We start from the raw sequence: 72089 nt of genomic DNA, 5'->3' as shown, positions 1-72089 counted from the left end.
GCCTTCTTGGTTAGCTTGTCCATTTCATTACAGTGATTTTTTCAATCACTAAAATATATTTCTCTACTCAAATTTTCATGTAGAATCCATTTTCAACTTTAGTTTTTCACAAAAACGCACAAAAAGGGGTAAAATTGCTGATTTACAGTCAGGTATCATTTTCTGCAACCTATCCAAAAATATCAACAAAGTCCATAAAAGTTATAGCAAAACAACCTTTTTAGTTGCTTAACCGAATCATAGTTCTAATTTAACAAGAAAAAAACAATATATGAAACTATAGGACTAACAGCAACCCACTTAAAAAAAACACTTTTCAGTTGACACGTGCATGATCATCAAGATTTCCAAACAAGAAATCATCACTATGTTGTATGCTAACTTGACCAATCTATTCTTAAATAAAACAGACACAATCCCATTAAAAAACCAAATTTCCATTCGAGAAACATGAAAGGACTAAAAGAAATAAAATAACAGCCATTTAAAAGTTAGGGCAAAATGCCCCAATAACCCTCAAACTATGAGAATATTCAACTTTTAGCCCTCAAACTATTAATTGATAAGTTTTAACTCTCTAACTAATTAAATTATATAATTCTAGCATTTCTGTCAACTTGAGTCATTATGTTTAACAGAGATAAAGAATTCATGAGATGCTAGTGGCCATCAAACTATTACAAAGTTTAACTTTGGACTCTCCAATTATTAACTGATGATTTCTACCCATTCAATTAATTAAAACATATAATTCCACCCTTTCCATTAACTTGAGTTATTATATCTAACAGGAACATCTATTGATAAAGAATTTGGGATGTGCCCAACGGAGTTTTTGACAAATTAAGACGATTTACATATAGTGACGTAAAGTTTGGAGGAATCTCACCAGAGAATTGATTATTTCAGAGATTTAGAAAGCTCAAACTTGGAAGTGAACCAAGACTTGTTGGAATATTCCCAAAAAATGAATTGTATGCCAGATTTATGTCATTAAGAGAAGTACATGAACCCAATGAATTTGGAGCAACACCGAAAAATGAGTTAAATTCCAAATGAAGACAACTCAATTAATTCAAGTTGCCTATCCTTGTTGGAATTTCTCTATTCAAGATTTTGGATTTTAGGTTTTCAATTGATTTTGGTCAATTTCACCAATTCGAGATTTGGTAAATTAGTTTATGAGTCAAATGGGGTAAAATAATTTTACCCTAACACATATCCTGTGAAGACAAAAACACCTCTCGATTATGCCCTCACTATGCACATAGGCCTATCAATGGGTAGAGTTTGGGTCAAATTCATCATTTCGGATCCAAACCCATCATAGTAAGCCCGTTCCGGATCCGGCCCATCTATCCGATGGTTCTTCTACTCTATCTCTTGGAACTGGGACCAATGGGTTTCGGATCTGGATTGGGTCTACCTAGAAAAAGAGATCCCTTAAAGCCTGTTTCGTAGCAACTTAAAAACGAAACCTATTTTGTCAAGAATTAAAAATGAAGCATGTTTTGCAACAAATTACAAAGCCATTCAAAGCGAATCACAAATCTAAATCACAAATTACATATATTTCAAACTGGAAAGAAAACAGGTTTGGCTTGTATAGCTTTGGCGAAGTTGTGAAAGAAAATAGAAAAAAAAAATTTCCTGGGCAAGCATGTTAGATTTCAAGCTGGTGGACTCAAGAAGCTAGCATACACAAATATCAACCACAAGATGTTGAGTTTCTTTACCAAGTCACCCAAAAAAAAAACTCATGCCTTTCGGCGTAAAAACTGTAGGGAAAATGAAAAGCTGCAGCCATTTTTTTTTTTTAACAAGATGGGGATAAGGGTTGTTGATAATATGTATAAATATGAAGAAGTGAATTCGAATCAACTTAAGAGGTAGCGTGGCGACTGACAACTAAAATTGGGTGTTGGACTCAACAAGAACCCTCTCCCTACTGTGGGATAAATTTGAGGCGCACTTGTTAAAAAATGAAAAGGAAAGAACTGAAATCGGATAAACAAGGACTCCCTCCCAAGGGCAAGATAGATAGCGAGAGAAGGATAGAATAGTAGTTTCACCATGAATGGAGGCTTTCACCATGATTTTCAGAAACTTTTGGGTATTGACAAATTTATTAAAAAAAAATACTCGTGAGAGAGAGGGAGTGTCACCAGACAATATGCTTCTTTGAAGCTGCAACCGTGTGAGATAGAAAGAGTGTCGTCGGCAGCGGGCCTCACTAGTCACTGTTGTAGCTTCAACAATCAACGAAAATGGCGGACAATCTGAAGTTTGGAGTCATTGATAATCAATGAAAATGGCAGACAATTTGGTGGAAGCTCAGAAATGGCGGACCGACGAGAAAGAGAGAGTGTGAGGGATTTCATTTTGCTCCTCTTGGAAGCTTGGAAACGGGATGGCGGACTGGCAGATCAAAAGAGAAGAGAGAGTGAGAGAGATGTGCGGTTAAATTGGGGTATTAGAGCTTGGAAAATTTGGGAATAGAGCTATAGAATTATTATTGGTTTGATAAGTATATATCTTTTTAATTATTAATCTATTTAAATGGGTTCGGGTCAGAATTCTATATTGAGTATTCGACCAGTCTTTTTGCTAGAGTAAATGGGTTTGAATCCGGATCCGGGTAACGGAATTATATCCCTACTCCTGCTCGAAAAAATTTTGACAGGTTAGATCCAAGCCCGGTTTACAGGCCTACACGCACGTGGTGATGTTTCTGTTAGACATAACGATTCAAATTGACGGAAGGGTTTGAATTATATATTTTAATCAATTGGAAGGGTAAAATTTATCAATTAATAGTTGGAGGGTCAAAAGTTGTACTTTATAATAGTTTAAGTGCCACTGTTACGCATATCCTGCTATTTTTGTTAAACATAACGGTTCAAATTGACAGAAGAGCCAAAATTATATGTTTTAATTAATTGGAGGGTTGAAACTTATCAATTAATAGTTAGAGGATCAAAAGTTAAATTTTAAAATAGTTTGAGAGCCATTGAAACATTTTGCCCTAAACATTAATAAGAAAAACATTTTCCAGTAAATAGATTCGTCAAAAAAGAACCTAGGATATTCAAAATGCTATCTGGGTAGTAGGATGAGTTAGTAATCAAGGCGCTCATAGCTAATTACCTCAATTTCTGTATTTGGACCCACTAGAAGCCCAACATGTTCCTTTTGAATTTGTCCCTTACTGAATAAAGTACATAAGACTTTCATTCAAAGCACATGGTACTATCATCAGGATATGCTTAGGAAGTTAAAATCTAAATGAGAAACACACTTGGCTTGAATGAATTAGTAAGTGTTAAAGGCTTTTACTTAAGGTACTTACTTAGGTTCAATTTCCTTTTGTAGAGATGACTAATTACATTGAGTGTGATCTGGATGTGAAAATTTTGAAAAAACATTCAGGTGTTTAGTCCTTCATTCCTATTGTTTCACTTCCTTTTGCGATCTCACATATGCTATGCTAGATTTCATGGTGTGACATAAGAATTATAACTATCTTTATTTTCTACTAAATTCCAAATGCTTGTTACAGGTTGAGATATTAAGATTTCCACCATAGTAGAAAAGGATTGTGGAAATTGTTTTCTCAAGGTGAATTTTATTTAGGGGCTTTTTTCTGCAAAAAAAAAAATGTTAATTTGTTTAGCGCATATCCAAGGTTTTGTCTTCCTTTTTTTTCCTAATAAATTTGCTCTTGCTAGTGTTGTTTATTCTAAGTCTTTGTTAGATGAAGGAAGAAAAAATAAAAGAGGTTACTTTTCTTCATTAAGCCTTGAAGGTATGTTTTAATGCCCTTTGTTTTTGTGTGAATAAATTTCTCTCCCTGCAGCTACTGTAACTTTCTGCTCTCTTGACCCTGTTATTAGTCATGAAAATTTGTGACGGCATCCTATTTCCTTTAGATCCAAATTTATTTTCGTTTACTTTCTTGCTTTACTTATTCTGTTTTTCCTATTTCGAGTTTTACTTTTGGGAATCATACACTGCCAAGACCTTAAGTTCAATTTCTTCTTTGCAGAATTCAACTCAGCCATATTATTCATTGTACATTTGATGCTCAACTTGTAGTTTTAGGTTACTTTTCTTCATTAAGCCGTGACAGTATGTTTTAATGCCTTTTTTTGTGTGAACAAATTTCTCTCCCTATAGTTACTGTAACTTTCTACTCTCTTTACCCTGTTATTAGTCTTTTGATAAGTGAAGATGAAAATTTGTGATGGCATCTTATTCCTTTAAATCCAAATCTATTTTCTTTTACTTTCTTGCTTTACTTATTCCGTTTTTACTATTTCGAGTTTTTCTTTTGGGAATCATACACTTCCAGGACCTAAAGTTCAATTTCTTCTTTTCAGAATTCAACTCGGCCATATTATTCATTGTACATTTGCTGTTCAACTTGTAGACACCAAATTTTTGGTGTAATTTCATTTACTTTTTATTTTTAGTTTTTTATTTGTCGTGTTAGTTTTATTCGCTTTTTAGTTTTTAGTTTCTAGTTTTATTTTTATTTTAAGTTTTTAGCATAGAATTTCTTGAAAAAAGAAAAGAAAAAGAAAAAGCATTAAAAAATATGATTTAGTCGTTTGTAACTTAAATTCAATGCTTTCTTGAAAGTGAAAAAAAAAATGAAATTTGCACTTTGTTGTTCTAGTTTATTTTTCATCAAATGTTAATTAAATCATTTTTATTATTTATTTTTATTATTATTTTCAATTTTGTTTTAATTAATGTTAAAAAAAAAAAACTACAACAAACCGCACCGCACATGCAGCAACGTAAAATACTCATTCTTCATGGGAGATTTGGGCTGGCATCGGAGGGCCCTAAAATGCGCAACGGATCTTCTGTCCCACACTCTGTGCCATTCTCTGTCCCACTTTTTATTATATTGTTATTTCTCCTTCATAAACATCATGTTTTAGTTCTTTTTTGTTTCCTTATGATTTAATAACTATTAATTCAGTAAAAAATAAATACAACAGCTTCAAAAAAGCAATATATAATAGAAAATTAAAACATACAGCAGAAAATGCATAAAAGATCTCATTTTTATGCATTTTGATTTTTTGAGTTTGTTAAATTTTGTGTATTACTGAATTAATAGTTATTAGATCTTAAGGAAACAAAAAAGAACTAAAACATGATATTTATGAAGGAGAAATAGTAATATAATAAAAAGTGGGACAGAGAATGGCACAGAGTGTGGGACAGAAGATCCGTTGCCCCTAAAATGCCCAGCAAATCCACCTCTCATCCTCACCTTTCAGGTGAGGATTTGAGGGTTTGTTCCTGGTATAAATAGAAAGTGAAAAGGCGCAGCAAAGGGGGAGTGACGGATGAAATCAGAAATAGGACGGCCGCAAATCTGGAAAGGAAAGGAAAAGAAAACAGCGACAGAGTAGAGAGCTGGGGAGAGAGCCGAGAGAGAGAGAGCTAAAGAGGGATAGCTGTAGGGGCCGAGAGAGCAAGGAACAAAAACTGGGAAAAAGGGGATGGGAGTTTTGACGGCTGGAAAATAGAGAGGGCTGGATGGCTGGTTTGAGGAGAGAAAACAAGAAGGCAGAGGACGGCTGAAAATCTAAGGGGGAGTCAAAGGAAAAAACAGAGAGCAGGGAACGATGGAAAATCTGGAGAGCTAAGCAAGGAGCTTCAGTCTTGAGAAGGAAAACAGAGCAAGAGGAAAAAGAGTGGCGGCGGTCTAGAACAGAAAAACAACGGGCAAAGGGAAAAAGAAAGGGAAAAAGGCTGAGAGGGGATCCAGGTTGACGGCTGAACAAATAGGAGGTTGACGGCTAAAGGTGAAGGAAAAACAGAAGAAAAAGGGAAACAAAAGGGGTGATGGCTGGAATCTTGAAGGAGAGAAAGAGAAAAACTAGGAAAAGCTAGAAAGAACGAGAAAAGGTAGGAGCTTGAGAAGAAGGAAATCGGAAAAGGGAAAAGAAGGGAGCCTCGATTGATATTGCTTGCATCAACGCTTAAATCCATCGCAACCCAGTTTTGTGATTTTCCGGAATCGTTCGATTTCTTTGAGTTCTCCTTGTCCCTTTAGCAGCCTAAAATACTCTCAGGTAAGGTGGTTTCTCCTTAAATGTTGGTTTAACACAATCTTCACAAGATTTGAGTTCGTCGGTGCATTATTGTTCTTCCTTTTCTAAGTTTCGGGTCGTTGCCCATGTTTGATGATCATGACTGTGGTTATGTTTTGGTGATATTGTTGTGCAGTTGACAGGCTTGGTGTTAGCCTCTTTGTTCGTTTAATATATATCTGAAAGCATGAATTTGGTTTAGGAGTCATGAACGGATGATGTTTCCCACGCATGTAATCTGATATACTAAAGGTTTTTGGTTTTGTTTGTGTGTACAAGTTGGGTCTAAGAGAGTTTTTAGGATCGTAAACCACAAGATTTGATTTTTGATTGTTGGTTTGGGTTGGAAGTTTGGTACTTGTTTGAAACTTGTTGGCATGAAACTCAGGAATCGTAGTTTAGGAAACCAGATTTCTGCTAAGATGATGCATGAACTGTCAAACCTTTTAGCCGTTGATTTTTTGAACTTGTTCCATAGCCTTATCATGTTTACTTTTGATGCTTCTTTTGTCATTGCTCCTTTTCCCTATCTTGTGTAGTTGAATAGTTAGTTTGGAGTGGAAATATCTGATACATGATGAGTGGCTTTTCTTGGATGTTGTAACTTAATGTTTTCAAAAAAAAAATGAAATGAAGTTTCTTGCTGCATTTTAGTAGTTGTTCTCGTTGGCTTGGCCTGGTTTCTCCCCAGTTTGATCAATGAGTGAGGATTATGTAGGTTTGGGCTGATGAAATAACAAGTTGTTAGAGTTTTTATACAGACCCAACCGCACGAAATGAACTGCGTAGTTCACAGCAGAAATTCTGCTGTATTTTATCAATTCGGCCAGACTGCATTTTCCTTCTTTTTGCCGTTGTTTGTTTTGAACTACCATGGCTATGTCTGTTCAGTTTAGGAAATGTCCAGACTTGTGCATGAATACCCTTGAACTGGGCAAGGAAAACATGAAACTGTTAGCTGCAGAATTTGCAGCAGAGCAAAGGCTGCCGCAACCTGTTTTGTTTTCTTTTCTTTTCCGCAAACACTCACAAGCTTTAGCTATCCTAATTTGCTAGTTATGTCTTGTGTGGAAAAGGGGCAGGGGAAGATGGGTTTGCATGATTGAGTCTGAAACGTTTGAATCAGGTTTGAGCTTTTGCTGGAAAAGAATTCAATCAGGATTGCCGAACCTTTCGCATAGAATTTTCCAGCATTGGCATGTTTGTTCTTCTACGTTTTGATTTGTTTGAATGTTGAAATTGTGTGTTATGATGTTTAGATTAGTTTTTGGATGTTTGGTTAAAAGGTTGTGATCAAAATTGGTGTTGAGGTTGATATCTACTTGTACAAAAATGAATTTTGCCGCAAGATTGGAAACAATAAGGAAGCATGTTTCATTGTTTTAGCTGCAGAAGAAAGCCTTCTACGTAGCATGCATGTAAATGCTTTTAAAAATTACACTTTAACCCCCCAAGTCTTCCCTCGTTCTATTATGACCCAATCAATTGAATAATTTCATCAATTTGGTCCTTGGTAGTTTTAATTTTTGCAACTTCATTGTTTGTTTGATTCCAATTAGCCACCTTGCTTTGTTTAAATTGCACTTCATGCATGAATTTAAGAGCTTCATGACCATGTGAGCCCGTGTTTGCATGTTTTCTTTAATTTTCCCAAATAAATTGCTACCTTGACCATTTCTTTTATTTTGGAGGATGAATAAGCCATTTTTCTTTCATTTGGGTACCATTCCAAGGGAGGTATAGCTTCTTTTATCTTTTTGTCTCTCCTATGTGATCCAACGTGCTAAGTGATAATTGCATGTCTACTTGCTTCCCTTGCCTTTCTTTAATTCCTTTCATTTCTTTCATTTCCTTTTGCTTTTCATTTAAGTTATTCTTTACGGGGTATGTGTACACCTCTTGGCTTGTAATAGATAGGGCTTGGAAAGCACTTGATGAAGACCTATTGAAGACGTGTGCCTAGCTAGCAAATGTAATAGGTTCATTAGCTTGATCGTTTCCTTGTGTTGCTATGTGTTAATTTGCTTTATTAGATTCTTGCATCTAGTCGAGCATGCTAAGTGTTACGCGCTACGTGTTTATGAGTGTTTGGCATGTCTACTTGCTTTCTATAGTCGTAGATGAATGTGATGGATGAATGTACGTCACCACACTAGTCCAACGCTAGTTGTGGCTCATTATTCCGTTAAGAATTCATAGAAAGGGCTAGTCCAACGCTAGACCCTTAGGGATTTCCTTTTCATTAGTGCATACTTGCATGTTCACTACATTTCATGCATTTTTCTTAGTTTTTATCATTTGGCATGCCCCTCCAACCTTTTCCCCTCATTTTAGGAATTTGCATCCTCATACTAGTTATATGGTACATTTGCTTGACGAGTCCCCTTTCGATAAGGGAAACGAGCGAGTTTGGCTACAAAATAGCCTTAGCACGCTAGTTCTTCCTTCTAATCCAAGGGAAAATCAAAGTCGTAAAGTTAGAAGTCCTTCCCGTACCCGACTTGATGCATTCCCCTAGGGTCATACACTTGCATTCTTTTATATCACCTCCTCACTCTTTTAGGCACATTTTCTCACTACTTAAATTTTTCTCAATCCATTTTCTCACTACCTTTTTCCTATCCATCATTTATTTTCTACCTCACAAATGGCACCCACTTGCATTTATATGTATCTACTATCATATTTTCATTCACCTGCACACAATCACCCTTACTTTCTCAATTGGCACACATACATTTTCTTTACATGTGCACACATGCCCTTTTCTTGCATTCACACACTTGCACTTACCTTTTTATTTGCATTTTGCATCCTTCATACATTTTCACACTTGCACATGTTTGAGTCCTCATTTGTATTAATCACGACTTCTATGAGAGCTTTCCTTATTGGCCACCACAATTTATGTGGTTGGGACCAAAAAGCCTCATAAGAAACATTTTAGATTTAGGATTGCATTTTTCTTTTATTTTCGCATCCATTAGTCATATCCAACATGCGATACATACCTTGGGTAGAAAAATTAGAAAAAGTGGGGCTAAGTCACGCAACTAGCTTTGGCTAGGATAAGGGAGTGTCTTAGGCTTTGCCTTTGCCTTCTCCTTTGTCAAATGTGACCCCCGATCCCTTTCTTTGGTTACGTAGATCTAGAAGTTCTTTAAAAGGGTTTGTTTACCTTTTTCGTTCAAAAACAAAAAATCATTTTTTGGGTGACTTGGTACACCCTAACTCCATACCAAGTGGCGACTCCATTTTTCATGCAAAAGCCCTTTTTTGAACTTTATTTGGCCAAACCGTCGCATTTTACAACCCCACAGCTTTTATTTTCACTTTCACACACACACGTTCACATTCACATACACACTACTTCCACACTATTATCAAAAAGTGGGGCGCGACAACTTGGCGACTCCACTGGGGATTTCCTAAGTGGGTCCAAACATTTGATTTAGCCATTCGTTTCCTTTTTCTACCCTTTTTATGCATGGCATGTGGATATTAGGGTTGCATCTTTCATTTTTAGGACCTTTTGTCTCACTTACGCATCAAACTACTTCCTCGCTCACGAATGTATGATTGGTTGTTTGGATGTATGTTTTACTTACTTATCTCGCGCCTGCATTGCATTTAGGGGGGGTGTGTCACCCTAGAGCCTCGCATTGGTTCTCGATCCCTCCCCTCCAAACGAGCACTAGCATACGTGCATCCGTTTTATTTATTTATCCCTCTTTTATTTTTCTTTTAGTGGCTTGTCACGCCACTCCACCCTATTAGGATTTTAGGCGACCCATTTGGACATGTGATCACGACACGATGTGTGTGTAGCATGATCCAATGGGTCACTCAATCTTCCGCTCTAAGCTTTGGGTTGATAACCTTTAGCTTTTAGTCGAAGGTTGAGGATTTTTGATAGATTCACTCAAACACGTAGCCGTGACACGATGTATGCGTAGCGGTGTTTGGGGAATCGCTCGAGCCATCGACAAAGAACCTTGGGATTGATGACCCTTGATTTCTAAGTCTGAAGGCTCGGGGACCTGAGCTTATCGAGTCTAGATGCATTAGCGAACCCCAACCTCATGCATCCATATTAGAATTGCCTTAGGGTAGAGTCGGCCTTATCCTGAGCTAGGGACACTATTCACGATGGGAGGGATCCAACCCCTTTTTCCCTTTTATTGCTTTGTATTGATTGCTTTATCTTGTTGCTACAATGTGTTATTTGTATTTATCTACCTGAACTAACTTTTCTTGGTTTTGTGTCCCCATTGCATTCACAAACCCCTAACAAGTAAGAGGTCTGGCATGACCTTCTTTTAGAAGCCTACCCGTGTAGATAGGATATTGCACGTTTAAGAAGTTGTGGTATATTTCATTCGTAAATTAATAATGCCATACCATTTTAGGCTTACCCTGGCAGATAAAGGGTTCCTTAGGTCATGTTTCGTTTTGAATTGCGTATTTTCCTGCTTTGATAAAATGGCATCATGCATAAACGCTAGAAAGGGAATGCCATTTAGGGGATCCCGTGTTTGGGATAAGCCACCTTGTGTCTCGGATACTTAATCCAAAGAGACTTGCACGTTTACATTTTGTACCATCCAAAGGGGTAGTGCACAAGGTAAGGTAGGATCCGATCGTCTTCATAAGAGTGATTTTTGGAATATGAGCGTCTAATAATCACTTTTTGGCCATTTTATCAAAATTGGTAAAATTTCCTTGCGTAAAAGGACATTAATTTGAAGAAAATTCACAAATGATTCCTCCTATTGAGACGATAAATAAATTGGGGCCAAATTTTGATTTTTAGAAGACTCATAGGCTAAATGCATTGTAATAAATTTTTGAAACTACCAGTGGATAGCTTGATTTTTTAATAAGCTCCCAATTCCATTCAATCCATTGGACCATTTCATTTATCAATTTCATCCAATCCATTTTATCAATTTGTTCTTTTTTAGGGCAATTTTGTCGATTTTCGATAAATCATCAATTTCGTCCGATTCATTTGACCAATTTACCCTTTTAGGGCGATATGGTCAATTTTGAATAAATTCTCGATTTCATTCAATTCATTTGATCAATTTCAATTTTTTAGGATGATCCGGTCCATTTTGAATAAAATTCTCAATTTCATTTGACCAATTTCTTTTTAGGAGGATCCGGTCAATTTTGAATAAGTTATTAAATTTCACTCAATTCATTTGACCCGTTTCCCTTTTAGGGTAATCCGGTCGATTTTAAATAAATGGTCAATTTCATTCAACCCATTTGACCAATCAGGGTTTCAGTGTCAAATTTCAAATTGGGAAGCCTAGTCGATTTTGAGAAAATCATCCATTACATCCAGCCATTTGATCAGTTGGGATCTTGACCCGTGCTTCATTGAGAAAACTTGTCAACGAATTCCAATCTCTTCGATAGGAGTTTCGTCAAGGTCAAACCCGAGTGTTTGTGATCAATTCATTCGGACGTTGTCCTTATTTTGACAAATGTCTTTCGTTTCTCTAATTGACCAAATTTTTCAAAATTATTTTTCACTCAATGAGTTGATCGGATTCATCAGGTATAGTATGGTGCCTACTCTAGCGGATTGCATTTTCATGCTGGGCCTACCCTTGGCATAAAAGGGTTCCCCCATAGGACATGCATACCGATTTTATATTCTTGTTTACTAACTCGGGGTATTTTTCTTTTGTTTCCCCCCTCCCCTGCATTCATAAAAAATGTTTCAATAAGATGAAAATATTTCCCTATATTGGATAACAATTTTTGATCCGATAAAGTTTAGAAAGTATTATTTGATTCTTGGGCAGATCCAACAATGGAAACATGAAAGATCCATCTGAAAGCTCTAGGCTAAGAGCTTCTAAGAGATTTCATAATTGTTTTCAAGGAAAATTCTGTATATTTGACTTGTTAATATATTTTTTGTGTCAAAAGAAAAGGAGACAAAAAGGGTATATATGTGGAGCTCTTTAGAAGTTTTCTATTCTCATTTGTATCATATTTGAACGAGAAATTTTGTTTCAAACTTTTTCAGCAATAAATTTTTTGGACAATTATTGTTTTGTGTATATTCATGTACATTTCATTCTTTTGGTCATTGGAGATTTCATAATAAATTTTGAGAAATAAGACCAAATTGAGGTTTTTTCAGCCTCTAGCCTGAATTTCACAAATGTATACTTTCTAAAATCCTCATGTACATTAGATTGGTGATTCGAGTTATCCAATAAGAGTGCTCAAAAATTAAAAGAGGTCACTCAAAAGGCCCAATGAGATACCTTTTTCTCCTTCACTGTACAATTCATATTTTTGCCCACTTCTATTAGCCCAGAATAAAATCAGTCACATTGATTGATAAATTGCAAATTGGGGCCATCTTTGCTTGAAAATATCCATTGTGTTTAACCGATTCAATTCACATCTAAGTGAAAGCAAAAATGTGCATTATTCTTGTTTGTTTTGAAAATTTGGAATGATACTTCGACCATTCGTTTCTCTACCTATACACATTTTATCATTTGCTCTCCCATTTGAGCCTTTGAAAGAATAATTTCGTTTCAAATAAAAGCCCTAATGATCACTACCCTATATTGGAAAATTTTCAAATATCAAAAAGGGGAATGGATTTTCAATGAACATTTCGTTACTTTGGTTGTCATGAGGTGTAAGAATGATACTTTGGCCGTCGTTTCTACAACCTAAACACTGATCATCCCTTGCATCCTCATTTGAGCCAAAAAAAAAATTGGTGGTTCTTTTCAAAGTACTTACGATCGTACCCCACATTGGGGAGGGAGATTGGAGAATTTTCCAAAAAGGGGAAAAGCAAAAATGCTAGAATAAGGAGGGAACCGCAAATTGGGGAAATTTGATTCCACTTGGGTTCCAATTTTGAAAAAAAAAAAAAAAAACAAAGAAAAGGAAGAGTTTTGTCCGCGTGGATCGCTTATGTTTCATAGATATGAATGAGCAAGAGTCTTTCTCAGTCAATTAATTCAGATACATGCCAGAAATTTCTCATTAATGAAAGTTTCCTCTCAGAGTTATTGTAAGGAACAGAATAAAAGTCAGGCCCTCTTCTTTTCCAATCAAACATTCTATCCCTAGTTATCCCTTTTGGGCCTTCAGAATAAATTATTTCGTTTGGCAACCCCTGAGAATCGCAAACCCCACACTGGGGCAAGTTTGAGTTAAAAAAGAAAAGGTTTAAAGAAGTGAAAAAGTGATAAAGCCACAAAATCAAAAGACAAAAGAGGAAAAGAGAACCTCAGTTTAAAAATAAACTGGGGCAAATTTTGTGAAAGTTCAAAGAATGGCAGAAGGCCGAAAAATCAAAAAAAGAAAGAAAATGAAAGAGAAAAAGCCTCAATTGAGCATAAACTGGGGCAAAATTCTGATTTAGCCCTAAAATAGGGTTGGCACAACAATGCGATCTCAGATTACTTAAACCACTCTTGAAATCCGCTTTCAAGCCTTAACTTTTCTAAGCACCCCACCTGACCCCATTACAAAAGCCGAAAGTCCTGACTTCTGTTCTTTGCAATGGCCCTGTCAGGAAAATTTCTGATGTCGGAGAATTTTAACTGTATTTCTGAATTGCTTGGGTATGGGGTTGACGCTACTCACCATGTGAAAATCCACCAAGTTGAGGGAAAGAAAAAAGAGGCAAAAAGCAAAGCAAGAAAAGTAAATGCAAGGAAAATGCAGGAAAAATTCGACGTTGAAGTCCCTGGTGAGTGATGAGAAAAATGCAAACAAAGTCTGAGATCTTTAAGTTCAAAATAGGGGCAATTTTGGAAAAATGCGATCTTCGGTGCAATGTCCTTGAAAGTTTTATTCTTTAGCTATCGTTTTCAAGCCACATTACAAGCTCATAAAATCCATCGTTGACTTATTCCTTCATGACAACCCAAAGTGAGTATTATGCTCATAAGAAATCCATCAATCATTTGTGATCTTAAGGCTATAGCCTGTTCCCACATGATTAGCTATCGTTATCCACATTGTTGCAATCCTAAAAAGCTTATGTGTTGACTAAGTTTTCTTAAGAAATAAGGGTGACAAACTCTTTGCTTTCACTAAGATGTGATATTGAATGAATTACACACATTTGGGGCACAAAAAATAAGACAAATCTTGGCCTCCCATTTCCTTCAGACACTTCCCAAATCAGAAATAAGGCCCACTCGATTGGTCCTGAAAGATGAGCCAACCAGAAATGGTAGCCCGTTATCCTAAGCACCGATGCTAAAAGTGAGGAAGAAAACTTTTTGAATTTGGTGTTACTTTGAGGGATTCATCATGAAATTTCTGCATGAGTTCAAACTTGACGTTTAAAGTTTCTTCACATTGTATATGTGCTTCTTTTCTAAATTTTGGAAAGCGCGGTTTTTCTTTGTTCAAATAAATGGGGAATCATCTGAACAAGTTTTTGCAATCAGGGGAGACCACACTGGGGCAAAATTTTATTTGTGAGATTTCATGAAATAAGCCCATACTGGGACAAAATGTTTTGTAATACATTTGAGGATGTCAAACCAATCACGCTGCTCTTTTTAAATATGAAATTCAAGTGCATGTCATACTTTGGTAAAGCCCTCTGTGCAGGTATTTATGGTCGAAATCGACGAAAAGCATTTTGGTGATATGGAAGGCCGATACTGCAAAGAGAAGCAAGAAGAAGGAGAAAAAATGGACCCGACACTGGGACAAATTATTTTGAAAAAGATTCTCTCGGAAAAATCCAAAGGGAAAAAGAAAGGAAAAAGTCAGAAAAATCAGAAAAAAAAAATCAATCAATTTCTTATTTCTTGAAAATCCAATTTTCATTTCTTGTTTGCAAATCTCAGCGTCCGCCGCGCACCCTTCTACCTCTTTTCTTGACAACCACATTTAATTCACTGACTTCAACCACCATTAGCATCGAGTCTATCTCACTAACGCGTGCATTTTTCTTTCACCACCGTTAGCATCTAGTCTATCTCACTAACGCGTGCGTTTTCATTCTGCCACCGTTAGCATCGAGTCTATCTCACTAACGCACGCACCGCCGTTAGCATCGAGTCTATCTCACTAACGTGTGCGTTTTCATTCCACCACCGTTAGCATCGAGTCCATCTCACTAACGCGTGCGTTTTCATTCTACCGCCGTTAGCATCGAGTCCATCTCACTAACGTGCGCGTTTTCATTCCACCGCCGTTAGCATCGAGTCCATCTCACTAACGTGCGCGTTTTCATTCTACCGCCGTTAGCATCGAGTCCATCTCACTAACGTACGCGTTTTCATTCCACCGCCGTTAGCATCGAGTCTATCTCACTAACGTGTGCGTTTTCATTCTACTGCCGTTATCATCGAGTCTATCTCACTAACGTGCGCGTTTTCATTCTACCACCGTTATCATCGAGTCTATCTCACTAACGTGTGCGTTTTCTTTTAACCACCGTTAGCATCGAGTCCATCTCACTAACGTGTGCGTTTCGTTCCACCACCGCTAGCATCGAGTCTATCTCACTAACGTGTGTGTTTCATCCTACCACCGTTAGCATCGAGTCTATCTCACTAACGCGTGTGTTTTATTCTATTCTCGGCAGAACTGGGTTCTATCCCACTGACCGCTTATACCACGTTGGGCCTGGATTTCGTGCCGCCAACTTCACAAGATCACGTTGGGCCTGGACTTCGTGCCGCCAACGTCACAAGATCCCGTTGGGCCTGGATTTCGTGCCGCCAACATTTCATTGGGCAGGCTCAGGTTTAATCCCACTGACCAATTTATCACACTGGGGCAAATTATTTTGACAAGTCTCTCTCAGTCAGGAAAAATCAAAAATCAAAAAATCAAAAAATCAAAGTCAAAAATCAAATCAACTTCATCACGGCAGGCTTGGGTTTGATCCCACTGTCCGATTGTCAAGACATTTCATTTTCATTGCTACTGGAGTTGGGTTTGTCCCGCCAGTAAGCATTTTATTTTCATTGCTATTGGAGCTGTGTCCCGCCAGTAAGCATTTTTTTTTCCATTGCTATTGGAGTTGGGTTTGTCCCGCCAGTAAGCATTTCATTTTCATTGCTATTGGAGTTGGGTTTGTCCTGCCAGTAAGCATTTTATTTTCATTGGAGCTGGGTGAGTCCCGCCAGTGAGCATTTCATTTACCCCGCCGCTAGCCCTGGGTCAGTCCCACTAGCGTGCGTCCCATGATTTTCATTTAATTCGGGCCAGTCCCATGATTTAAAGCTTATTCGGGTCAGTCCCATGATTAAAAGCTTGTTCGGGTCAGTCCCATGATTTTCGTTTTATTCGGGTCAGTCCCATGATTTTCATTTTATTCGGCCAGTCCCATGATTTGCATTCGGGTCAGTCCCATGATTTAAAACTTATTCGGGTCAGTCCCATGATTAAAAGCTTGTTCGGGTCAGTCCCATGATTTTATTCGGTCAGTCCATGATTTTCATTTTTATTCGGGCCCAGTCCCATGATTTTCATTTTGTTCGGGCCAGTCCCATGATTTAAAGCTTATTCGGGTCAGTCCCATGATTAAAAGCTTGTTCGGGTCAGTCCCATGATTCTAAGTTTTATTCGGGTCAGTCCCATGATTTAAAGCTTATTCGGGTCAGTCCCATGATTTTATGTTTATTCGGGTCAGTCCCATAATTTTAGGTTTTATTCGGGCCAGTCCCATGATTTTAAGTTTTATTCGGGTCAGTCCCATGATTTTAAATTTCTGTCTGGGTCTATCCCATTTACATTTCTGTTTGGGTCTATCCCATTTAAATTTCTGTCTGGGTCTATCCCATTTACATTTCTGTCCGGGTCTATCCCGTGGGTCTATCCCATTTAAATTTCTTGTTCGAGTCTATCCCGTTTACATTTCTGTTCGGGTCTATCCCGTGGGTCTATCCCATTTAAATTTCTGTCTGGGTCTATCCCATTTACATTTAATTCGGGTCAGTCCCGTTCTAGAATTCTTGTTCGTTGGAATCACTTTGCAGCCGAATAATGCAGGTAAGTATTTGGTGTCTACTTCTTTGTCTCAAGATTTTCCATAACTCAAACAAAGAGGGGCAAACTGTAGACACCAAATTTTTGATGTAATTTCATTTACTTTTTATTTTAGTTTTTTATTTGTCGTGTTAGTTTTATTCGCTTTTTTAGTTTTTAGTTTCTAGTTTTATTTTATTTTAAGATTTTAGCATAGAATTTCTTGAAAAAAGAAAAGAAAAAGAAAAAGCATTAAAAAATATGATTTAGTCGTTTGTAACTTAAATTCAATGCTTTCTTGAAAGTGAAAAAAAAAATGGAATTTGCACTTTGTTGTTCTAGTTATTTTTCATCAAATGTTAATTAAATCGTTTTTGTTATTTATTTTTATTATTTATTTTTATTATTATTTTCAATTTTGTTTTAATTAATGTTTTAAAAAAAAAAAAAACTACAACAAACCGCACCGCACATGCAGCAGCGTAAAATACTCATTCTTCATGGGAGATTTGGGCTGGCATCGGAGGGCCCTAAAATGCCCAACAAATCCACCTCTCATCCTCACCTTTCAGGTGAGGATTTGAGGGTTTGTTCCTGGTATAAATAGAAAGAGAAAAGGCGCAGCAAAGGGGGAGTGACGGATGAAAATCAGAAATAGGACGGCCGGAAATCTGGAAAGGAAAGGAAAAGAAAACAGCGACAGAGTAGAGAGTTGGGGAGAGAGCCGAGAGAGAGAGAGAGCTAAAGAGGGATAGCTGTAGGGGCCGAGAGAGCAAGGAACAAAAACTGGGAAAAAGGGGATGGGAGTTTTGACGGCTGGAAAATAGAGAGGGCTGGATGGCTGGTTTGAGGAGAGAAAACAAGAAGGCAGAGGACGGCTGAAAATCTAAGGGGGAGTCAAAGGAAAAAACAGAGAGCAGGGAACGATGGAAAATCTGGAGAGCTAAGCAAGGAGCTTCAGCCTTGAGAAGGAAAACAGAGCAAGAGGGAAAAGAGTGGCGGCGGTCTAGAACAGAAAAACAACGGGCAAAGGGAAAAAGAAAGGGAAAAAGGCTGAGAGGGGATCCAGGTTGACGGCTGAACAAATAGGAGGTTGACGGCTAAAGGTGAAGGAAAAACAGAAGAAAAAGGGAAACAAAAGGGGTGATGGCTGGAATCTTGAAGGAGAGAAAGAGAAAAACTAGGAAAAGCTAGAAAGAACGAGAAAAGGTAGGAGCTTGAGAAGAAGGAAATCGGAAAAGGGAAAAGAAGGGAGCCTCGATTGATATTGCTTGCATCAACGCTTAAATCCATCGCAACCCAGTTTTGTGATTTTCCGGAATCGTTCGATTTCTTTGAGTTCTCCTTGTCCCTTTAGCAGCCTAAAATACTCTCAGGTAAGGTGGTTTCTCCTTAAATGTTGGTTTAACACAATCTTCACAAGATTTGAGTTCGTCGGTGCATTATTGTTCTTCCTTTTCTAAGTTTCGGGTCGTTGCCCATGTTTGATGATCATGACTGTGGTTATGTTTTGGTGATATTGTTGTGCAGTTGACAGGCTTGGTGTTAGCCTCTTTGTTCGTTTAATATATATCTGAAAGCATGAATTTGGTTTAGGAGTCATGAACGGATGATGTTTCCCACGCATGTAATCTGATATACTAAAGGTTTTTGGTTTTGTTTGTGTGTACAAGTTGGGTCTAAGAGAGTTTTTAGGATCGTAAACCACAAGATTTGATTTTTGATTGTTGGTTTGGGTTGGAAGTTTGGTACTTGTTTGAAACTTGTTGGCATGAAACTCAGGAATCGTAGTTTAGGAAACCAGATTTCTGCTAAGATGATGCATGAACTGTCAAACCTTTTAGCCGTTGATTTTTTGAACTTGTTCCATAGCCTTATCATGTTTACTTTTGATGCTTCTTTTGTCATTGCTCCTTTTCCCTATCTTGTGTAGTTGAATAGTTAGTTTGGAGTGGAAATATCTGATACATGATGAGTGGCTTTTCTTGGATGTTGTAACTTAATGTTTTCAAAAAAAAAATGAAATGAAGTTTCTTGCTGCATTTTAGTAGTTGTTCTCGTTGGCTTGGCCTGGTTTCTCCCCAGTTTGATCAATGAGTGAGGATTATGTAGGTTTGGGCTGATGAAATAACAAGTTGTTAGAGTTTTTATACAGACCCAACCGCACGAAATGAACTGCGTAGTTCACAGCAGAAATTCTGCTGTATTTTATCAATTCGGCCAGACTGCATTTTCCTTCTTTTTGCCGTTGTTTGTTTTGAACTACCATGGCTATGTCTGTTCAGTTTAGGAAATGTCCAGACTTGTGCATGAATACCCTTGAACTGGGCAAGGAAAACATGAAACTGTTAGCTGCAGAATTTGCAGCAGAGCAAAGGCTGCCGCAACCTGTTTTGTTTTCTTTTCTTTTCCGCAAACACTCACAAGCTTTAGCTATCCTAATTTGCTAGTTATGTCTTGTGTGGAAAAGGGGCAGGGGAAGATGGGTTTGCATGATTGAGTCTGAAACGTTTGAATCAGGTTTGAGCTTTTGCTGGAAAAGAATTCAATCAGGATTGCCGAACCTTTCGCATAGAATTTTCCAGCATTGGCATGTTTGTTCTTCTACGTTTTGATTTGTTTGAATGTTGAAATTGTGTGTTATGATGTTTAGATTAGTTTTTGGATGTTTGGTTAAAAGGTTGTGATCAAAATTGGTGTTGAGGTTGATATCTACTTGTACAAAAATGAATTTTGCCGCAAGATTGGAAACAATAAGGAAGCATGTTTCATTGTTTTAGCTGCAGAAGAAAGCCTTCTACGTAGCATGCATGTAAATGCTTTTAAAAATTACACTTTAACCCCCCAAGTCTTCCCTCGTTCTATTATGACCCAATCAATTGAATAATTTCATCAATTTGGTCCTTGGTAGTTTTAATTTTTGCAACTTCATTGTTTGTTTGATTCCAATTAGCCACCTTGCTTTGTTTAAATTGCACTTCATGCATGAATTTAAGAGCTTCATGACCATGTGAGCCCGTGTTTGCATGTTTTCTTTAATTTTCCCAAATAAATTGCTACCTTGACCATTTCTTTTATTTTGGAGGATGAATAAGCCATTTTTCTTTCATTTGGGTACCATTCCAAGGGAGGTATAGCTTCTTTTATCTTTTTGTCTCTCCTATGTGATCCAACGTGCTAAGTGATAATTGCATGTCTACTTGCTTCCCTTGCCTTTCTTTAATTCCTTTCATTTCTTTCATTTCCTTTTGCTTTTCATTTAAGTTATTCTTTACGGGGTATGTGTACACCTCTTGGCTTGTAATAGATAGGGCTTGGAAAGCACTTGATGAAGACCTATTGAAGACGTGTGCCTAGCTAGCAAATGTAATAGGTTCATTAGCTTGATCGTTTCCTTGTGTTGCTATGTGTTAATTTGCTTTATTAGATTCTTGCATCTAGTCGAGCATGCTAAGTGTTACGCGCTACGTGTTTATGAGTGTTTGGCATGTCTACTTGCTTTCTATAGTCGTAGATGAATGTGATGGATGAATGTACGTCACCACACTAGTCCAACGCTAGTTGTGGCTCATTATTCCGTTAAGAATTCATAGAAAGGGCTAGTCCAACGCTAGACCCTTAGGGATTTCCTTTTCATTAGTGCATACTTGCATGTTCACTACATTTCATGCATTTTTCTTAGTTTTTATCATTTGGCATGCCCCTCCAACCTTTTCCCCTCATTTTAGGAATTTGCATCCTCATACTAGTTATATGGTACATTTGCTTGACGAGTCCCCTTTCGATAAGGGAAACGAGCGAGTTTGGCTACAAAATAGCCTTAGCACGCTAGTTCTTCCTTCTAATCCAAGGGAAAATCAAAGTCGTAAAGTTAGAAGTCCTTCCCGTACCCGACTTGATGCATTCCCCTAGGGTCATACACTTGCATTCTTTTATATCACCTCCTCACTCTTTTAGGCACATTTTCTCACTACTTAAATTTTTCTCAATCCATTTTCTCACTACCTTTTTCCTATCCATCATTTATTTTCTACCTCACAAATGGCACCCACTTGCATTTATATGTATCTACTATCATATTTTCATTCACCTGCACACAATCACCCTTACTTTCTCAATTGGCACACATACATTTTCTTTACATGTGCACACATGCCCTTTTCTTGCATTCACACACTTGCACTTACCTTTTTATTTGCATTTTGCATCCTTCATACATTTTCACACTTGCACATGTTTGAGTCCTCATTTGTATTAATCACGACTTCTATGAGAGCTTTCCTTATTGGCCACCACAATTTATGTGGTTGGGACCAAAAAGCCTCATAAGAAACATTTTAGATTTAGGATTGCATTTTTCTTTTATTTTCGCATCCATTAGTCATATCCAACATGCGATACATACCTTGGGTAGAAAAATTAGAAAAAGTGGGGCTAAGTCACGCAACTAGCTTTGGCTAGGATAAGGGAGTGTCTTAGGCTTTGCCTTTGCCTTCTCCTTTGTCAAATGTGACCCCCGATCCCTTTCTTTGGTTACGTAGATCTAGAAGTTCTTTAAAAGGGTTTGTTTACCTTTTTCGTTCAAAAACAAAAAATCATTTTTTGGGTGACTTGGTACACCCTAACTCCATACCAAGTGGCGACTCCATTTTTCATGCAAAAGCCCTTTTTTGAACTTTATTTGGCCAAACCGTCGCATTTTACAACCCCACAGCTTTTATTTTCACTTTCACACACACACGTTCACATTCACATACACACTACTTCCACACTATTATAAAAAAGTGGGGTGCGACACAACTTGTAGTTTTTTTCATTCCCTTTATCTAGAGATGTTAGCCTTGTTTTTGTTTTTTAAGTTTTTGGTTATTTGTCAATCTTATTGATGGGTTGTAAGATTTGCTTTTCTTTTGTTTATCACTCAATATTGGCAAGGAAAATAAACTAATTAGTTTTCTTAGGCAATTTGTAGTTTGCCTTTTGTTGAAATTTATTTCGGTTGGTAATAACCTGGTCAGTTACCAATGCCACTGGTAATGAAACTATTTTTTATGCTTATCTTTGTGATGATGATGATCCTTAAAGAACCTCAATCAAGCAAATTTCACAACTTTTTGGTTGTTTATTAGGGGATGTAGTTTGATATTGCCAACTTCAATGACATTTCTTCACGAAGTTTTCATGTTAGACTGGATGTATATTTTGTCAATGTAGTGAACTTTACTTTTTTATTCCATTTGATAAAACAATAGTTTGAACTCTGAAGACACCATTTTGTCACAAAATAAAACAGGGATAATTGATGTCCTTTTGCTCATGTCTTTACATAAATCTTGCTTGTCCTTTTTCTTTTGCTTGAGTATGGTTCTTTCATTACATTTTTGTTGATTTTGTTCCAAGGGGATTGGCTTGAGTTATCATATTTAGTGAAAGTTAGTTTGATTTCGCTGGGTTGGAAATAATAAAAAAATGAAACTACCATGCTATTGCACTTAGAGACTCTTAATCTCAATTAACTTTTTGTTATTTAATTAATCTCAGTTAGCTTTTTTTTTTGGCTGCTCTTCCCTCTCTTTTTTTAGTCTATAAGATTTTATGTTTATTTTCTGTGATGCTAAGAGTTGCAGGTGCAAAAATTAAATGGCATATGTTGTGTTAAGAAGATTCTAAGGGACTGCTTGGTTAAAGGGTTTGGGAATCACAGAAAGGAATGAATCCCTTATTTGTTGTTTGGGTTAAGTTTATCGGAATGCAAATTTTGGAATCATTTCTAAAAAATCGGACTTCATTCCCGAGCAAATTGGGAGGTTTTGGACAAAACTCTCAACTGATTCCCTCAGACAATATTTATGACAGGCCTACCCTTTCTTTCTCTCCATCACACACAGTACCTTCTGTTCCTCTTCTTCATCAGATTTCCTCTCTCTTCTTCTTCATGTCTTATCCAAAATTTCTTCTCCGTTGCCTCTGCAATTTTCTTCTCTGTATGCAAGATTTTCTCTTCCTTCTTCTCTGTTTTTTCAAGCTACTCACTGGTTAGCTAAAAATAAAAAAGAAAAGAAGGGAATCTGACACAATAACACTAACTGGACCAAAATGCTATGCTCTAGACCCATCACCTTCTCACTTTTATTCCACTCATGCTACTCACTGTGTTTTCTTGAATTACGCATTCAATGGAAGCTCAGAAACAAAGGGTCAATCGATTCTTGATATTTTGGTTATTTGATCCGTGAATACTGGTATAGTTTGGGTGGGTTTCTGGTTGCCTTGTACATATTTGTAAAATTGTTTGCCTGAATACCTTTCAATTTCATAGTTATGGGCATTAAATACAAAGCCTGCGAGTTTCCCATAAAGAGCTGGTATCTTATGAGCTATTTCTTTTTTTTTTTTTAACTTTCACATATTTAATTTATGTTAAATATAAAACACACTAGTATTCCTTTGGCCGCTATTTAACCAGTTTTTCCTATAAAGAGTTAGTGTGTTTCCCATAAAGAGTTGGCACAAAACATACTACAAAACCTGCCAGTTTCCCATAAAGAGCTGGTATCTTATGCGCTATTTTTTTTTTTTTTTTGACTTTCACATATTTAATTTATAAATATAAAACATACTAGTTTTCCTTTGACCGCTATTTAACCAATTTTTTCTATAAAGAGTTGGTATGTTTCCCATAAAGAGTTGGTACAACACATACTACAAAACATACTATAAAACCTGCCAGTTTCCCATAAAGAGCTGGTATGTTATGTGCTATTTAACCAATTTTTCATATTTAAACAAATTTATAAAAATTAAAATAACGTATTTGAAAGTTACGTTTTTATTAAAATAACATATTTAAACAAATCGCCACCCATTGGAAAGTTAGTTTAAAAACTCTCTCTTTTTGGGAATTTACTCCTTGTTAATGCAGCCACTACATTTATTTTCTGGTATTAATTTTTTTAAAATTTATGATTTTCTTATGTTTTATCAAAAAGTTAATAACTATTGTAGTTACAATTATGGAGATGTTAATTTGTCGTATGTGTAATTCTTTTATTTTATAAGAATTGTTATATCAGGGGTAAATTTGGAATTTAATTGCATTTAATTCGGAAACACTCATCAAACCAAGCATCAGGAATTGGAATGATACTAATTCCAATGTGTGAACCAAGCTAGTTATTGGAATGAAAAGTTTAATTCCAAAACCAGAGTCCATGATTCCATTTCCATTTCCGATTCCAATCTGTGAAACAAGCAGCCCCTAAGTATGAGATAATGGCTTGTTTATCTTATCATAGACAAGAAAGCAAATATAATTGTTCAATCCTTATTGTTTTGAGTCCTATATCTCTTCTATTCTGCAGCCATTCCTATATTTTACAATTATATAGGTTTCTAGCCCAACATATTTTAGTGTTGTTCATAAATTCCTGTTGAATTTGTTCATGAGCAACGCATTTTTGGTGTACATAAAAAATGTAAGACAACATTATATGGCGATATATCACTTTCAAACCAATGACATTACCATTGCTGTCCAATTAGTCAGCAAAACAAAACATGACTCTTTGTCATTTAGCAACTAAGTTAAAATTATGGCTTCTCTTCATTGCTTAATAAAATTATAAAAAATAATCACAAAGATTTTGGTGCAACTTTACGTAATTTTTGATATTTAATATACTAATTTGAATAATTACATATTTGTGGGCAAACCTAAAAATTACACCGCGCGACCACTTCAATGCTAGAATTTCTAGAGGTAGATCTTTCCCTTGAAGTTAGGTAGTTTTGGAAATTTCTCTAAGGAAGACTTGTGCCGGCTTAAAAGACACGACAATTGAGTGATTGACTTGGTGTGACAGTATCCCGTTTTAATCTAAATATCGTGCAAAAAAAAAGTTTGTATTCAACTGATAAAACTTAGTTCAAACGTTCCTTACACTACCCACTAATTAATGTACTGACCACTCCCCAACAATAGGTCCTTGATCAGTAATGACAAAGCATGGAATTTTTGCCCGTCCTCACTTTTTCGCTCTCGCCCGTATCAAAGACTTTCCGTTACTTTCTTGATTAGGACTATCAATGGACCAGGTTCGGACATGAACTCGGTTCGAACTCCATAGTTTTTTTCTAGTATGAATTAAGAAATAATTTCGTTATCTAGATTCGACCCGTTTACGATTTTAATTAGTATCTGACCCGGAGCGAACAATGCATTAATAATTATAAAACATAAATATTTTTAAATACAATAATAATTCTTTTACTAAATTAAGAAACCCTAATCTTGTTGGGACCTTATTTCTAAATGCAATAATATTTCTAAATACATCATTTTTGTTGGACTTTATTTCTTTCGGGTATATTTGAACTTGATTCGGGACCCATTGGACCCTAAGCACAAAATCCATCAAGTATATGGGTCGGGTATGAAATTGGTATATTATAATAGATCCGGATTCGAAATTTTTAATTCCAATCCAAACCCAAACAATTGACGTTACCTAACAGATTCGGGACAGAGGGACAATCCCCGAGCAATTGTTTCATGGTCTCATCAAGAGGTCCTCCTGCGTCCACGTCGACACACACAGGGGAGGAAGCAAAATGGCATTTTGATTAATGGGTCCTCAAAATCAACTCCCTCTAGAGGAGAGGAGTTGGTCATCCTACTAATTATGGTGTGAAAAGTCAAGGTTCAAACTTTATCTTTCATTAACGTGCTTTCATACGAGGATTGTTCTTAAAAAAGAAAAGAAAGTAAAACAGTGCATTTGGATAGGAGTTTATTTAAAATAATTATTATAGTATTTTTCATGATATAATATGTGTAACATAAAAAAATTGATTAAAAAATAAAAAAAAATATATTTATGATGGTGCATGTAAACCGCCATATGACAGACAGAAGTACTGGCTTGCTTGATGGGACACGGCAGTTGACTTGCCCTCCATCCCAGTGTCCGCGGCAGTTGACTTGACCTCCATCCCAGTGTCCCCAGGTGTCCCGTTTTAATCTGCAGAAAATCGTGCAATAAAAGATAAAGCATGGAATTGTTATTTTCCTCATTCCTGTATTCGCATATGAAAGTGTATAACCTTCTGCATATATAGTGCATTTCACACTTCTATCTCAATGATCAAGCAGGCCTGAATACAAAAATTTTCAACTGTTTACTTTTGGTCATCTGCTTGATTCTGATCAAAATGATCTACAGAAGCGTATTATTCTCGTGTTTCCCGCTAATTTGTTTGATTAGCTTCAACACGGGACTGATTTATGCCGATTATTGGTGCGTAAATCCTAACACCACTGCTGGCAGAAGGTATACAGACAACTTGAATTTCCTCCTTTCCACTCTATCCTCAAATGCTTCTTTGGCAAGCAGGAATGGCTTCTACAATTTCACTGCTGGCCATGACCCCTCTAACATGGTCTACGGTCTATTTAATTGTCGAGGTGATGTGAATCCCGATGGTTGTGGACGATGTGTAGCAAACGCCCGTGGGGATATTCTAAAGACATGCTGGAATCAAACGACGGTTTATATGTTATACGACGAGTGCTTGTTGCGTTATTCAAATGAGTCCATGTTCCCCTGGACCGATCAGAGGATCATCTTCAATAAAGTGAATACACAGAATGCCACTGATCCAGACAAGTTCAACCAGGTCTTAAGTCATATGATGAATGACATAGCAAGTCAGGCTGCAAATGCTCGGTCAGAGAAGAAATTTGCTATCAAAGAAGAGGATTATTCCCCATTTCAGAGGAGATTATACGCCCTTGGACAGTGTACTCCAGATCTTTCCAGTCTTGACTGCGAGAATTGCCTTAGAAGCGCCATTTCTCAAATACCCACATACTGTAATAACCGTCAGGGCTGTAGATTTGCGTTTTTTAGCTGCAATATTAGGTATGAACTCTACAAGTTTTACAATTCTACAAGCCCAGCACCCGAGCCTGCATTGAGTCCTCCTCCTACTCCTCCTCCTCCACTTCCTCCTTCCAATTCTACTAGTAGTGAAGGTAAGTTCCAGTTCTTAACAAAATGATATGAATTTATCTGAACTCTTAATTGCAATTTTGTTTTAGGATTAGTTAGTAATTCAAGTCTTTCACACTTGTAGCTATTGAGCCACACCTGGTAGTCAACAGCTATATTCATCAAGTTCTCACGTGGATTGTATAGATTTCATTACTTTTTTGCAGCCAATTGCTCGTTTAATGAAGCAGCGGAAGAAGAAATCCCGAATCTTTTTCTCTATTTATAACTATGAAAACCACAAAAATCTCCATTGGTCAGTTATTTTGACAGAATCCAGTGTGGGAATTTAAGCTGTCTTATTTGTTAAAGATTTTAAAAGAATAAATGGATCTGAACATTTCACTTTTCAAATCCTTGCCTACTTTACTTTAAAAACAGATTTTTGAGCTACAGAGCTTTTATTGATTTATTCAGAGGGGGGCGGAATCTCAACACAAACAATTGTTGCAATTGTTGTCCCAATATCTCTTGCCATTGTGCTATTGGTCGTGGGCTTCTGCATAGCAAGGAGACCCAGGAAGCCATATTTTGCCATTATCGAAACTAGCGGTAAATTATAAGGACTGAGAAGTGCAGTTGCAGTAAACACATTTACCATTCTTAAAGGGTCGATTCATTTAATTCACTAAGTCTGTACCATTTTTGCTGCAGGTGCAAGTGAAATCTCATTCACAGAATCGTTACAATATAGCCTCAGTGATATTCAAGCCGCCACGAACAACTTTGCCGTTGGAAACAGAATTGGAGAAGGTGGATTTGGACCTGTATACAAGGTACATTAAGCCATTTTCAAGTATGCTGAAAAGTTATGAATATGATCGTTGTCAATCAAAATTTTGCTTATACTTTGTTAATTTGCAATCAGGGTACACTTCATAATGGACAAGAGATAGCTGTGAAAAGGCTATCAAGAAGCTCAGCTCAAGGTACAGAAGAATTTAAAAACGAAATTGCCCTGGTTGCTAGGCTTCAACACAGAAACTTGGTCCGACTACTTGGTTTCTGCTTGGAAGGAGAAGAAAGAATACTCATCTATGAATTTGTGACCAACAAAAGTCTTGACTACTTTCTCTTTGGTTAGGTTCCAGTCAAACACCCTTGATTTATTTTGGAATTGATTGTCTAGTCTTTTTTGGAAATTAACTTTTGTAGTTAAAGAAACTAACAAAGATGTGTCATGTTTGTTGATGGTATAGACCCAGAAAAGCAACCACTTTTGGACTGGTCAAGACGATTCAAGATCATAGGAGGAATAGCAAAAGGACTTCTTTATCTTCATGAAGATTCTCGACTTAGGATTATACATCGTGATCTTAAAGCCAGTAACGTATTATTAGACAGAAATATGAATCCAAAGATCGCTGATTTTGGCTTGGCAAGGCTCTTTGGAGTTGATCAATCTGAAGGAAATACAAGTAAAATCGCAGGGACATAGTAAGTTCTGCACCCACATCTTGTTATCTACATGGTTATATGATTGTAATAACACAATGATCCCTCTATCTTTAAAACTCTAATATTTAATTACATTCTCTACATTTTGTCATCATCAGTTTTAAATTTTCAAATTGCTGAATCCTGAAGTTTATTACAAATGGTTCTAATTTGTAGTGGTTACATGGCTCCTGAATACTTGCACGGCTTGTTCTCTGTAAAATCAGACGTGTTCAGTTTTGGTGTTCTAATTTTAGAAATTCTGAGTGGCAAGAAGAACAGTCAGTTCAACCAAGCTCAAGGAGGAGATGACCTTCTAAGCTATGTAAGTGCAAAATAAACATCTCATTTTCTTGGAATTCTCATTGGAGAGCGCTTTGTATACATTTGAATGAGACAATTATATTCCACTATCATCACTTGCAATACATATTGCAGGCTTGGAGACAATGGAGGGATGGAACACCATTAGCATTGGTAGATCCAACAATCGGAGATACATATGCAAGAAATGAAGTTATTCGAAGCATCCATGCTGGCTTGCTGTGCGTTCAAGACGAAATTGAACAAAGGCCAACCATGGCTTCAATAGTTCTCATGCTCAATAGTAACTCTATAACGTTGCTTGCACCAAATCCGCCTGCATATTTTGGTCGTAGTAGAACACAAAGTTCACCTAACGATTTACCAGTATCTGATTCATCTACCAGCACCAAGTCAGCACCAAACCCGTCTATCAACGAAGTTTCAATCACTGAGTTACATCCCAGATAAACAACAGCAGAATGATAGACACCTCGAATCACGTCAAGTAGTTGCATAGGGAAAATTTGTCAAGATTTTGTACTGTAAAATAAGCAGGTCTTTAGCTGAACAAGTCCATCTGTCTAGTGTTGATTGATGGTGACTAGCCTTGACCATTGTAGTCTGGTTCATAAACCATGTGGAACGTGGACCGTGTAGATATCTATCATGATCACCTCCAGCAGTCCAATTACATTCTGGCACATCAACCTACTTTCTTAAAAGTGAAGAGAGTTACACATATAATGGTGTTTGGTCCCATGAGCTGTTGGGGATTTTGTTGTTTTGATTTGGCATTTCTGTCTTTTTCAAGCGTGTTGGTCTCCTCTTATCTCTAAGCCTTAAGCTTTACGCCTCTGTTTTGAAACTCGGATCGGACCGGCCGGTCGAACCGGGAACCGGCCAGGTAGCCGGTCCGAGTCATACTAAAAAACCGGGAATTTAAAATCCGGTCAAAGTCGGTCAAAAATTGGGTTTGACCGGAAAAAAATCGATTTTTCCGGTTCAACAGTGTTTTTTTTAAAAAAAAATTCAAACTTTTTAATATTATGTTTTGACCCCCCTAAATTATTAAAACTTATTGATATACCTCAAATATTTGATACTTTATAAATATTGTCCTAAAATTTGATGTTATTTTTCAATTTAATTCATAATTTTAATTCTAAACTTATTAATATTTATTAAATAATATAAATTGCTACTTGATTGTTCTAATTTCTTTGTATTTTCTTATTAAATATATTTGAAACATCAAATATATATGAATATACCTTTATTAATATCAACATATTATTAAATAGGGAAATTTGCCAAATTGGTCCCTAACATTTACCAAAAACACTTTTTTAGTCCTTTACATATAAAATCAGCCAGAATGGTCCTTCACATTTAAATTGTGAGCCAATGTGGTCCTATTGCTTGTTTTTGCTTATTTCTCCGGCTAAAAATAGCACGCCCCTCTCACATGGTCATATTTTTAGGGGCAAAACCGGAAACACATTTCATTACCTGTTGAAAGTAAAATGAATGGACAACCACCAAACTACACATTTCACCTTTGGCTCTCAAAGTTTCAAGAAACCCTAAATTGCATCCCCGAATTAACAAGCATTACTTGGAAATGTAATGCTAATGATGGTCTGATGGCGCCAGCCTCGGCAATCTTAATTCGATTCTCGGGTTTGTTTTTGGCGAGGAGTCTGAGCTCCAAGGTGGCTTGTTTTTGGTCTTCAGGGGATGGAGAATTAAGATCGGAGACGAGCTGGCGGATCAGTTCGTCAGAGGAGCTGTTGTTGTTGTTTTCGGAGGAGGCGCAAGCGATAAGTAGACGTCGGCTCTGGGAAGAAGCGGTGGGGAATTCGCCGGATCTGTCGCTGTTGCAGTCGCTGAAAGCTGAGGAAGAACCATCGTGGATGCTGAGGCCGCTGAAGCTTCGCCCCATATAGGTAAAACTATTGGACTGGACCTCTGTTTCCATTTCTAGTGCAAAAAATGGGATTAGTACATCAAGAATTAGGTGGATGGAGCCTGGAGGGGAGGTGAAGACCGAAAACGACAGCGTTTGAGGTTGTATGGGCCCTTTTGAGGTAGTTACCTGTATAAGACCTAGCTATGAGTTGATCATAACCATTTTCATGGAGCTAGCCAGCAAGGGGGTGTGGAGTTCGGGGGGAGTGGGGAGTTCAATAAAAGGCGAAGGCAGGGGATGCAATTTAGGGTTTCTTGAAACTTTGAGAGCCAAAGGTGAAATGTGTATATTGGTGGTTGTCCATTCCTTTTACTTTCAACGGGTAATGAAATGTGTTTCCAATTTTGCCCCTAAAAATATGATCATGTGAGAGGGGCGTGCTATTTTTAGCCGGAGAAATAAGCAAAAACGAGCAATAGGACCACATTGGCTCACAATTTAAATGTGAATGACCATTCTGGCTGATTTTATATGTAAAGGACTAAAAAAGTGTTTTTGGTAAATGTTAGGGACCAATTTGGCAAATTTCCCTATTAAATATTATATATATAATATTTTAATTTTTAAATAATTTTTATTTATGACGTCATCCGGTTCGACCCCTATCGACCCCCGGTCGAACCCATTGACCCCTGACCCCTGACCTCGGCCGAGTCGCTATCCGGTCCGGTTCTGAAAACATAGCTTTACGCGTGCTTGTTTGCTGCCAGGCAATGGTGGGCTTAGTCCCAATTTTGCTCCCCAAAATTTTCTGCCATATACTCATTTCGACTAGAGTTGCGGGCGGGTGGCATTTTGTCAATTTGTCATTTTCTGCCATATATTGTAAAGTATTATTTAAAATATTATTTGAAATAATTAATGTAATATTTTTTATGATTTGATATATGTGAGATAAAAAGGTGGTTGAAAATATAAAAAGATAGATTGCAAAAAATGTTTATGATGTAAGTGAAAATGTTATTTGAAAAAATTTGGTATCCAAACAAACCTAGTGGCATTTTGTCATGTTTGTTTTATATACTTTTTATTTTGTTTTTGTGTTTATAGAGTTTTAAAACATTTTCCTTTTTCTTTTTTCGTAATCATTGATAGTTGGTGTATTCATCAACTAAGGCTCCGTTTGATAACACTGAATCTGAATTCTGAATTCTGAATTCTGAATTCTGAATACTGAATACTGAAATAATTAATTTGCTGAATTTTAAGCACTGAAAAGAGATATATGAATGTCTGAATCTTAATGCTGAATCTATTTATACTGTTTGATAAATATTCATAACTTAATGCTTAATAAGCTAAATTGTACAATTTTGCCCTTCTATCTTTTAATTCAAAAAGGAAATAAAACTTATGATTTAATTAGTTTAAAATTGTTAGGTATGAAAAAGACAATATTTATTTTTAAATCAAATTAATATAAAAGAAGAAATATATTATGCAAAACATTAAAAGAAACATTACAATCCAATAATTCATATAACATATAAATTCGACCTAAAAAATTTAGAAATGATTGTTTGAATAGAGAATATCAAATTGTTTTGTTTAATTAGATAAGGATTTTGAATAGAGAATATTAGGTTGTTTAATTAGATAAGGATTTTGAATGTAATTAACAAACAGGGATAGATTTGGTAGATAAGATAAAGTAGTTGAAGTAAATCTCTTGATTCTTATCAAATTAAGCATTCAGTTACGATTCTTGTGCTAAAAAAAATATATACAAATTCAGCACCACTTAATAAGTTCAGCAGGTAAATTTTTATTTATCAAACACCCAAAACCTCTTAATATCTGAATGAATTCAGTTCAGTACTTTTTTATGTTATCAAACAGGCACTAAGCTGAATTTGAACTTTAGTTCACAGCCTAGTAAATGAAAAGGGTTGTTATTAGTTTTGATAGTTGATTTCCACATATGAGTTTATGTACTTTACCATCAATTTATGCGAACCCTATTTAAGTTTCAGCCACAAATCTCACAGTTTGTTATCTAGCTACTAGTATAAATACCAGTGCTACGCACAGTAGATTGCATTTTTGAAAAAAATTACAATCTATAGAAGAATTTAAAAATAGTAAAATATTATAATCACAGGCACATGAAAGTATATTTAAAAAAATGAAATTTTGTAATAATAATTCAATATATGATAAAAACATCTCCATTATTTATAAACTATCACTTTGATGAAGGTTGGATCCTGAAAAAAAATAGAAATATATATCATAAATTGAGCGACATAAGGGTCCAATTAAATATAATTGAATATTTAATTTGATAAATAAATGAAATACTTACAAACATTTTGCCTTCGATTTGATAATCTTCTACGAAGGCGTGAACATTCTTCACACCAATCAATTTTGAGTATGATCGCCAGTATTGGGGGTTTAATTAATTCTGTTGATTTTTGTGGAGTTCATACTATAAATGAGAATGCACGATTTTTGCATGAATTAATGCGTTGGTCGAACAATGCACCTCCATTTTCCTGACAATTAAAAGCATACATAATTCAAAATTATCTTTTGTTTTAGACAGTTTGTAAATAATATTGTATAAAAATATATACATATAAATAATGTATACCTTTGTTTTTAAATCTCTAAGATAAAAAGTATCACAACGAAACATGAATCGTGCATGCCTGTCTTGAAGAGCGAGGTATAGGTTACCACTGAAATCTCTAACTTCTATGTTAACATTGTATCTGTTAAGAAGAAATTGTGATGTATGATGTAAAAAATTATATTAAAATTCAAAATATATGAAAATAATTACCTGACAATAGTGTCAACTACGTCATTACAATGGATACACATCATTTTTGCAAAATGAGATTGACATGGTTGTCCACAATTTTTGCATAACTCATGGAACATATTGTCTATGTTGATACTTTGAATGTAAGCAAGTATCCGAAAATATTTAATCTAAAACAATCCAAAGAATGTATAGATTACAATTATTAATTCGAAACTACATGTAGATACTTGTTCATTAGTTAATTAATTGAGAGGAATTGTACCGTAGATATAACTGTATATTCAGATATTCATATTCTCTTAGCATTTGATATCAACAATGCTTGGGACATTATAAAACTGCATGACCGCAACCACGTCACTAATTTCTGAGCACATTTATCATTCTCAAACCTGCAAATTTTTCAAATATATATTCGCAAGAGTATGAAATATTATTAATAATTTAATATTTTGGTATTTGTAAAACTTACCAACTGTGTAGGTATTGAGCAAAATCCAAGTAATAATTGACATACAATTTGCTTGCTCGAATAGTATAAAGTGACGGTCTTGCACAATGTGCTATATTGATTGATAAACTATAAAAATTAAATAAAATAAAGTGAAAATAAATTGAATTACCTTTATGGGAATCAGTAGTGGCATGACGACCATCTGACACGCGTGGGCTAATAAGGATACCAACAGCAAGTGGAAAAAGATCTTGCTCAATCTTATAATGGAATTGGATTGGAAGAGGTTTAATTGTAGTGGGAAGATGTGTGAGGAGAGTTAGTTGGAATTAACTTCTTGTTTAAGGGAACGTGGGAGTGTTTAGTTGGAGTTAATTTCTTGTTTGGGGAAAACGTGGGGTGTAATGTGCCCATGATATTTTTTACGAAATAAATTAAATGTAAAATACTATAAAAATAGAGTTGAGAGTGGGAAGGATTGTAAAGGCTTGTTGCTAAAAATCCCTTCTCAAATTTATATAGATATAGATTCTTACTTTTCTAATAATAACTTGCGTAAATTCATAAATACTCAAAACAAGTTACTAGTGACATGATTTGAAGATAAAATTGCAAAAAAAAAAAAAAAATCTAGTTTTTGTGCTGCTCTAGCAAAAATATTAAAAGTAATCTATCCAACCCCTAAAATTTACCAACAATTCTTTAGGATGGATACAATGATTCTTTTTGTACCTTGAAGACACTTGGCAATCAATATTTGAGCTTAAAGGTAAACATTTTGCCTTAAATTAGTTAAATTGTCAAATGATCCAAAAGCATAATATTTGAGATACGTAATTTGACAATTAACCAAAATGCTTTGACAATTTTCAATCAAAGTGCTTGAATTTATGTATAATACATTATTTGAGTTTTTTAAAGGTTAAACTATTTTGGATTAAAATTATTATTTTTCTCATTGTAAAATAGGTTGCACACTACTGAGAGTTTTTATAAAGTAGTTAGAATATTTTATTTTTTAAAAATATTTTTCCAAACCAATTGGCACGAAAACCGTTGAAGTGCCTCTAAATTCAGTCAGTACTTAAAAATACCAAGTTAGCAAGTTCATACAAGTGAATACATTAATTTGGTCTGCCATTACAACTAATGAACCAAATTGGTTATGACTTTAAAGATAAATAAACAAATTGATCGCTTTCACTTGTTTTTTAACAGTTCAGAGTGATTCATGTGGGTGCTCTATTAATTCTCCTTAATATTTTGGCAAAAAATTTACATTTATCACTTTCGATGAAAATAAACGACTAGATTGATTAAAGTGATAATAGTTAAGGAACTACATTGGTTAAAACGAGTTTAATCTCATAATCAAGCCTAGCTACTATGTTGTAAGAACAACCTCTACTGTCCAACATGCCAAATTTCAGCATTGAGAGCCGCCTCTTACTCTTTGCTAATCAGATATTCCATGACAAATTTTACAAACTTGAAAACAAGCCATCCTAATGAATAGATACATATACTTGCATACATTAGCTCATTCTGATTACGTATATGCTTTCTCAGAACTGTGGAGTAAATACAAGAACAAGAAAACAAGAATGCATCAAATGCGCTGCTGCTGCAATTTTGGCACTTGCACTTTGGTCACCCCGCCTGAAAGGCTTTTTGTTCTGCTGTTGCGATTGCACCGGCATCAAATGTGCAGCATTAGCATTGAGAACCATCCAGATATCAAGAACTACTAGTAATAGCAGGTGGAGATCCTCGTCTGTGTTTTATTCATCTATACTGTTTTCCATCGCAATTGACTCGATCTTTTACTTGCTATAACTGAGAGGAAGTAGTGAAAGTATTTCTCTATTCACCTGCTTCTTTCTTTTAGCTATGGCAAATCTGTCTTACTGTCTTCCTCCAAATACAGAGGTCCTTCCATTCATGAAATGTGCACTCAAGATTCAAGAAAAGACAAAGAAGAGCAGATGTAGCACTAATGGTCCTTCCGTTCATGGAATGTGAACTTAAGAAAAGAAAATAGAGCAGATATAGCATTAGAACACAAGTCATGCTGAATTTAAGTTATGCACCTCAGCCAACTTGCTTCTTGAAAACTTGCGGTCAGTGGGGCACCAGCTACGGATGTTACTACTACTGAAACTGCAGCCTCTTTAAAACCAATTACTTAAAAGCACGCTGGTGCTGACAAAGTGCTAAAATCCTTCATATGCTTCAAGTTAGTTCATCCCTAAACAATCTTCAAACAGCGCATATCAACTGAAAGGTTTATTCACGTGTTCGGAATATGGATGGAATAACAGAAACAGGATGAACACAAGTATTGTACAGTATTAACAGAAACAGGATGAACACAAGTATTGTACGGTAGATACAAGAATTGTGAAGTAGATTTACCTATATTTGTTACAGCATTGTTTAGTTCAAACTATCTTGAAAGAGGACACTATGTCATTGTTTCTCTCCTAATCTGGAAGCTGATGATCTGCTCCTTCCACAAGTCTGCATCAAGATGCTTTTCAAAATATGTTATGTTCCCACTTGTACTCATAGCCAATGCGGAAGTACTTCTCGTACCATAACGTCCCTGTGCATAGAAAAATAAACTAATGATTCTTTGAGTGCATTGAGATACATATGATCTCACAGATGCTTATTACGTAGAAAGATGTATTTCAAGGGTCATTCACGTGAACACAAGCAGGCGTGGACAAAACGAGAGAGAGAGAGAGAGAGAGAGAGAGTACCGTAGGCATATCAGCATCAACAAATATGGAACTCAAATGGTATTCCCACTCTGGGGGATAAATCTGAGGTAATTTGCTTTCATCATCTTTAGTTGTGTCATTCATTAATTTTTCAGACATCTCTTTTAAGGGGATCTCTCCTCCTCCATATTTATCCATCAGATCCTTAAAGCTTTGCTCCAATCTTTGAGCCTGCAGTGATATAATGTTATAGCCAAATAAACATGCAAAATAGAATGTTCTTTGATTGACAGACTACGGAAATGACAATGCACATGAAAATTGCAAACAACTACAACCAAAAGACTAAAAGTAGAACACAAAACGCACCAAGGAAATCTCCTTATTCCATTGCCTTTTTGCCTGAAATTTCTAAAACCATTCAAAAGCTTTGTCTTTTCCCCGTCAATCTCTTTATTTCCAAATCTCTTTCAAAATAAAACATATATATAGTGATAGCAAAAAATTTGGTTCACAGAATACTTTGCAAGTGTTACATCTACTTTCCTTGGACAGGAACACAAGTCAATACTTCGTTCCCAAACCAAGCTTACTTTACGTATTAGAGAATGCCCTTAAAGATATTACTGCTTCTGTGTTTTATCTTTTTTTGTGACCTCGCTGAAGAAATCAGGGAATAATCCAATTCGAAATTCGAAAAAAAAAAACACCCTTGTACTATTGGCTTGAGGTGGAGAAGAATTTGCTCCAGAAAAGTTATAAATTTGGTAAAGATGTATCTCCTTAACTTTGGGTAGGAGAAAATGAAGCAAGAGTAACAAGCATCTATCTGAGATCATACAAACTACCTTAGGCCACGGGCTGTCAAGCTTTGCATTAGACAAGACGTGAATACCAGGTGAAACTTGTGTAGCAATAATGCCGCTGCCTTTTGGTCGGTTGGTTATGTACAGCATGGACATTGAACAAAGATCAGCAACAATCAAGTTAAACCCATTATAGAGAGTTGCTTCTTCAACTAGTTCATCAGCAAATTCTTCAGGACTTTTCTTGCTCTACAATGAGAAAGAGAGAACATAAAGCAACCAGCAACTTGGCTGAGAAAGCAGGAACTCTTCTTAAATCAACAAAAATACAACAAAATTTCATCGGAAGGGGATGAATAAATGAGAATCAATGTTATTATGTAGAAAGAAAAGTGCTTTCTGTAAATAAACTACAATCCGAAGAAATACAGGCAAAAAAGCAAACAGGTGGAAGTACAAAGAGAGGAGTTGCACAGGGAGATAAAAGGAAGACAATTGTTAGGAGTACCTGAAGGAATCGAAGGGGAAGATAACCCCGGCTCTTTGGCTGTTGATGCGGAGAGGATGGGTGGACGAGTTCCCGTACATTGGTGAGAAAGGCCAGCCGTCCATCCTTGGAACAACAGAGCCAAGTGCCACCAGCGACGGCATCTCTTCCACCAAGGATGTGGGGATCATCCTGCCACCAGCCCAGAGGGATGGTGGGGCGATTGTGATATTCGTCCCGATTGAGAAGCAGGAGCAATGGATAGAATGGGTGCACTTTCCAAATGAATACGGCGATACACATGGATCGATGGAAGTGACCCTTGACAAGAGAGATCAGCAACTATTCCGCTAGCTGCCCAGCTGCTGCTGTTGCCGCCTGCCCGATTTTCATTCGTTAGTTTGTTTCAATTTGAATTTATGCATTTCCTCCATCCAATTGTTAATGTTGTATTTTCATTTTATTGATGCATTGAAATAAGTGTCACCGTTCCAAATTTAACAAATACTTTTCAATCTTACCATTTGAAAAACCAACCTTTAAGACCCCAATATATATTTAACAATGAAATATTTTAAATTTAATTAATACATATGTAAATTCATATTTGTTACACACTAATATGTTACATTTATATTACACAGGTTAGTTGGTGTAAATCTTACTACTAATTCTAAATATGATGATTGAGAATTTGAGAGAATCCATCATTGATTTGTTATGCTGGAATAGCATAACTCAGTTAGAAAACACTAGTTTTATGTCCTTGCCTACAAACAACTAGAAATTAATTTATATTTTAGAATAAAATAGAGATTTAGACACTTGAATTTATATCCCGTGTTTGTGTTATATAGTGATTTATGCATTTAAATTTAACTAATAGATAATCATTAGATAACGTCAATCAAATTTATTAAAAATGAAAACAATTCAATAAGCTTAGAAAATAGCACATCTTGAAGTATTAAAAACCCTCTATAATATCTCAACTGCTGAATAAGTATATAGATAAATAGTACTTCCATTACATACCAACAAACAAATCTCTATCCGTATCTAGTTTGAACATATTATTCTTTAATTTCATGATCCCCATCCCCATCACCATCACCATCTCCATCTGCTGCCTCTTGCCTTTTGGTTTGTAGTACATAACAATTGGAATACCACATACTCAAAAACACATTCTTCTCCTAATAAGTATATGTGCATATACTTGATTCTGAAGCTCCTTTGCCATAATAAACTGGAGAATAGAACAAAGAAGCTACACCTAGACTCTAAAAATTGCTCTTCATTCCCCACCACAACACAACACAAAATTTCAGAGGAGTAACCACTTCCATACTTGGTTATTCAAGGACACTACTACATCTTTGGGTAAGAATGGGTTGTGTTTCTTGCCTATTCAGGCTAAGTTTAAGGAAATTAAGAAGACCCACAGTGATCAATGTCTTCAAGGCTTCAACTGTCCGCTAAGTGGAAAATAGAGACCAAGAGACCACAAGATCAACCCACCAAGGACAATATCAAGAAGATCGAGAGTGACCAAGACCAACCTACCAAGGACATTAAGAAGAAACCAGCCCAACCTACCAAGAACATTAAGCATAGGCACCAAGGACATTAACAGGAGCAAAGTCACAAAAGGTCTCCCCCCCCCCCTCCCAACCCAAAAATAAACTGGACTTACATTGATTAATAACAACAAACTTATAAAGCGTGAAACACTGTATATTGGTAGTTACTGGTGACATGATTTGAAGATAAAATTGCAGAAGAGAACTATCTAGTTCTTGTGCTGCTCTAGTATAAAAATTAAAAGTAACTTATACAACTCCAGTTTATTAATCAATGAAAAAAAAATATTTGAGAATAGACACAATGATTCTTTTTGTTCCTTGAACACACCTAGCAATCACTATTTGAGCTTAAATATAAAGCATTTTGCCTGGAGGAAGTGATGGGTTAGGTGATTCCAGGGAGGAGTGTAAGTGACTAACACCAAAAAAAAAAAAAAGAGGTAAAGCATTTTGCCTTAAAGTGGTTAAAATGTCATAAAAAGTACTGAATATCTAAAAGTGTAAAATAGGGGATGCCTAATATGACAATTAATCAACATCCTCCGATGATTTTCAAGCAAGGTGCTTGAATTTATGTTTAAAACTTTATTTGAGCTTTTTAAAGGTTAAATCATTTTGAATCAAAATTATTATTTTTCTCATTGTAAAACATATCGCACCATCATGGTGACTCTTAAAAAGTAGTTAGAATGTTTCATCATTTTTAATACTATTTTCAAACCAATTGTCACGAAAACAATTAAAGTGCCTCTAAATTGAGTTAGTACCTAAAATACCACGTTTGCAAGTTTCTATGAGGTAATACACTAAATTGGTTAGCCATTAAAACTAATGAACTAGATTCGTTATGACTTTAAAGTTAAAGAACCAAACTGGTCGCTTCCACTTGTTTTTTAACAATACAAGTGACTGCTCTATTAATTTGCCTTTTGATGAAAATTGGTCAAAAATTTTACATTTATCACTTTCGATAAAAATAAAGGACTAAATTGGTAGATAGTAATGGTTAAGGAATTACATTAGTTACTACCCAAAAGATAAAAAGGTCCAAAGTAATCATTTTTCCAAACTTTAAAAAAGTTTCTTAACCACCACTCACGCATGTTGTGCCCCATTTTCTAAAGAAAATTAAAAATAAAATGAAAAGCTTTTTTTTAAAAAATGAATTTCTTTTGGATTTTTTAAAAGCAAAATAGAAAAGAAAAATGAAAGAGGACGACCTACAATGGAATTGACAAATGTGACAGATTTGAGCTCACTAAAATCTAGAATAAAGGTTTTTTTAAAAAAAAAATTTGGAATCACCATCAACATTAAGTTTAGGTGGACTGAGTCACCTATAAAGTAATTTTTGACTTTTGAAATAAGAATCAAAACCCTTTAGTTAGACAATTCCAGATCTTTCAAATTTAAAAAAAAAAAAAAGAGTTTGAAAGCTACATTTCTAAGGTTAGTAGTTCAATGTTCTCAAACACCTCTCTACACCTTGTAAAACCGATTACCAGTTTAATCTCAATCGTCTGATTTTAAGGTCAAATGAGTTAATTTCAGCTAAACACGTAACATGTACTTAATTAACCTAAAATATCTAAACTAATAAAAATATGCATAACAGGTAAAAATAAAATATAACAAGCCGATTAATTCCAAAGCTTCCGTTGGAAAAAAAGTCATGAAATAACACTCTCTCACACGATCACATTCCACGATAATAATAAATATAATAAAAATTAAAGAAAGTAAAGAAAAATTAAAAATAAAAGTACAAGAATTACATACACCTAAGCCCCATACGAGTTGCATCACTTCTTAAAAAGAGAAATGAGAATTAATTACAACTGAACTTGAAAATTGAAATCCTAATTAAGCTAAACGCTAACTAGATAATGGCTAAGGACCTGATTGAAAATACCTAAAATCAAGTTCCGGCGTCATTACAAAGTCCTAAAATTTTGGTGATAAAATTACGAAGCAAGGGAAAACTGGGACTAAAGCTGAGAAATGAGAAAATTGTCATGTTCTCCAACGAACCAAGAACAACATGGCTGCCGCAGCTGGGCTACGTATTTCTTCAAAGGAAACTCACCAGAACCCGTCACTTCCGGCCAGCGTTGGACTGGCTGGAGTTGCCTCTCTCCCCCATCCCACACAATACACGCACAGAAGAATGAAGAAACAAAAAAAAATTCAACTACAAAAATCTCTCAATCCCTCTCTCCTTGCCGGCGAGCTCACAGTTCCAGCCAGCTTTGGACTAGCCGGAGATCGTCCCACATGCGCACAGATTCATCTATTCTTTTTCTTTGGCTCAAATTTTCGTTGTGGAATTTTTACAAACACAAAAGGGGCCTAACAAAAATCAAGCTTTTCTCATATGATTGAAAAGTAATCAGGCCAGAAATTTTCAGGGTCGCATTAAATCCATACTCATTCAGACGACAATCATATTCCAACCAAAACCAATAGTTAAGAAAAGAAATTGAATCAAATGGAACACAAATAGCACACAATTTTCATGGGAACAACAGATAAGCAGAGAACAAAGTTTGAGAGACCTTTACAGTTTTTCGTTGGAGCTTTCAGAGGTGGCGGCGGATGGCTCCGGAAAAGATGACGGAAATTTCTTGATCCCCCGTTTCTCGATCTTTTTTGTTATTCCTGTTTTAGATAATGATTTCTGAAAAGGCAAAGCAAATGAAGGAAAGATTTTCGAGAAAAGTTTGGTAGTTGAAAATGCCTTCAGAAAACAAACTCCTACTCTCTGGTCCCCTCCTCTTTGTGCGATGACAAAACATGAGGAGCCTCGGGAGGTGTTATATATATAGTAATACTAGCTCGTGTGGGCCAAGTGGCAACTTGAGGTATGTGTCGAGAGGTGCTATGAAGTAATCGTAAACTGTTTGCGCTAGGCGGCAAAGGATAAGGAAGAAAAAAGCGGGGGCTGGATGTTTGATCGTCAAATTAATAATTTGTGAACGGTACAACGTCTTTGGAACATTTTGCAATTTTAAATGAATTATTTGTATATTATAATAGAGGTGTGATATATTATTGTTACTGCTTATGTAAACTCATGTATAATAATAACATCTATATTATAAAATTTTATAAATAATTCACAGAAAGTTACATTTCATTCAAAAAATATTATAAATAAGGAAGGAAAAACCTACTTCCACTTAAGAATTGAGAGAGGGGTTAAGCTTTCTCTCAATTGTCCTAGAGAGAATTTCTCTTCATTACACTATAATAAAACTAATTTAAATATTATTTTTATAAATTAACACCGTTCATAATATATTTAATTATTTGCGTAAAGTTGTACATTAAATTTCCTATAAATAGTCATAATAGTAATCTATGTGCGCTAGGCGGCAAAGGATAAGTAAGGAAAAAACTACTTGCCTCGTGAAGTGAAAGAGGTGTTAAGCTGTAATAGTACTAGTAATGTATGTGCACTAAGGAAAAAAACTATTCCCATTTGAAAGAATTGAGAGACTCCGTGTGCTCCAAGGATAAGGAAGGAAAAACCTACTTCTACTTAAGAATTGAGAGAGGGGTTAAGCTTCTCTCAATTGTCCTAGAGAGAATTTCTCTTCATTACACTATAATAAAATTAATTTAAATAAATTTTTTCAAAAATCAACACAGTTCATAATATATTGAATCACTTGTGTAAGTTATACATAAAATTTCATATAAAATTGACTAAATTTTGCCGTTTGATTACTCACTATATATTTTGTTACAATTTTGACTCATTTTTAACCATTCAGATGTTTGATATAAATTGAGTATCAAGATATTCTCAAAAGAATATCATTTTTTAGGATGTTAATCTAGAGAGTAAAAGGAAAATAATGACACAGTCGAATGATTTTATAAAGTTATAAAAGTTTAAATATATTTAAATGCAGTGACCAATGGAGAGAAATTCAACCGAGAGCATCCTAACCCCCTTGGTGCTACACAAGACTAGTAGTAGTAATCTATGTTCATTGGGTGGCAAAGGATAAGAAAGTGGAGTGGGTTCTTTTGTGTAAGGGTGCAAGATGAAGTGAATTTTTTTGTCATTAATTGGAAAAGTTTGGAGTTTGATGGATTTTAAATGGGTGATTAAGGGTAGTGGTTACCAATGTTGTTAGACCTAGGCTGGACCAATTAGTTTTACCGGTCCAACCATGAACCAATCTTCTTCTCGAGTTAGTTTATAGTACAAAATCGTTTTGATTAAATATCAGCCAAAATTGTCAAAAATCGGTTAAATCAATAACCTGATTCAATTGGTTGACCCGATTCTCAAATTTTTCTTTCTTGTTTTTCCCAAATATAATTTGAGTTACCTAAATTGTAACACTTTCATTTATCAATAGGGATAAGAAAATGGCACCCACTTAATGTACCAAAATCACTCACGTTTTTGAATTATTTCTAAATCAAGATGTTTTTATCCTTATCATCTTAGTAATTTAGCATCAACGATTCCAACTTTATTAATTTGTTTTAATTTAGTTTTTCATGTAGTTTTTGAGAATAGACATATTTTAGCCATGAATTTGCCTTTTTATATATAATTATTAGGTGTATATTTAATTGCAAGTCTAATGTTTTTGGAACGTTTGGTATGATTGGTCGAATATAACTAAGAACTTAATTTCAATATTTTCAAAACTTATAAAAATATAAAATAATTATGACATCATGTTGATGTAAACATATACATGTTCCATATGGTACATGATCAAAAATAATATAACATAACTAAGATCATATTTGAAAATTCAAAGAAGAACTTTAAATAGCATTTTAACAAAATTTGGTGCGCTTCTTAACTGTTGTCTAGATGTACTAAATTGTGACTAACAAAGCTATAAATTGCTGAAATTGTTGCCAATGATTAACATTGAGATGTCTACAAAACCACAAGAAGCATTTGTAGGATAGTCATTGTATATTTTTACAAAATGAAACCACAACGTTACCAAATAGTGCTGGAAAATCCTGGAAAGGATAATATGCCATGGCGGTCGAGTGTCGTGTGTAGTAATTCTCTGTGCGTGCGTAAATGGCAAGTTGGTCGGGTGAACTTTGCCATTGACGTGAGCATATTTGTATGTTTATATGGAATTTCCGTGCAAAAAGAGAGGCGGCCAGGTTGGTCAAATAGGGCAAGGGATGGAAAATTTTAGGCAAAATTATCAATTTGGTCCGTAACATTTTTGGAAAAACTTTTTTAGTCTCTCACATAGTCACATTTTCGGAAAAAACTTTTGCAGTCCCTTAGATATAAAAATTTTGCCTGTTTGTTCCCAGAGCTCATTTTTTGATCAATTTTCCAGCCAAAAAACACACACTTACCTCATGTACCTATAATTGTCAAGGCAAAATGGAAATAAAAATTCTTTCCCTTCACAAAAAAAAAAAAAAAAAAAAGAGAACGCATGACCATCCTTCCCCCATTTTCAGCCACTAAAAGGCTATTTCTAATTCTAGGTAACCAAACCCCAATTCCCAACAGTAAACTTCAGCAAGTGCACTTTCACCATAACCCATGAAGAAAAGGCATAGGGATCAGATTGAATAAGGGTAAAATGCTATTTCTAATTCTAAGTAACCAAACCTTAATTCCCAACAATAAGCTTCAGCAAGCGCACCTTAACAAAAAGTGATGAAGAAAAGGCACAGGGATTATATTAAAAAAGGGTAAAAACGATTGAGAAGCTCAGATCAATTACCACACATGATAAAATATTGTCTAAATAGTGTAATATCGTGATTTGTTGCATATATATTAATATTATAAGGCTATATATATTATTTGTGAAATTGCTGAAAATTTTTGTTGTGGGAAATTGGGGTTTGGTGGCTAAGAATTAGAAATAGAGTTTGGTGGAAGAAAATTGAGAGAAAGGGAAAGTCATCTGCTCTTTTCTGAAGGGAAACAAATTTTGTTCCGTTTTGCCTTTGAAATTATGGGAGTTAGGCATGTGTTTTTTGGCTAGAAAACTGAGCGAAAATGTGCTTTGGGATCAAACACGTAAAATTTTTTACATCTAAGAGATTATTTTAGCTAATTTTAAATGTGAGGAACTAAAAAGTATTTTCTAAAAATATGATGGACCAATTTGGCAATTTTTGGAATACCAAGGCATGCGCGGTGGTTAGTTCAAAACCAATGGGAGAACTCTATATGCACATATAGAGGTCCCACTTGACTCCATATGCACGCAAGTAGACCTCACTTGGTATATCTATATCTATGTGTTTTGAATAATTTATTGATGGGTATTTCTTCCTTTTTTTAATTTGCCTCTATGCTCTTAAGACAATTTGTCTACATATTATTAATGTTTATAATTTAACTACAATTTGAACTTTATTCAGTGATCTTCTATTCTAATACTAACACTAATACAAACACTAATCATCGGATTAATTGTTTGTTGTTTATGTAGTATGCAGTATTGATCACACGTGCGCACACATCTACTGGTACAAAGAGTGTCTCATACAAATTAATAAACAACTGCACAAAAGGTACCTCTCGAAAAAATGACCGTCCTTGTGCTTTCTATTTCTCAATGGTTGGAATAGGTTAAGAATTTTTGTCTCCAAGGGATCATACATGACTTGGATGGAATTTTGTAAAATTGAAGAAATCTCATAATGATGAAGTATTGACAGGTTGAAAAACTCTAGGTCCTCTCAAACATTGACAATTACTTATGTTCCTGCTAGAATATCACACCCCATTACTTTGATGTCTCAAGTTCATCCTCGAGGATTGTGAACAGTGTGTGCATGAAACCTTTATAGTTGGAATTGTAAAGACTCTTTATACACATAATAATATGTTTTCTTTTTGTCTTTTTTTTTTAAAGAAAAGTATTGTAATTGGAAAATCAAGGTCCAGTTGCTGACATTTTCATCGAAACGATTTTCAGGTTCCAAACACCTATGCGTGAGCTTCTTATACATATCTATGTTTTTCACCTTAATTTGCATTCATTTTTAATTTTTTATTGATTTGTTGGTTTTTTTGTGACCTTTTTTCATATTCTGTGTCGGGTTTTTCTGCCTTTTTTTTTGTTTTGGCTAATCGTGTTATGTTACTTGAAAATGATGAGTCAGTAAAGATCAAATTTTCCTATCTGAATTCGATATTTTTTTTAATACGTGAATTCAAAAGAATTATTTCTTTTTTGTTGTGACAATTTTAGGCCCCATTTTGCCATACAAACAGAATGATTTCTTCTGGATGACTTGGAGACAGCATTAAGGTTGTATCGTTAGTAGCACAAACAAAATTCAACTGTTTACCCCAGAAAATGTTTCAATATTTGAATGATTGCTTAGTGGTCACGTTAGCCCTATAATGAAAAATTAGAAAGAAATGTTGCCAAGCACACAAACATAAGGGAAAAATTCCCCATGACAGCATCAGTGGGCTCAAACTTGAAGAAAGAAAACACATTTATTTCGATAAAACAAAAGATGCTGAAGATCATATTTTGAGAGTTATAATGGCCTTAGATTTATAAGGATATATTTTGTATAGTGAATTATAAATGAGTCTTAATATTTTCAAAGCAAAAGCTAGAAGATGTAAAATGTTGAACAATAAAGGGCTGGAATTTTAAAGCAAGCCTATGAAATTAAAAGCGGTTCGATAACTACTGTTTCAGAATGATGGTCGAAACTGCACATTATGCATACTTCATCTTAGCAATAAATTTTGTATATATTATCTGTTCATTGTCATTGTTCTTTAGATAAGGGTAATTGGATAATAAATTAACAAACTAAAGACGTGTCAAAAAAAATCTTAATCGTAGTGGCTGCTAATTGATGTCCTATTACCTTTCATGACCTACATACTTTTGGTAATTAGAAATCCTACACTATATACTGCATGAATGGCCAACCCTATGTATGGTTTCAATCAATTTTATTTTGACAAGACATTTTTGTGCATGTATGTATGGTTGTTCATGAAACTGGTTAGCTAATTCCAATCTTTAAATATAGTGTCACGGCTAAATCTCATTAGTCAAGAAAGTTGCAAAACATTTGGTCAAATGCAGCACATGTTGAGATGCAATTGTGATTCAGGTAAATATGATTATAATACAAGAGATAAAGAAAATAGATTTTTAAAAAAAATTAGCTACTGAGTTTTAAGAATTATAAAATTTATACTATAAAATTTCCTGTAATTTATCACAGATGGAATGAGAATGTATAGATTGAAATCTATGAAAACCAACTATGTGAATTTGTCTACTAAAGAACAACAATTGCAGAATAAAAAAAATTATAGAAGCGTCAAAGAAGAGTAAACTTGCCCAAAAGCCAATCCAGATTGTTGAGGAACATGTGAAGCAAAATGAAACCCATGCTCAAATGAAGAAAAGTCAATATGCCAAATTTAGTGAGTCACAAAAAAAAGGAATATGCTGCAAATATCAACGATAAGAGAGAGCAAAGAATCAATTCGAATCTTACTGCTGTGGAATCAAAGATTCCAATATGTAACTAAAAATTTTTACTTAAAGCACAAATGGTTCCATGGCAGACTACAAGTACAGAGCTATTTTTGAAAATGTTATATAGTTTACAAATTTAAATTCATTATGCTCTTATTGTGATTTATAATTTAAATTCATTATGCCATAACTACAAGAATTGCTTGATTTATCCAATTCCCAATCAGAAGAATTTCTACATCATGTTCGAGCATATAACTCTATTTTCTCCTTTACATCATTTGGAGTAAAGTTAGATAAGCATCTTGCATCCAGTAAGAGTGGTGTTTACATGTTTCGGTTGCAAAAGACAAGTTTATTATGATCTTTCTGGCCTAATGCCTAATGAGAATAGCCCTGAATATTTTCAGCTATATTTTCATGATATTGCACATGAGTTTGAAAATAGAATGTATACAATACTAGATGGAAAATTAAATAAAGCAACAATGACGGAAGTTAATGAGCATTTTAGAAGAAAGTCCTTATTAAAGTTTTTCAAAAGATTGAAAAACTCACCCATACAGGAAGCATTCTACAAAATAAAATTCATGAAAGACTCATCATTGCCCTTTCAGGCCTTAAGAAACATCTACCGAGGTACAATCCATACATCCGTACAGGAAACCAAATCAACTTAAATGATTCATTAAACATATAGACTAAGGGCGAACGCTCGGTATCCACGTCGGACGTGGTCGTCCTCCACGTGGCGGCATGGGATTCATTTGATGCTGGCGTGGAGCGAATGCGTTGGTTGGCAACTGTTGTTGCTGCACCGGATCATTCCTCCCGCCGTGTGCCTGGCACTTTTTTTTTTGTTTTCCCCCCACCCCCACTGTTTTCTTCTCTTTTCTTCTTTTTTCTGCTCAGTGGGCGGCTGGCTGAGCTCGTCCGTGACCCCTCTGCCACTTCGCCAGTCTCCTCTATACCGACTCCACCCACTCGAAGCTTTTGCTCCTTATGCGCTCTTCTTTGCACTCCACAAGTTTTACCTGCTCCTGCACTCAATTTCCCCCTCCTCTCAGCCTGCCCTTACATGTCTTCCACCCTGGAAGACCCATCTTTTGTTGGTCCTGTTTGTCTGCATCCGTTAGGTAGCCCCCGTCAGTCACCTCTCTGACCTCCTCCGGCACTCAATTTCCTCCTCCTCTCAGCCTGCCCTTACACGTCTTCCACCTTTGAAGACCCGTCTTTCGTTGGCCCTGTTTGCCTGCATCCGTTAGGTTGCCCCTGTCAGTCACCTCTTTGCTTGCTGACCAAGCTTGTGTCTACCGGCTCCATCCTGCTGCTGTCCTCCTTTTTCTTTCTTCCTCGACCACATATTCCCTTTTGTTTCGTTTATTCAGCTCCAAAGTTTATCTTCCACGCCCCGCATTTTACCAATTTTTTCCCCCTCTTCACTTGTACTCTTTTTTATTTTTCCCCACTACATCGCTTTGCCCACACATCTCTTCCCCTCTTTCCCCATCCTACGCCTGCATCACCTCTGCCTTTACTGTTCCTCTCTATCCCCTTACACGCCTTCTCCTCCTACTGTCTCGTCCTGCCTGCTGACGGATTAGGTTGCTGCAATGATGACCCATGTAGCTGCTTCTCGTTACCTCTCCCCACGATTAGCCATTTGTTCTTCCGTTCCTGTTTTCCTGCTGCTGCTTCTCCTCCCTCCTTCCTATTTCGCTGCGCCAGGTAACTTCTCCTCCTCTTTATTTCGCTTGCTTTTATTCCCTTTTCTATTTTCCTTCCATGTCGTCCTCTACCTCGCCCTCTGATAGCCGGTTTGTCTTATGCATTTTTGTTTTCCGCGCGATGTTTGTTCATTGCACCTCCGGCCAATTAAAGCCTCTCTCTTGAAGGAACCCCCCTTCTCAGTCTGTGCCCCCCTCCCCCCAAATTCCTCTTGTATTTTACTTTAGCGCTATCCGATCGATTTTGTCCCCCAAATTACTGTTTGCACCTAATTCTCAGTCTCCTGTACGGTTTATTTTCTGCACTTTGTTTATTTACATGCGCCTCCTTTTCCTTATGCAGGCCCGTTTCAGCTGCTTCGTCTATTTACTTTGTTCTTCTGCTTTCGCCTGCCTGTTGCTTCAGGTAATTTCCTTTCCGTTCAGCTGCTCCTGTTTGGTTTTTAAATTTATCCTTATTGTTGTTGTTATCAGTTGCTTCTTTGTTTGCTCCAACCTCTCCCCCCCTCCTCCGGCACTCAATTTCCCCCTCCTCTCAGCCTGCCCTTACACGTCTTCCACCTTTGAAGACCCGTCTTTCATTGGTCCTGTTTGCCTGCATCCGTTAGGTTGCCCCTATCAGTCACCTCTCTGCTTGCTGACCAAGCTCGTGTCTACCGGCTCCATCCTGCTTCTGTCCTCCTTTTTCTTTCTTCCTCGACCACAAATTCCCTTTTGTTTCGTTCATTCAGCTCCAAAGTTTATCTTACCAATTTTTTTCCCCCTCTTCGCTTGTACTCTTTTTTATTTTTTCCCACTACATCGCTTTGCCCACGCATCTCTTCCCCTCTCTCCCCATCCTACGCCTGCATCGCCTCTGCCTTTACTGTTCCTCTCTGTCCCCTTACACGCTTCTCCTCCTGCTGTCTCGTCCTGCCTGCTGACGGATTAGGTTGCTGCAATGATGACCCATGTAGCTGCTTCTCGTTACCTCTCCCCGCAATTAGCCATTTGTTCTTTCGTTCCTGTTTTCCTGTTGCTGCTTCTCCTTCCTCCTTCCCATTTCGCTGCGCCAGATAACTTCTCCTCCTCTTTTTTTCACCTGCTTTTATCCCTTTTTCTAATTAGAACTCGCTCATTTTACCTCCTATTTTGTCCTATCAGATTTATCTTGTATAGCATACACCTGCCTGTGCCTTTGCAATCCATGCCTTCCGCCTATTTGTTCTCCGTATCAAACTCCAGTTTAAAAGTCCTGTTTATGTCGTTTGAAAAATTGTCTGTTTTTCATTACAAGGAGGAAGCTTTCATATTGTTATTGTCAGCTGTCAACTCTGTTTTATTCTGTATCATGCTTAACTCTTGAACCTTGTCACTTTTTTCGAAAAAAAAAACTGGTTACTCGCTCTTGCAAACAACCGCCCTGCCTCCTCCTACTAATCATCATTCCCATTAGCCATGTCTGTATACTTCTATCTTCTTTTTGGATATTTCCAGGTAGGAATCTTCAGCATGTGCCTTCCAGATTATCTCGATTAGAAAATATTCCGACCTAGTCTGGTTTTCTTCCTCCTACTCCAAATTGTGAACACTGTGGTGACAAACGCTTCCATTCAGAACCTCCTTCTTTTTGTTGCTCTGAGGGTGAAATCTCTGTTGTTGCTCCTGCTATGCCTTATGCTCTTAAGCGTCTGTTCATTGGTAATGATGAGGAATGCGAGCACTTTAGGAAGAACTCCCGTACATATAATAATAATGTGGCATTCACGTCTTATGGTGCTAAGTATGACCGTGAATTGACAAAAAATACAAAAGGGGTTTATATATTTCGCGTCCAGGGCCAGGTGTATCACTTCTTGGATGGTCTAATCTCTCCGTCTGATAAATCGTCAGGGGTTCAGTTATATTTTTTTGACACTGATGAAGAGCTCGCAAACAGAGTTCAAAATTCTGATAAGCTTTGGCTGACCACCCTCAAGCTGTTAATGACAATCTTGCAAGAAAATCCTTATAGAAGGTTTTTTAAAGAACTTAGGGATGTTTAGGCCATTGAGACCCATACTATAATTCTTAGGTACTATCCTGGACTAGATCAGCGTGTTTTTAATCTTCCTACTGCATCTCAAGTTGCCGCTATATGGACCGAGCCAGATGATGAATCGGTTGAGAAGAGCCCCCACATTCAGGTTTATAGCCATTCTAACGCAAGTTATAGGGTCCAATCATATTATGCGTGTTACGATCTTCTTCAATATCCTCTTCTGTTCCCTAGAGGTGAATCTGGTTGGCATCGTGGGACCAAAGGGTATTCTCAAAAAAGAAGAAACCTGATACTCATGACACAGAAGTTGATGTTGATTTTTCTTCTGCCGAGGATCCTTCTACCTTATTCCGTTCTGAAGATATAGGCATGTCTATTTCTTATATTTATACATTTTTTCTGCTGTCCTACTCTATATATTTTGTTATAAGATGTCGCTCTTTTTCCCCTCTTTAGCTGCTCGGCAAAAGACCTCTCAAGATTATACTGTTTCTGCTCGGGAGTACTATTGTTATCGGTTGCAAATAAGAGACAATGATGATTCTATGTTGCTTCATAGCCTGAGATTATTTCAGCAGTTTGTCGTTGGTACATATATAAAAATTGAAACATCTAGACTGGATTTTCATAGAAAGCGACAAACTGAAATTAGAACAGTGATCCTTCAAGGGGTTCTAGACAGTGTATCAATAGGCCAAACTCAGGGGTCTAGAGTCGGTCGTCGTATTGTATTGCCGGCTTCATTTATTGGCGGCCCAAGGGACATGAGAAGAAGATATCTTATGCAATGACCTTGGTTCAAAGGTACGGCAAGTCTGACATATTCCTTACCATGACTTGCAATCCGATGTGGAAAGAAATTCAGGAGAATCTTCAATACCATGAAAAACCACAGGATAGGCCTGATTTGCTGGCTAGAGTTTTTAGAGCTAAGTTTGAAATGTTAAAGGTTGAGCTCCTTAAGAAACAGATTTTTGGTGAGGTTGCAACCTGTGTCTATGTTATTGAATTCCAAAAACGAGGCTTTCCACATGCCCATTTGCTGCTTATTCTTAAATCAGGCTCCAAACTATTGAATTCTGAATCATATGACAAAATTGTTTGTGTTGAAATACCAGACCCTGAGAAGAATAGGCATTTATATTCCCTGGTGATTAAGCATATGATTCATGGCCCCTGTGGTTATAGGAATAAACAGAGCCGTGCATGAGATCCGGTAAATGCAAAAATCATTATCCTAAAAATTTTGCTCCTTATACAATTCATGGTGAGGACAGCTATGCATGTTATAGAAGACGAGATGATGGCCGAAAAATAAAGGTGCGCAAGCATGAGCTCGACAACCAATGGGTGATACCTTACAACCCATACTTATTAGCTCTATTTGATTGCCACATCAATGTCGAAATCTGCTCCACTGTTAAGCTTATTAAGTACCTTTATAAGTATATTTTTAAAGGTCATGATCTTATCAGCTTTAATCTTCTTGACCAAAAATCTTCTAGTGCCATTGATGAAATTAATTGCTACCAGCAAGGGCATTGGGTTTCACCTCCGGAAGCTTTGTGGCGCATATATGAATTTCGCCTAACAGAAATGAATCCAACAGTTTATGCCCTCCAAGTTCACCTTCCTGACCAACAATTTGCTTCTTTTGATAAAAGTTCAGATTTGTGGTATCTCTTGAGAAAGATTGATTTTTCGAAGACTATGTTGACTGAGTTTTTCAAAATGAACAAAACCAATGCCACAGCTCAGAATTTGAAATGTTTATATAGAGATTTTCCTCAACACTTTGTGTGGACACAAAAAACAAAGACATGGTCATAGAGGAGTCGTAGAACGGTCATAGGAAGGCTGGTAACTGTCGAACCCAGGGAAGGAGAAAGATACTATTTAAGACTTTTACTCACACATAATCCGGGTCCAACGTCATTTGATGACTTGCTCATGGTTAGAGGTCATAAAATAGCCTCTTTTAGAGAAGCCTGTTTGGAGTTAGGCTTGCTTGAATCCGATTCTTATATAGAACAAGCATTAGAGGAAGCGGCTCATTTCCAGATGCCTTATATGTTAAGGTCTTTATTCGCAATGCTTCTTTTCTATTGCTACCCGAAAAATCCTAAACATCTTTGGCAATCATTCGAAGAACATCTCTCTTCTGATTATAAACGAAGTTCAGCTCATCGGCATTGCACTCCGATAGAGATTAAAAGAAAAGTTCTTCAGGATATTAATGTAACATTGGAGCACATGGGGAAAAACCTCGATGATTATCATTTCCTTGAAGATTCCTTTACGTCTTCCCATACTGAGCGTCTGACCAAAGAAATTCAAAGTGAAACAACCATACCTATTGATCCGGAAGATCTGCTTCTTGCTGAAAAATTGAATTCTAGCCAGAGGCATGCATTTGATTTAATTCTGGATTCAGTATCCTGCTCAAAGGGTCAAACTTTCTTTGTAGATGGTCCAGGTGGAACCGGAAAAACTTTCTTATATCGCGCGCTTCTTGTTTCTCTTCGCTCACATGGATATGTTGCAATAGCAGTTGCCACATCTGGTGTTGCAGCATCGCTCCTCCCTGGTGGTAGAACTGCACATTCAAGGTTTAAGATCCCTTTGGACTTTTCAAAACAAAAGGCTTGTCAATTAAGTAAACAAAGTAGTGTTGCAAGACTGATTGTTGATGCTAAATTAATCTTGTGGGATGAAGCTTCAATGGCAAAAAAAGAAGCAATAGAAGCGTTTCATTGTCTTCTTACAGATATAATGGAATCTGATCTTCCCTTTGGAGGAAAAACAATTATCTTTGGCGGTGATTTTCGACAAACCCTGCCTGTTATTGAACATCTACCTCCACCAGATTTGGTCCAATCAACTCTTTTATGCTCGCATTTATGGTCTCATATGTGTAAACTACAACTAGGAACAAATATGAGAGCTACTTTAGATCCAGCATTTTCAGCTTTTTTGCTTAGAGTTGGAGAAGGTGTTGAACCTGTTGATGAACATGGTCAAATATCTCTGTCACCTCATATGGTTATTCCTTATCAAAACAAACAAGAATCGCTTGACAGGTTATAATCATTGAGTGTGTTATTAACCGTTCTTTCTGTCTATGTTCTTTCATTCCTCCATCTAATTACATGTACAATCTTCCAAGTTACTTAGGACCATATTTCCTGATCTGAATCTATACTCATGTGATCCTTACCAAATGATAAATAGATGTGTCCTTTGTCCCAAAAATTCTTCAGTGGATGAAATTAATGAGATGATGATTGCAAAATTCCCTGGATGTCTTCACAGATATATAAGCTGTGATAGAACTGTTGTTAGGAGATATCAAGCGGATTATCAGGACTTTCTAAATTCTCTGAACCCAAAAGGTCTGCCTCCTCATGAACTCTTGCTCAAAGAAAACTGTCCTATAATACTCCTCAGAAATGTGAATCCAACGGATGGTCTTTGCAATGGCACCAGATTAATTTGTAGACAATTGGCTGACCACACAATTTTTGCCGAAATTGTCTCTCGTCCTCATAGAGGCAAAAAGGTCTTCATCCCAAAAATTCCTTTGCAAACTTCTGACACCGAAAAAAATGGTATTCCATTCATACGGACACAGTTTCCTGTCCGTTTATGCTTCGCAATGACAATCAATAAATCTCAGGGTCAAACTCTTGACTATGTCGGAATTTACCTCCGTGAACCGGTCTTTTCTCACGGCCAGCTTTATGTTGCTCTCTCTAAAGCTAGAAATTCTTCTGCAGTTAAAGTTTTGATTGCTCCGGGTACTTCTGATGATGTTAAAACTTATTGTAAAACAAGGAATGTTGTCTTTCAAGATATCTTTAAATTCGTTAACATATGATATATGAGGTATGATCAGTCATACCATTGATTACTTATTAGTTTATCGTTTAGTCATTCGCACCCTGTTGCTAATTTCTCATTTTCTTTCTGTTTTTCCAAAAAACATGTAGGATGCACGATGTTATCTCGATCAAAAACGTCCTGCCTGGATCTCAGGGTTGGACCTGCAAAGTAACTGTGCAAGAGAAGCAGCAGATAACTGGCTCAACAATGACGCCAACAAAAAAGCAAAAACTTATTTTGCTGGATCCAGAGGTCTTCTTTCTGCTATCATTTATATCTACTTGTTCATACTGCATCCCTAAGCACTTCGCTGTTAAAAAAGCCGCATTAATCTACTCCTTAGATTTCCCTTGTCATTAGAACATGTTGTGTTTTTATGAGCAGTTCAATACATCCATAGCTGCTTACTTTGTGAATCTTTTGTATTTTCCTAGGGATCACAAGTAGAGGGAATTATATTCAATAATGACATCCCTAAGATCAGCCCTCGCCTTCAGATTTATAAAAAGTATCTCATTTCAGATGCCATTGTAAGACTAATTCCAGAAAAATATCAAACTTCTGACCTGAAGATCCAGTGCGTTATCACCAGCCGAACGGTCATTGAACGAGCCAATGATGATGATGACATTCTCCCTGTGAAGTTTAACTATACAGAGTTCAGCAATCTTGTGAATTTCATCGATGACAAAGAAAAATCAGTTGGTCAGCTTCAGCATTGTAATTTTTTCATTTACTCACCAGTTATGTTACTTTTTTCTAATTGCTATTGTATTGTTCTCCACCAGATGTTCTTGGTATAGTTGTTCAGTCACTAGATGTCGAGAAAATTCTTAAATTGTGATGAAAAAAAAAAGTTATTCTACAAAGGGGGTAATTTTTGAAGTTGGTTCCAGACTTGTGATCTTCGCATTTGTGAAATGCGAGTTCAGATACCTCGCATTTCACAAATGCGAGGCAAGTGTTTCCAGAAAAAAAGAAAAAGAAGATCGCATTCTCCAAATGCGAGCTTATTAAGCTCGCATTCTGCAAATGCAAGCTTAAGAAGCTCGCATTAGCAGAATGCGAGATTATGTACCTCGCATTTCTTAAATGCGAGGTACTCGATCTGAAAACAATCAGAATTCCCAATTTCGCATTTCTCTTCAGTCTCACTCTCCCTTCACTCTCTCCGTGCAGCCAAAACTCCTCACTCTCAAAATTATCTTGGTCTGAGCTTTCTCATCGGAAATCAGAGTCATAGCTTTGTCGTCAGAATCTCTCGGCCTTCTCCTCGGAAGCTCTTCAATTTTGTAGAGTTGCGGAGTTTCTCCTCATGTGAAATCAGAAAGGCGGCATTTCTTCTCGTCCGAAGCTCTCATCGGAAGCATCGGCAGCTCTCGGCCATTGCAGAGCTTCCCCTTTGGGAGCCCATCTCTGGTAGCTAGCTCCATTTAAGTCCGGCATCCAGCTTTCTCCATTTGCCATTCCTTTCACCAGAAACAGCACAAGAGGTAAGAATTAAATTTTTTTCTAAGTTGTAATTTTTTTCTGGGAATTTTTGTTTTCCGAATTGAAGTGGCTTTTATGATTTGGCAATTTATTGGACATTGTTGTTCTTTCGGTTGGTCTCTTATTTGGACATTGTACATTGCTTGTTATCAGATCTAAGTTTCTTCTTGTGGTTGATTACAAGAATGGCCTGTCCTAAGAATGTCTAATGATAAATGTAGACAATAAAAGATAAAAGCTTTTGCATTGATAACGCTGATCCTTTAGGATCACTAAGAGCAAAAGAATTGTTTTTCCCTTTCCAATACGCTTAGCAATCTGCTGAACCACATCAGGTTGTTGTTCTAGTCATTTACTTGATTGTCCTCTGGTCATCTCAACTATGTGGCTTTGTACAAGAAAAAAAAACTAGTGCAAAGTCTCTGGCATAATTAGAGATAATGATGAAGTACACATGGGATGGGCTACATCTATACCCCTATAACCTAAATCCAGCCCTCTAATGCATTAATCATAAGTACTACGAGCATGATAATTTGTAATAGGAGCATTAAAAGTTATATCAGATTTAAATTTAGACCGCAGTGGTGAACCAACATAATAATACCCAAAAGGCCTTTGTTTGGAAAGCCATTTTACTAGAAACTACCAAGTTTTAACCCATGCACAGCACCGGGGAGTATAGTCAGTACATTTCATTTGAGGAGAGAAAATGTAATTAGTCCAGTTGATTTGATTGGTTAATTAAGAGAGAGAATTCTTGAAGTGATTTTTTATTTACCACGATGCATTAGTATCTTTGATTGCGTAAAAGGTATCCCGCTTTCATTTTAATGTAGCTTTAGTGGTGGTCACATTTTCTTAGCTTTGGACACGTTGCTGGAAATATTGCTTGGATTAAATGTTGTCTATTTTGGGTTTGCTGGCAGGGAGTTTAGTCCACTTTTAAGGGGAGACTCTGTCAAAATTTTTCCAAAATAAAAAATATATATATTAATCATAATAAATTACAAGATAAGCATGTATTTAATAAACTTATATTCAATTTAATTAGGAATTCTTGAATAACATTTTGGCATGATGCGTAATAATGTATAGGGGGTTAGAGGGAATATTAACTTAAAATATTAACTAAAAATATGTATACAAGACAAGCATGTATCACATTTTCTTGTACTACTAAAATATTAACTAAAATATTTATACCATAGTCTTGTGCTACTAATTCTAATTTATTTTTCCAGTTGCAGAGAATGGACACTCGCTTGGCACGTATAGATGATCATTTAGGCATTACTCCACCTCGGGGTGGAGCTGCGGATGAAGATGACGATTGAAGCTGCACCATTAGGATCACTATATTATTTGTACATGGATTTGCTTGCATTTTGTTTTTAATCTGTGGAATGTTGGATGTTTAACTTGATTTTACTTTTTCTGTTTTTTAATTTACTAAAGACTTGTGCTTTTGCAGTGGTTTGTGATTATTGGCTGACAAGTTGTTGGAAATATTGCTTGGATTAAATGTTGTCTATTTTGGGTTTACTGGCAGGGAGTTTAGTTCACTTTTAAGGGGAGATTCTGTCAAAATTTTTCCAAAAAAAATTTATATATATTTAATCATAATAAATTACAATAAACAAATAAAATGTTTTTCAAATATCCTAGTGAAATAAATATATGTGGTTTGGGAATATTTTTTCTCATTTAATTTGAAAATGATTATTATGTGATTATAATTTTTGCATTTATAGGAAAGTATATCTTTTAATCTATAAGATAAATAATCACATAATAATCATTTGATAAATAATCATTTCGCAAATGCGAGGACCTCAATCTGAACACAAAGCCAAAGCTTGTTTCCAACCGCATAAAGAACTATACATGTATAGTTATTTCTTTACAAAATTATTTAATAATAAAATTAGGTGTTTTCAACCGTATGATTATCAAATCTTTTAATCTATAAGAAATATAACTTTTTGATTATTTATATACAAAGAATTACTAGTACATAAAATTTTGTACTGAGACCTCACATTTGTTAACTTCTAACTCGTGTGAGTTTTAAAATAAAAAGGATTTATTCCTCTATAATAAAATGTCAATGCAAAAACAAAAATGATTGTGTGCTCCTAATTAAAAAAAAATTTGAATATAATTTTTTAGGAATTCGCTTTTATCGGATGTGAGATACAATAAAGCCGAAAGCATACTAGTTCGGTTAAGATTTATTGCCCCAAATTATTATCAAGTATTGATGGCAATATTATGGGATCTTTTTTTTCCAATTTTGATGAATTTACAGCCTTAGGTAGTAAAATTTGTAGAGATTTTCATTGCAAATTGTAAATCATTTTATAATTTGCAGTGAAATCATAAAGCAAGGGAAGGCCTGCATTGGAACTGAAGCAAAAAGAAAAATCATGGCAAAATCTAGATTCATGTTCTTGAAAATAATTTGAAGATGGTAAATAGTGAATTTTGGCTCCAGTTTCATCACTGGCATGATGAAACACGCACGGCTTCTAACTTATGTCAATTGTTTGAGCAGCCTTTTTATGTAAAATTGCAGCTTGATCATGCTCACTGGACCAGGGGCTTCTTTCGTCACAATGCTCGCTAAATGCGAGCTGAGTTGCCTGGCCAAGAACCTCGCATTTGTTAAATGCGAGGTATATGACCTCGCATTTGACAAATGCGAGGTCTGTTTTTCTTTTTCTTTTTTTTTTTATTTGGATGCTAGGAAAATTCAGGGAGACCTCGCATTCAGCAAATGCGAGCTCAAGGAGCTCGCATTTGCTGAATGCGAAGACCCCCTGGACGGAATCCCATACAAAAAATGCTCCCTTTGTAGAATTTTTTTAAAAATCATCATAATTTTAGAAATTTCTCCTAGATGTCAAACATATCAACAAAAATGGAAAAGATTCAGTGGTCTAAAAGTTTGTCATTATTAACAAAGAGTAAGTTTTTCCTTACAAATTTCTTCCTTATTATGTGATGCCTTTCTTTTTTCCTGATTTTCCAAAATTTTATCTTTTCCGTGTATTAGTCTGCAGACTGTTGTCTTGTCACTGTGGGATGATTTTGTAACTCACGAAGGCTATCAGATGACGCATACCATCCAGAATCAGCCTGTTGTTGTTTGTCGCAGGTTAAAAGTTAGCTTTTACAATGGTATGCCGTTTAACATTTCTATAGTATGTCCCTTACATTTAAAAGCTCAAGTGCTTATTCTCCATATATCTTCTTCTTTTTACCTTTTCCCTCACAACTGCCCATATTTTCCTCCAGAGTCACGCTATCTACCTGGTTTGACTCTGCAATTCTTATTGATCCTCCTATAGAAGAAGCTGGAAACCTAAAGAAATGGTTACTAATTACTCTTTTTGCTTTGTCCCTTTCTTTAACATACTCATCATAACCACTTGTAATTATTAACTGATTTCTCTTCTTTTACACAGGGCTAGGAAAAATTCTCAGGTACTTAGTGTCCTTGTAACTGACGCAGCTTACATGAAGTTCAATCCTGATGTGACTCTTAAACCAGATCAGAAAATTACTAAAATTATCCTTTTAAAACCAGCACAAAAGGTAGGACTTCTCTATATTATACAATTTACTGCCATTCTCACATGCATTTATCAAAACTACCTCTTCTTTCTCTTTCATTGCTACTTTTATGGCAGAGCTCGTGGGTCAAAGTGTCCTTCTCGTTTGAGCACATCTTCCAGAAATTCTGGTACATGGGATGCAAAAAATGTTTCCGCTCTACAGCAGCTCCGCATGGAGTCGTTTTTACATGTAATTCATGCAGAGAAAGGCATCTAGCTGAACCAAGCTCTTTACCATACAGTCCACCATTTTTAACTGCCTTTTTTTTAGTCTCGCCCGCTTTTTGATACTTGGATTCCATGTGCCTGTATTTCTTTTGCTTACCTTTTGTTAATATATACAGATGTCGCTTCGACATTGATTTGACTGATACAACAGGCACGGTCACTGCTTCCATTTTTGGTGAATTAGCTGAAACTTTGCTTACTTTCACCGCACTTGAAGCAATGGACCACTTCACTCAGGTTAACATCTGCATATATAATAAAGTATATGTATTTACATAATTTCCCTTCACAACCTTTTCTATACTCATAATTCTCATGCTCTCTTTCCCCTGTGTTTTAACTACCAGAACATTGAACTTCCCTTAGAAAAAACTCATGCTGAGCTGAAACAGAAGCTTTTTCTAGCTCATATAAGACCTGTTCAGTCTCAACTGGCCGATGCAAAGCAGCGTTACACAATTATATATTATTGTGAAACTACTGACCACTTGGAATCTGAGTTGCTAGATATCCAAGAAATGCCTGATAATGTTTTGACCTATAATGAAACTGCAAACAGTGCTTCAATTGCTTCAGGTCATATTTTTACATTTGTGCATTCTGGCTTTTATACCACAGCTTATTATAGTGTCACTGATCCCTGTTTCCCTTTTTTAATATTGTAGTAAACGAAGGTTCTTCTTCAAGAGTTAAATCATGCCTTGCTAAAAGATTTGAAGAGTCAAAAGGTGACTACTCATCTGCATCGCCTCTTGAAGCTGCCAATTCGCCTAAGAGAGCCAAATTATCTTAAACATGCATAGTCACTAGCCCATTAATCTTGCTGGCTTATTATTTTGTTCCTATTCAACAATACTGCTTATTTTGTGTTACCCGTTACATGTTCAGCCTATCTTTTGACTCTGCTTTTGTTACAGCTTGTTTTTACTACCTCTGTTTCAAAGTAACCTTCTTATATTTGACGCATTGGTAGTTAACTGCTGCTTTCATCGTAATTCTATGCATTATCATGCCTATTGCTATATCCTGTTATATTACCTTGGAATGTATGAACTTGATTTACTTAAATTGTGATAGATATAAATCAAACATCCTCGCCTTGAATTAGACAAGGCATTATCTATTCACTCTGCAATATACATTAAATAAAACATCTGATTTTTCGCCGGCCTTATCTCTAAAATGCACACCTTTTTTTACCTTTCGCACACAACAAACAAAATCTGTCCCCCAATAACATAGTCCAATTACTAAAGTCCAATTGCCCAATTATGTCTACTAAGTTTCTATTATTTCTAAAACAAAAACAAAAAGACATTATTATGCGAATCATATGAGTTAAAAAGGTGTCAATGCATAAATGCAATTTTACGTAGTGATATTAAATTAAAAATTAGTTTTGCATTCATTATTTACGGAGTTAATAACTATAATGCATACATACAAGCAATATCAATCCTCAATTGGCATGCAACTTGCATTTATACGAGTATGCCAATGTACTTTGTCACCATGGCCTTTATATGTGCCAAAATCAACTATGAATTTAACTTCCGAATGTTACAACCAAAGCTTCACATTTTATTATCAAAATTAAGGATGATACTATCTAAAACACATGATTCAGATTAAATTGACAAAACTCCGATAAAAAACAAATATGACAAAGGAATTATCAAATAAGTAAAGACGCCAATCGATTGTTAGGCCATTGCTACTATTCTTACTTATAGTAAAATTACTTTTCCTTTAATTGTACCTTTATCCACACTATCCCGAAAACTTTCAATTTTTTATATATTTATTGGTGACAGATTCTGGAATCATGTTCTAAACTTAATCTTCACAAAATAACACTCTTCTAGAAAAATAAAAAATCGAAAAAGGGACAAAAAAAACAGTCTTTGCTTTGAGTTGATTGAAGCTCAAAAATCACAACCAAAAGGTTCCGAATAAATTTAGTTACTTAGCTTTCAAAGAAATCTTCAATATCAAAGGTTCCAACAGGTTCCAGAAAATGCAACCAATAGTTTCCAAAAAAAATGAGTTATTTAGCTTCCAAATGAATCATCAATATCAAAGCAATATAAAAACAATTCTCTTTTCTGAACAAGGAAATCCATTTTCCAAATAAGAGTAATCAATAACTTTATAAAAAGAAAGAAAAAATATTACATTACAATGAACACACCATAAAAATAAATTCACGAGGAATACAAAAGTATAAACTCAAAGCATGGAAGTTATATTTACATAAAATCAACATCAGGACAGATATCATTTCAACATAACAAGTAAAAAAAAAACAAAGGCCCTATGAAAACTCCAATATTTCACATACACTGACTTTTTAGCCAACAATTCTCTTTTCAAAACCATTGGACGGTCGGGCAACCAGAAACACCGTATTTGCTGCAAAGGCTCTCATACTCATTGCAGTCCACCTACAACAGATATAATTTGATAAAAGTTCAAAACCTAAACTTATTTTTGTTATAATTCACAGTTAAAACATTGATTAATCTTTTAAGTACTGAAATTAAATCAAATGCAAAATAGAAAATTCACAACAGCTAACAAAGTTAAACTGATATTGATGCCAACAAGCAACCAAATAGCGATGGTGAGGAACTCTCACTGTTTCTTTCCTCTCATTTTTGTCTCTTTGCTTATGAAAACTGATAGATAGTTCAATGTGACAGATTATTGGTGTCATTCTGAACAAACTTCAACTCATTTGTCTTTTATGAATACATGAATGCACCTACTATTACTATATGGATGCACAAATTTCAATTGTATTGTCTTTCAAGAAACCTGTATTTTACACATTTTTCTGTGTTGACCAAATGCATTTCTTAATACATATCAGTAACACCTTTGTTCACTTTTGAGTTCATTTCAATCAACGCACCCTATATAAGTAGTAAGCCTCTTGTTTCATATATTCATTCACTTCTAAAATAAAGCATCAAAGTAAACTCTTTGATATTTATAAGATTATTTCTGCAATATTTTCGATGGCAATGGACATACAGGACGAAAATTCCTCCGGCCAGCAACGAATCTTTGCAATGTTATTGAAGGTTGTTTTTTTTTCAGGTGCAGCCAGCATAGAAAGGTAACAATTTTCCTCCCATATGTAAATATACCATCCCGGAAAAAACCTTCTATTCCAGCCCTTCATCGCTTGCACTTTGCACTTGCAGATTGTAACCCCCAGTTTTCACTATATGCTGCAACTGCATCAAAAAAGTAGCATAACTATCATTCAAGGGCATGAGAGTTGGACTGTTGAAGTTACAGACCAAAAATTTGCAGCTGGATGGACAGAATTCCAGACAACTAATTTACTTAACGAAAAGAGCTATATTCTGCTACGCCACATCGAAAACTTAAAATTTGATGTTATTCAGTTCACAGAACTTAAAATGCACACTTATCTCAGTTGGATTGTTCCTCTTGCTAACATTCTCCAATTGCAGTATTCTGCAAACGCTCATGGTCAGTACAGATGGTATGCTGTTTCCTGTCCAAGCTACCTAGAAATTTATTTTCCCTTATTTACTCACTGTTTTTCATCTCAGGTGATATCAAGCCTGCATATATTCTGTACCAGCATGTATCCTCTTCCATCAAGCCAGATATAACTCACGACATTATGAATTCCATATCTTTTTATCAAGTTTACAATGAAAAGAACAGCCACAAATTTGTAAGTAACATTCTTCTTTATATATATATATATATATATTGTTCTTTTATTACATATTTTCACCATTGCCGTTTTCCTTCCACTTCTAGAAAATACCAAAGTTCGTTAGCATTTTCATAAATGAAACAAGAACCCCGGTGATTACTCTCAGAGCTGGATATAAGCTTTTTCAAGTAAACAAAAATGACCGCGCTTTCACCGACAACTGGTCTTCTTTTGTTCTTCAACATGATTTGCAGCTCAACGAAAAGTTGGTTTTCATACCAGAGACTGTTAGTTCATTTACCGTCCAGGTCTACAAGATGGATGGAGCCGAAAAAATTTTGCCCTAGTATCATAACTACTATGTCCATTCTTATCTTTAATATCCGCCTTTGTAAAATATATTCGCATATCAATCCAAATGTTATTTATTATTTCTCCTTGCAGTTTGATCTTCAACCTTATTTTCATTAATAATAATGTTACTGCTATCCTCTCTTACTTTTTTGCAGTTGATTAATTCAGTATTCATACTGTCTGTATGAATAATAAACTATCATCCCTTACACGCCTTCTTCTCCTAATCTGCCAACATGGGTCACTTTTTTTCAGTTCATTAGTCTATGTTTGTGTTCTCTTCCCAACTTCCCAACTGCTGTACTTTATGCCTTAAATAATAAAGTATCTCAATTTCATTTACCAATCAAACCACAGACATTGCTGTCAGCTTTAATTCAGTTTACAAACTATACAAGATCAGCTAGAAATACAATTTTACATTCATTTTCCAAACTAACCTTTACCATATCTATGTCACTTGAGCTCAGTTACTGCACTTCTTGCCTTTTCTTTTTTTCTCCCCCCTTTTTTTATTCTCCCTTTTCTTTTTATTCTTCTTTTATTTTTGCATATTTGTTGATTTTGTTAATTCAGTTCTCAAGTCCCATGTAAAATCTGTTTCCTTAATCCACCATACCAACGGTGGCCATGACAGAGTTCAACAAAGCAATTATTACTATTATTCAATCATATTCAGTTAAGTGAAATCAATTACATTTTTCATGATATACTAAATCTGTATTTTGCTCGCTACAAAGTTTATGATTATTGCTAATCAGAATGAGATAACAACGTATATTAATTTTATATTCAAACCACTGAGTTTGAATACAGTATTATTCAGAATAATTATCATGCCACTTTTTATAATACAATGTGTGTAAGATAAAAAATAGTTAGAAATATACAAAATATCTTGAAAAATATGTTTATAATTCAAACAAAATATTATATGAAATAATACAATGTTTACCATACAGTGAAATACTACATAAGTGTAACAATGGAATGTGATTATTAAACTTATTCATATCACGTAATTATACATCCACTTTTATCTTATCAAATCAAAACAAATCTTTTATTTTATTGCATCTAATTTTATGAATGCCCGGCATATTCAATATAGCCAATATTTTTCGCATAACTCATCCTGCATGATTTAAAAAAAAAATGGAAACTATCACTTTTTAACGCCATATTATCAACTATTCTTTTTTTAAATATCAACGTGAACATTTGCCTGACTCAAACCAATTTCTTGGTTGATAATTTGATTGGTCTAAATTTTACAATCACTTTTTTCCTTCTTTGACTCTCAAACTTCCCTTTAAAATCAACAAACTGGCTAGGCACAACAGCTCCACTTTAGTCATCCATTTGCATCGACAAAGAATCCATGCTCACCTACAATATAATACCAATTGTGTTATCCAAAGCTCAATACACTTTCTGCAACAAATTCATGCAACACCGAATGCACTCTTATTCTTCCTCCCAACAGCAATGTTCCGCTATCGACTCATCGTCTGCAACAGTCAGCTATCAATCCGTCCCCTTGCAAAATCTCTTTTATCATTTCTCTGTATCCGTCTATAAATGTTCTATATTTAAAATTCACTCCTCGTATATTCTTTTTTTCCCTGTTTGTGCAGCAAAATAAAAACATCATCCCAAAACAAAAATATTTTTAAATCTATGAATTAGCTTAACTTCAAGACCAACTTCAGGCAAATACTGCATTTTTATTCACCAAATTACCACTCGTCCCTGCTATCCTTTCCTGAACTTTCTGATAATGCCACGACGACAATTCAACAGCCTAGCCTACTATTCACGTACCGCTCCTCAATAGACAATAGATAACCATCAACATAAATGCCCCTACTGTGCAATTTCAGCTTTCACGTGTATGCGCTCAAGAATTTTCAGACACCACTGGCTTATTCTTTATGGATTGCCAATATACACACATGTAACTACATGAATCGCTTTGTAAAACCTAACACCACACATTCTATCTTAGTTGTCTTCTCTACCATGCTACATCTTTGTCAATCACTTTAAACCCAATTCATAAATTTGTTCTCTTCCCAACTTTCTAAGGCTGCTTTTTACACACACAACAACTCCAGCTCCGACTTTCTCCCTACCACTGTACCGGCCTTCCTTTCAAGGTAAACTGCTTTCCCCTCTTTTATCTCTTCATTTTTTCCGTTCAATGTTATCTTCTTCCATGTCCTTACCAGAACAATCTAAATGGCGATCACATAAGCTGATAATTCTCTGCTCAATTCACTACTATTTCTGGTGGAATTCTATACGCTGTTTCCCCCTCAATTCACTATTACAGAGCTTTTCCCATGACTATCCTTATATCATCTATTTATATTTGCTTTGTTTTTGTAGCCTATTTAAAGCTCGCTCCTTTGACCTCCTATTTTCTCCTATCACACTTATCTTCTATAGTATACAGCTGCCTGTGCCTGTGCCTGTTTTTCGTTGCAAGCACAAAACTTTTGTATCCTTATTGTCAGCTGTCAAAAAACTGGCTTTTCTAATTCTAAATATTCATAACTCCAAAATTTTTTTGAATTTTAGCACCTAATCAAATTAATAACGCCATCTTACCGCAGGTTTTCTAGTTATGGAAAATACTATCGTTCCACTCTCAACCATTGATCCAAGTCTGCAAAATTGGACAACAATTGTCCAGGTTATTGAAAAAACGCATGTCATGCGTTTCGGTGGACCTCAGACTCATTATCAACAATATACACTTGCTGATCCACAGGTTTGACAGTTTTTCTTTTTCAGATTATTGGTTTCTCCTTCATTTACCTTTTACCTACAGCTAACAATGCTAAGATACAGGGACTTAGAGTCAATATGCATGTACCTGCCAACTATCTAGATCAATTTGCCAGCCTACTTTTACCTTTTAAAACATACTACGTTTCAAACACAATTGTTCGCCCATCCCTTGCCGATATCCCTCCCGGAGATTACCCATACTATTGGGTTGCCGCTACCAAGACACGCATTCACAAACTGCAAGAACTACAGCGCCCTTCTCTTCCAGCTTCTTTCAACTTGCACCCCTTTGCCATGCTGGACACAATTGCTAATACAAATAATTTGATAGGTACACGGATCACTTCCCTTTTATTTAATCATTTTTCCCCCACACAGTTTAACCCTTGTTTTATCCACTATTTTATACTCTTTGTTGCATGTGACTACTACAGATATCATGGGAAAGGTACTGCATATCCTGCCTAAAAGAGAAACAACTGCGCGAGGAAAACTGACCATCAGTAGAGATTATGTAATTGCAGATCAAAGGTTACAACCCCCTTTTTCCCCCATATTTCCATAATTCCTTTCAACCCTGATATACATTACCAGTTTTGATTCCCTTTTCTTATACTTATACAGTCTCCGTCCGTTACTTCTCACTCTCTACGATCAAATTGAAGAGACCCACGAACCTATTATTGCTTCCCAACATGAAGCCTTTCTGATTCTTATTGCTATTAGGATCAAGGTCACAACAAAAAATTGTAAGTAAGCATATTCTTCTGTTTCCTAAATATTTTTATACCCTTTCATTTCACATGACAATATTATTTTTGCATGCCACCAAATCTTTCCTTGTCAACTCAGCCATCATCTGTCATCCTCATTAATCCAGACATTCAAGAGGCTGTAGACCTACATGACTGGTTCCAGTTGCAGCTTTCTATTATCTGCTTTTACTATTGAAATCACTACCTAATTTTTATATATATTCATCAGGTTTTATGCTAATTCCACCCAATCGACGCACCTGCTAACCAACACATGTTATATTGATCCCAACCTCCTCCTTCCTCCTCCCAATGATAATCAAATCCTGGATATTACTGCTGCAAAACAAATTGTAAGAACTCACTCTATTGTGCCCGCATTTCATTCAACAATTACTATATTATATACTGTTCCTATGTCTGCTTAATAGGAACTTGGCACAGCATGGATTAGAGGCTCTGCTAAAATAGACTTCACAGATTATAAAATGTACCGTATGACATGTCCTCATTGTGAAGCACCTCATTATTCCACACATGCAATACGAACATTCTGTCAGCATTGCGAACATCCTGTTCAACTATTGCCCAGGTTTTTACACACTGTTCCACTATTTTTAAATGCTCAAACTCATGATCCCACCAATTTCATCTTTCTATAACAATTATCACTTTTCCCTTTGCAGAGCATATATTTCAATTTCTCTTTCTGATGCAACTGGTTCGCTGTATGCAACAGCCATGGATATTGAAGCTGAGAAATTGCTTGGATATTCAACTGCTGAACTTTATCATGCACACCACCAAGTAATTTTTTATTCCTTTTATTCACGCAAACAATTTTTTCCCCTCCTTTTCCATTCTAACAGTTATCATTATTCTTTCTTCTTCGACTGTCAAACAGAATACGAACATTATCAACCTCGTTGAACAGAAATTACACGGAAGAACAATTATTTGCTGCATTCAACCTCTTCCTCCATCAATCACGCTGTCTCAAGCACCTGCATTCAACATTGTAACTTCGTACTTTTTAGAGGATCTATTAGGCGTTAATCAACTGAACTTTCACAGCCTAACCATTCAAGATAAAAACTAAACTTGCTTGCTTTACATTTTTACAATGACTGTATAATTACACTTTCTTTCCAGTACAACTGCTTTTTCGCTTTTATTCCTGTGTAATATACCTCCATTTTCTACCGCTAATCTTCATTCTCGCGAATATCACTAGCTAAACATTAACTGGGCATGTATACCACCGCGCGAAGCGCGGTGTTACCACCTAGTACATCCATATAGACCCATATCTATGCATACAGGAAAGGACGAGTTATAAACTACTGATGTTACAACACTGGACTCGACCCATTTGCATAGAAGCAAAAGATTTGAAAAAGTGGTAAGCCAAAACTATTTATACAAGAATACATAAACTAAAGAGTTTAAATTTGTCATACTATTTCTCCCACAAGTTGCAAAGCATACCAGAGGCAAAAAACTTGAAAGAGCTATCAATGAAAAAGCAAAGTTAACAAATCATAGAAGTTACCTTCCATGACATCATATAGAAAAGAGAAACACTAGAGGAGGTAAACAAGTATTTCATCATCAATTCAGATTTAATACATAAATATCGTAACCTATGCACTTCCAAAATATGAATTATTATTTCGAGGCGACTGTGGATTCAATCGAAAACAAATCAAGACCATGGTACGGTGCATGTTAGCAATGTAGAAGATCAATCGTTAAAACATAAGATAGTGTAGAATGCCTCAATTGTGCAAATGTCAGATCCATTCCCAAGTAACATTTTCCTATGACACAAATAAAAAATAATTCTTCCAGTTTCAAGGTCTTAAACAAAAATCTAACTATATATACACACATGAAATAGATATTTTTTAAATTTAATTGTTGTCCAAGGCAAATACACTATCAAAATTACATTGTTCAAGGATGTGGCAGCATTGTACATTGGATGCCTTGTGGAAGATTACATTGAATCAATTAAATAGGTGTAAAGATAGTAATTAATATGCATACCAATAGTAAACACACTTGATATCTAAGACAACCTTTTGCTATTTTAAATGGCAGAATGATGGCATATCAAAGTTCATCGGGAGGCTAAAGTCAATAACTACAAAAGAGTACAAATGTCTCGTCAAGTTAGACCAAAACGTAGTAACACATAATGGCCAATTATCAGATGATGTAGATGGGTAAATTCTGTAGTGTATTCACATATTCCAAAGACAGGTGTTAAAAGTAAATTATATAGCAAAGAAGCTGGCACGTAGCAACCTGACATGTACGGAGATGAAGGGAATGTTTCTAAAAAAGTAAGTGGTGACCTATAACCGCGGTTTAGAAATGTGAATGTAGCGTACTGCAGAAGTTGGAAATATATTGGGGTGTGACGGAATTAACATAAATATAATGGGCCTATGAATAAAACACCGAAAAGGAAGCATAAGCAGTACTATCTATTTACGGGCATTACATCAACAAAATACTATCTATTTATGGACATTTTACTCTGAATCATTACATTTATGTAAAATACATAAATATGTGTAACTAAAATTGAAGAACTGTTACACTAATATTTTGACGAAAGGAAAATTGGTTGTCCTGTATTTAACATAAACTGATTTTTATGAAAGTAAAAAATATATTGCCCATAACATACCTATTCTTTATGATTTTTTTTTTTTGCATTACATCAACAAAACACTAGCTATTTACGGGTATTTTATTCTGAATCATTACATTTTTGTAAAATACATAAATATTTGTAACTAAAATTGAAAAAGTGTTACACTAATATTTTTACGAAAGGGAAACTAGTAAATTTTGTATTTAATAAATTTTAAATATGTGAAAGTAAAAAAGTTTTGCCCATAACATACCAACTCTTTATGAGTTTTTTGCATTACATCAACAAAATACTACCTAGTTATGGGTATTTTATTCTGAATCATTACATTTATGTAAAATACATAAATATTTGTAAATAAAATTAAAAAAGTATTATACTTATATTTTTATGAAAGGAAAACTAGTAGATTTTGCATTTAACAAATTTTAAATATGTGAAAGTAAAAAAGATTGCGCCCATAACATACCAACTATTTATGGATTTTTTTGCATTACATCAACAAAATACTAACTATTTATGGGCATTTTACTCTGAATCACTACATTTATGTAAAAAACATAAATGTTTGTAATTAAAATTGAAAAAGTGATACACTTATATTTTTACAAAAGAGAAATTGGTAAAATTTGTATTTAACATAAATTAAATATGTTAAAGCAATATT

General features: G+C 35.7%; 4 protein-coding genes across 6 annotated transcripts; 3 read left to right on the top strand and 1 right to left on the bottom strand.

Moving 5' to 3' along the window:
* Window positions 1–26208: 26208 nt before the first annotated feature.
* Window positions 26209–29650, top strand: LOC113751267 (putative receptor-like protein kinase At4g00960). The gene is made up of 7 exons (XM_027295208.1): window positions 26209–27138; window positions 27572–27706; window positions 27809–27930; window positions 28023–28233; window positions 28354–28591; window positions 28769–28916; window positions 29030–29650. Exons 1-7 carry the CDS (start codon window positions 26316–26318, stop codon window positions 29363–29365), a joined length of 2013 nt encoding a protein of 670 aa, XP_027151009.1. The 5' UTR covers window positions 26209–26315; the 3' UTR covers window positions 29366–29650.
* A 5851-nt stretch (window positions 29651–35501) lies between these two features.
* Window positions 35502–42469, bottom strand: LOC113754490 (transport and Golgi organization 2 homolog). 3 transcript variants are annotated; one of them, XM_027298936.1, is made up of 6 exons: window positions 42254–42469; window positions 38134–38490; window positions 37668–37874; window positions 36859–37050; window positions 36509–36698; window positions 35502–36350 (listed from the first exon to the last, which is right to left on the bottom strand). In XM_027298936.1, exons 2-5 carry the CDS (start codon window positions 38413–38415, stop codon window positions 36558–36560), a joined length of 822 nt encoding a protein of 273 aa, XP_027154737.1. In that variant the 5' UTR covers window positions 38416–38490; window positions 42254–42469; the 3' UTR covers window positions 35502–36350; window positions 36509–36557. The 3 variants fall into 3 exon arrangements, with proteins under 3 accessions (XP_027154737.1, XP_027154736.1, XP_027154738.1); XM_027298935.1 differs by having other exon boundaries at window positions 35511–36698; XM_027298937.1 differs by having other exon boundaries at window positions 35511–36698; window positions 42260–42469.
* An 11715-nt stretch (window positions 42470–54184) lies between these two features.
* LOC113751961 (ATP-dependent DNA helicase PIF1-like) lies at window positions 54185–55808 on the top strand. Its single transcript, XM_027296104.1, has 2 exons — window positions 54185–55011; window positions 55163–55808. Exons 1-2 carry the CDS (start codon window positions 54185–54187, stop codon window positions 55806–55808), a joined length of 1473 nt encoding a protein of 490 aa, XP_027151905.1.
* A 3-nt stretch (window positions 55809–55811) lies between these two features.
* Window positions 55812–61945, top strand: LOC113751960 (replication protein A 70 kDa DNA-binding subunit B-like). Its single transcript, XM_027296103.1, has 12 exons — window positions 55812–55816; window positions 55921–56065; window positions 56248–56533; window positions 56602–56653; window positions 59883–60012; window positions 60370–60464; window positions 60605–60682; window positions 60775–60904; window positions 61000–61133; window positions 61269–61389; window positions 61500–61728; window positions 61818–61945. The coding sequence occupies exons 1-12, from the start codon at window positions 55812–55814 to the stop codon at window positions 61943–61945; spliced, it is 1533 nt and encodes a 510-aa protein (XP_027151904.1).
* The last annotated feature ends 10144 nt before the right edge of the window (window positions 61946–72089 follow it).

This window comes from Coffea eugenioides, chromosome 11, assembly GCF_003713205.1.
Source record: "Coffea eugenioides isolate CCC68of chromosome 11, Ceug_1.0, whole genome shotgun sequence".
In the NCBI taxonomy this organism is placed as follows: Eukaryota; Viridiplantae; Streptophyta; class Magnoliopsida; order Gentianales; family Rubiaceae; genus Coffea; species Coffea eugenioides.
The sequence above is the reverse complement of the archived record's forward strand: the minus strand, read 5'-3'. Positions and strand labels throughout refer to the sequence as shown.

Excerpts from the sequence above, each read along its gene's own strand:
- LOC113751267 (XM_027295208.1), top strand. The coding sequence starts at position 26,316 with ATGATCTACAGAAGCGTATTATTCTCGTGTTTCCCGCTAATTTGTTTG. Across the intron at positions 27,707-27,808 it reads TGCCATTATCGAAACTAGCG|GTGCAAGTGAAATCTCATTC; the intron begins GTAAATTATAAG and ends TTTTTGCTGCAG. Across the intron at positions 28,234-28,353 it reads TCTTGACTACTTTCTCTTTG|ACCCAGAAAAGCAACCACTT; the intron begins GTTAGGTTCCAG and ends TTGATGGTATAG.
- LOC113754490 (XM_027298936.1), bottom strand. The coding sequence starts at position 38,415 with ATGTGTATCGCCGTATTCATTTGGAAAGTGCACCCATTCTATCCATTG. Across the intron at positions 37,875-38,133 it reads TTCCCCTTCGATTCCTTCAG|AGCAAGAAAAGTCCTGAAGA; the intron begins GTACTCCTAACA and ends TTCTCATTGTAG. Across the intron at positions 37,051-37,667 it reads TTGACAGCCCGTGGCCTAAG|GCTCAAAGATTGGAGCAAAG; the intron begins GTAGTTTGTATG and ends ATATCACTGCAG.
- LOC113751961 (XM_027296104.1), top strand. The coding sequence starts at position 54,185 with ATGGGGAAAAACCTCGATGATTATCATTTCCTTGAAGATTCCTTTACG. Across the intron at positions 55,012-55,162 it reads AAACAAGAATCGCTTGACAG|ATGTGTCCTTTGTCCCAAAA; the intron begins GTTATAATCATT and ends AATGATAAATAG.
- LOC113751960 (XM_027296103.1), top strand. Across the intron at positions 56,066-56,247 it reads TTATTTTGCTGGATCCAGAG|GGATCACAAGTAGAGGGAAT; the intron begins GTCTTCTTTCTG and ends GTATTTTCCTAG. Across the intron at positions 61,390-61,499 it reads CAATGGACCACTTCACTCAG|AACATTGAACTTCCCTTAGA; the intron begins GTTAACATCTGC and ends TTTAACTACCAG.